Raw genomic sequence first — 72,089 nt, forward strand, 5'->3', positions numbered from 1 at the left:
GGCGCTCGCCGGAAATAGAGCCAGCGGTGGAGGGCGGTCCTGGTGCGGGCACCATGGCCGGAGGCGGGGAGGTGCTTGGGCGGCGGGAGGAGCAGCTCCGGCAGGACGAGGGACTCGGCGACGCGGACTTGGGGCGCCGGCGACGGGCGACGTCTGCGGGCGCAGAGGACGACGGCTGCAGGTGCTCGAGGAGCTCCTCTCCTCGAGCGCTCGGCGACGGGGACTCCTGAAACTGCTGCTGGTGGCGCTCGGCAGCGGCAGAATTGGAGGCGGGGCGGCGAGCGATGGAGAGTCGACGGGAGGAGGAAAAAGGGATCGGGCACGGGGCTCTCATGGCGTGTGGAGTGAGTGGCGGCGCGAGGGAAAGGAGAGAGGTGCACTGGCAAAGAAGACCGAGAGGGAGGAGGGACGCAGATCGGGAGGAGCGGGCGATGCGCTCCTCTCTGTCTCTCCTGGCGGCGTGAGGAAGGAACGAGGGGAGAGGATGAGGGGATCGGGAGATGGGGCTTAGATTAGACGGGTTAGATGGGCCTAGGGTCAGAAGGGGGGTTGGGCTTGCTGGGTCGCGGGGATGGTGCGGCTTGGAAGGGCTGAGGCCTGCACTCTCTTTCTCTTTTTAGATACCTATCCCTGTTTTAGCAAATAAACAGAGGGTTTGGAAAAAATATAGATAGGGATAGGAGAAGAATTGGAGCACGGGGCAAGTTTTCTTGGACTCGCAAAAATATACTTGGTCCGAGAAAATTAGAAATGGCCAGATCGGAATTTATGAATTCAAACTCATTTGAATTTAGTCAAATGGTTTGAACTAGGACTAGGGTTTTGAAATGCCCAGAAATGTTGAGAATTTAGGTGGAGCTCGGGGAAGTGATGAAAGAAATAACAGGAAAAGTTTGGGGGCCAACCTTGAAGTGGAAAAAAGGCATGTGATTATTGCAAGTGTGTTTATGGGTGAATCCGAAAATGGAATATTTATTATAGCTCCCTAAAATAGTAGGAGACTTTTATGTGTTATAAAGAGAATTTCACCTTGTGAACTCCCTCGATTTAAATGGACCGAACATCCATACGGTTTTATTTGGTTGAGTTTTAAAACATGTTGCAAGATGACATGATGCAATGCACATGATGCAAAAGGGAAAGCAACAAGCAAAACAAAACACATGACGAAACCCGGAATCCATGGATGGCATCTGAATCTCCGGTCTTGGGGCATTACAACACTCCACCACTACGAGAGGATCTCGTCCCGAGATCTAGAATGGCACCGGAGGGAAAAACGGAAGGAAAGGAGAAGAGGTAAAGCTAAGTTGCTTCTTTGACAAATGAGTGAAACCAAAGAACCTTGAAAAGGTTAAGCCATTTCGAGAAAAGAATACAACGGAGATGAACGAAGTTGAAAGCACTCCGTTAAGAAAGAGGAAAAGAAAGAACCAATTTTGGTAGCACTTCGGTTGAAAAAGAGAATGAAAGACTTGATAAAATGAAAGAGCTTGAGCAAAAGGACACAACACTCCGGTTAAATAAGATAAGCATGAAAAGAACATGATATTTGACGAAACGAGATGATGGGTTGAAAAGAGCAACAACACAATGCCTCTGGATGAAAGAATCAAAGGTAGATCATCGGAACAAAAGAGCGGAGAAGAAAATGACAACTTATACCACAATTTAAGTTGGAAAGCATCCTTGCAAGAAGGTTAGAGCGGAGTTGTTGGAAAACCAACAACGAAAGGATATGATCCTCGTAGGCTTATGGAGACATCTCAAAACTTGAGGTGAAATTTTGCCACTAACGAGAACAATTGCTTGCCCAAGATTAACGAAGAGATGAAAACTTCTTCCACCAAGAGGATAAAGAGCAAGCTTGGGTCATGCATAATCACCACAAATAGCAACATTCCCAATGGAAGGCTTTAGGTGAAATATAACCCCAAGATAACTCCAAAGAAGAGATTGATGGGTTGCAAAGGATCTCTTGAACGAAGAGAAAAAAGATGGGTTTAAATATCTCATTCTTAACAACTTGTGAATCATGAAACACGAAGTGAAATTGTCAAGAATGACATAAGACCAACTCAAAAGATAAGGTAGGAAGAATTGCACTTCGAAATGCAAGATGAAGAATGCTTGAACTCTTCAAAATAAGACATGTGCTGAACACCATGTTTATATTTGAGTATAAATTGGCGGATCATAACTTCAAGAGAGATCTTGAAGAACAATTGAGGAATGAGAAGAATCCTAGACGAACCACCATGTAGAGCCTCCATGGAGAACTCTGGTAATAAAAGGATGATAAAAGGAAGAGAAGTTGAAAACACAAGGTGGAGCCTTGAAATGATTTAGATGGAGCTTCGTGATGATGTAACCGAGAAAACTTGGAACTCTGGAAAAGAAAGATGAGCAATTGAAACCAAGAATTTTAATGAACCTCCGAAATAAGGAATTGAATTTACTTGATGAAACAAGAATAAGAATTACATTATGCTTATCCTTCACCAATTTAAATTGATGACAAGCAAAGGATTTGGCATACTACTTATTCTCGTAGAAAGGATTAAGACATATATTGCATAAATTTGAGAAGGTCTTCGACGAACCATCGGTAGGATGAAAGAACGAATGAATCGATACAATAACAAAGGAAGAGAAATCTTGAATGAGCCACCGGTAAGAATTGAAAATGAACGAAGAGAAGATAAAGAAACACCGGGAAGAATTATAAAATTAACAAAGATGCTTCAGAGAATTTAGATCCATGAGAATGAAGAGATTACGAGCTGATTAGAGAGTCCTTGATTTTAACACCGGTATGATTTAGAGTAAGAGAGTTGAAAGCTGAGAATGAATAATTCTGAATTGATAGACTCCGGATAATCAAACTGAGAAGACTCTTGAATTGCTCCGGATAGGTGAAAAGAATTCTGATAATCGAAAACAATAAAGAGAGGATGGCCTCAAACTAGAACCACGAATCTCTGAGAGAACGGATAAGATATGGAGGTAAGGCTCTACTTCGGTCTTCAAATGATGAGAAAGACGATGAGAAACACCACCGTGAATTGTTGAGACACTCCGGAATAAAGAAGAATAGAAGAGTTGAACCAATGATGAAAAGAATTTGGAAGATCTTGGAGAAAGACATCTGACTGATGATAAATCATTCTTACGTCAAACTTCGAAAAGAAATTTGAGGATAGCTCCGGGAAAATAAGAAGAGTCAGGTAAGATCCTGGGAAAAAAACCTGTGGGTTAGGTCCCACTCAAAAGAAAACACCGTTGAATGATTTGAAAGAGAGGTTGCACCGGTTGAATTAAATGACTTGAATGAGATAACAACCTCGAAGGATCTTGAACGAATGCAGAGTGGAAAACACGAATCTTCGAGATATCTTGAGCACTCCGGAACAAATGAATAGCGAGAAGTGAAATATTATGAGGTGCACCGGTATGAAAAAAAACATTTGAAACGAGGAAAAAGGATATGATCAACACGAAAGCTTGAGTTGAATCCACCGGAGAAGAAAATGAGTGAAGAGTGACGAACTTGAAGCTTCGTTAAAATCTTCGTGAGAACCACCAGCATAGGATAAAATAGAATGAAGACAAACAGACTGAAGAAATTGGACCGAGGAAAGTGAGAATGTCTTCAGTCAAAGTCTTCAAACAGATATGAACAAGCACACAACACAATAATGAGGAAATGAAAGGGTTGATGAAATAGAACCAGTTAGCTCGGTGAAGACAGTGATTTGGTAGACCAGTTCCAACTGTTGTGACAGTCGTACGTCTAGTTGGAGCGGCTAGGTATTCAAACCTGAGGACACACAGTCCTCACCGTATTCTCCTTGAACTAAGGTCATACAGACCTCGTCCAATCACTCGTGGTAAGTCTTCAGGTGACTTCCAAACCTTCACAGACTCGGTCACTCGGCGATCCACAATTTCCTCTTGGATGCTCTAGACAATGAAGCCTAACCGTCTGGAGGATGCACAATCCTCAAAGGTAACAAGCGTCGGTTCCCCACAGGAACAATCTCTTTAGTGATGCTCAATCACTTTGGGTTTGTAGGTGTTTGGTTTGGGGTTTGGGGTTTTTCCTCACTTGTTGATTTTCGCTCAAAGTCCTCGGAGGATGGGATGCTCTCAATGACAAGTGTCAGTTTCTCGCGGAGCAGCCAACCGACTAGTGGTTGTAGGGGGCGGCTATTTATAGCCTAGGGAGCAGCCGGACATGATAAGACATAAATGCCCTTCAATGATATGACCGTTAGGTGAGTAGATATTTTGGGACAGCTAGCGCATATCACAGCAACGGTCGGAAATTTTAGGTTCAAAATCCTCAGGGCTATCATGTTCCTCGCTCGTAGGCAATCTACACTAGTGAAGTCCTAACTCCTCAGTCAGGACAAATTCCTTAGAGACCAGAAGAACTATGTCTCTGTCTCTGAAGAAATTGACTAAAATGTATGAGATTTCTAGTGACTTCACTCGAAGGGATTGGTAGGTGTAGGATTTTGAGTTGAGCATCACCTGGAAACCTTTCCTTAGTTTTACCTCGAACCCCTTTAACAGTACGGTGTTTCCTATGACTCAAGAAAGAGAAAATGAAACTACGAAAACAAAAGTCATCACGCTTCATGTTCCTCGCATGAATATCAAGTCTTCACGGTCACACCAATCTCTTCACTTTCAAAGTCTTCAGAAATCCAAGGTCCTCAGTTGAAGACATTCATTTTTAAGGGTCGACTTTCTCTGTAAATATCAAACTCCTCATAGACTTATAGTCCTATGTACACTCACAAATGCATTATTCCCTTAACCTATAAGTCTTCAATACACCAAAATCACTAAGGGGCACTAGATGCACTTACAGTCGTCCGAAAGGGGTGTCATCATCCGGTTGAGTGAACTTGTTCCTTGGGTCCGTCATCTATAGAGTTGAAAATGGAGAAGAGTGAGAAATGAGTAGAGAAGAGTATCATGTGGCTTGTCCTGGTGGTTGCGTCCTACAGTCAACGCGTGCTCTGATACCATCTTGTAGCGACCCGACCTCAGACGGTCAAGTCGCTATGCTTAAGTGTCATCCCTGGATCGGTATTGCTGACACACACAGTACTCAAGGATTTATAACAGAGTTTAATCACACACTTATTACATCGAATGTCTCAAAAAAGAACTTATTACATTTATATGGGTGAAGGCTATCTAAATAAGATAACAGCGGAAGCTTCGAAGGTAGAAGAGTCCATCCAACTCCACGACAAAACTGAGTGCATGACAACGACCTAGCGCACCTTACTATTCGTCTGAAAATTCTGCAACATAATACATTGCAGCCTGTGTAGGTCAGCACATGGAATATGCTGGCAAGATAACACTACAAAGCAATGGGCAGAATAACAGCTATCACTACATGCATATATGGCTGGTGGAGGCTCTATGGTTATCATTTGCATAAAGCTAAATTTTTCCTACAATAAAGGAATTTTAAGACATTAAAACTGAGCACTTTTCCAGCCCTCTCAGGTCATTAGCGTTTCTAGCCGTCGGATCGTCAATTCTAAGCATTTTTGGCCGTTGGATTAGCAGTGAATTGTGTCTAAGCTCGTTTCGTTCGCTAATATCCACCGCTCACCGTGCTGGGCCGCTGCTCCATGAGCATTTTTGGACGCTCGGTGTTAAATTGGGCCCGATGGGCTGTCCCCCCACCAGATGCAGGGTTGCACGAATCCTGCCCGGCAATGCCGGCGACCACAACCTCGAGCAGACTAGTCGCCCCCCTCACGCCTCCTCACCGCCGGCCTCCGCCCCTATCCTCTCCCCCTAAGCAATCGGCCTTGTCTCCCACCCTCTCCTTCTCACGGTCTCACCTCATCAGAAGAGAAGAGAAGAGAACAGGGAGATCGACTAGGTCAGGCTTCGGCCAGATCCTCCACGGCTGCATCCACCTCGCTTGGCTTCCATGGAGGTCAGAACAACACGCCGGGACAGGACCTAACCTCGGCCACGTGAGGAGACGGCTGCCTTCTCCACGCCATCGACGCCATTGAGCTCCTCCTAGGCTAGCATCCATTCTTCTCTGATCCAGTAGGTTGCCCCTCCATCTTCAACCTCTCTTCAGATTTTTTTTCTCCCCACCACACAATCCCTTCTCTACCGGTGGTTCGTCACCTCAAGATTTACTGATGAATCCAGTCAGATTTGTTTGTTGCGTACTTAATCACCACCCTATAGATGAATTATTATTTGTTTCTGCCGCAAATGTTGTTCATGTTGTTGTCCATATATTTAGTTGGTGTCAAAGCAGTGATTTGAGCATCATGAAAATATAGGGATAAAGCTTGTTTTAGGAATGTGTTTCGTTACGACCCGAGTAGTGTGATTGCACAGGCTGCTCAATGGCTTAAAATTTGGTCTGGTATACAGAAACGAGGACATGGAGCCATTCAAGCGAGAGGAGAAAGGTGGCTTCTGTAGATTGCGGCTCAGATTTTCAACACAAGAAGAGGCTGGGCACTTGGTGCTTAGAATAGCAGGGCGAGATGGAGTTTTGTGGAGCACTAAGGTAGATACAGTTGCGGTACTGTATTTTGATTAGTATTTCTGGTTCATTAGTTTTGGTATTGGGATTGGTTGCTTTCCTGTGTTGCTATCTACCCATATTCGTGTAATAAGTAGTTAGCTGTAGAGTTCTTGTTGTCTGCTAATTTAAAATCATGGTGATCCTTGTGACCATGAAACTTGCTTTGTATTATCAATTTCATTATTGCAAATGAAATTGGGAGTGGAGAGCTCCTAAAGTTGAAAAAAATGTTGTTCATGTTGTGCTATGCTCTGCACCAATTGCTGATTTGTGTGCCAGGCCACCACCACGGTTGCACCCGTGTCTCCGCTCCATTCAATCATATCGTGCACCACCCGTGCACCCGTGCCAGGCCACAACCTGTCAAATTACTTTTACAGATTTTACAGTAAAACCTTGCTGAAAGCTTCTTGTAAATTTCTTACACTCCTCATTAAATTCGACACTATTACTTATGAAAAAGGCTAGACTAGATCCCCTATACTCGTGGGACATCAATAATGCTATAAATTTTTATCAGTCTACACACGAATCTACGACAAAAGGCATGACATATCCTCATGCAAATATGTATGTAATGGATCTATATCACACATGTAACATATCAAGGACAAACATAATATCACAAATGCATGATCCATCACATACAAAATGTACGGATCTATCACAGATAAACTACATATATGTATTACATGCAAAATATAGCAAGTATTTACCCATATAGCAAAATGAATGTCGCAGTTGAAAAATAACAAGGCCATTGTGTGTGTGGGGAGGGGGGGGGGAGGGACAACCTGCTGGTTGGGGGTCAGATAGGGTGTTAGTGTGTCGGCTTGGAGGGACACAGCTGGCGTCGGTATGGAGGTCGTGCGCCGGCTCGGCCTTGGAGAACGGAGACGACCCACTATCCGGGGAGAGGTGTTAGCCACCGATGGCGTCGTGGATGCACACCGGTAGCTAGGAAGAGGGGTTGCACGCCCTCGTCGCCCCATCGAGGATGGGCGGGCGCTGCCGTCGGTTGGAAGAAGTGGTGAAGGAGCCGTCACAGAGTGGATTAGGGTGGGAGGCGTGCACATGGAGTATACTTTCGGGAAAATTTTCCCCAAAGTTCTGGTCACGAGGGGTGATATAGAAAATGGATAAGTGACGTGGACAGAAAAAGCAACGCCACCTAAAATTATGATAGATATCAGCGGCGTTGCCCCCGAAAGGGCAAGGCACTGACACTTTTTTGTGTTAGATGTTTTGAATTAAAAACATGTCAATGAAGTCAAAAGTTCATGAAACCTTTAATGTTGCGTTGCTATATCCTTTATAGGCTTTGGTTAAAGTATGATAGTGTTATACATAGTTTATGATGCACGTTGCTTAGAAAACCGATCCATGTCCAGTTCAATTAAAGAAAATTGATACATGCAGACTCATAGTTTTTCCTTGTCGTCTTAGAGTTTCATTTTTTCTACATTGTAGATACAACATTGGAGGTTATTGATAACATTTTGGCATTGTAATTAAGGTATGGTTATGATTAATTAGGGGGTTACTAAAAAATTCGTACAAACTAACTAAGTCAAAAATTATTAACTTATCATGCTGTATTGCTATGATCTTTATAGGCTTTGGTTATATTTTGAGAGAGTTACACAGAGTTTGTGATGTACATTGTCTAGAAAATAGATGTATATTATGACCAAATAATTAATTAAAAAAATATTGATTGCAATTATTTTTTTAAAATTATTTGATTGGTATGTTGTTTATTTTTTGTAGTTTGCTGTTATTTTTTTTGCAAATTCTATATGTTATGGGTAAGCATTAAATTAATTTGTAAAATTGTATAATTTAGTGGTGTGATGTAAAATCCGGACGCCGCTATGTCGGTGCTGGAGCTGCGGAAAGACGTCACACCGCTAGTATCTATAAGGCACCATACCGCCGCACGACCCTCTCGCCTTCCACATTCTTACTGTTGCGTGGGCCTTAGAAAACCACTCCCCATGTAATCAAATAGTCTCCCTAAAAATGTAATCAAATAGACAAAACCCCATCTTTCTCCTCTATCTCTCTCACCGTCCTTAACTCTCTCTCAAGAAACCCCCAAATCCGATCGATAGATGTGGAATTCAGGTAGAGCGTCGCCAGAGAAATATACAAAACAAGGTGGGGGCAAGACTTTTCTTGTATCCCTTGCTAATTTTTTTAGGGGAATGTATCCCTTGTTAATAGTTGACAAACATACATGAACGACAAATGAATTGCAGAGAACAATGCCTAAAATTGGCCCCCATATTCCTAACTGGTTCTTCTATAAAAGCGATTTAAACATAGATGTGATGTCAGATTTTTAGGGCTGAAAATTTGACGTTCAATAGTACGTCTAATTCAGATCAAACGCATGGCAATTAATCGTTGTAGTATGCTAAGCGGTAATTTTTATTTTAGAACATGATAAATTCTTGTATATCTGTTTTCGCATGGCAAATTTGGTCGTCAAATTTGTATAGCGCTAAAAAATTCTGATGCCAGATTTTAACATTTTCGTGAGAAAAAAAGATTCCTAACGGGCCTGTCTCTGTTTTCTCGCTAACGGATCACAAACAGAAAGTCCACCCGACCCGTCGCCTTCCTTCGTCCGTCGGCCTACACCGTCTCCTCCCTTTCCCGCAGAGTCGAAACTAGGGAGAGATCGACGGAGACCGACCGCGACGAGGATCCCTTTCCGGAGGAGGGCGGGTGGGCGTGACTGCCGGTGATCGACGGCAGAGGCGATGGCATCAACGTCACGGATCTTCGAGTACTTCGTGGTATGCGGGCTGGGGCCGGAGATCCGGGCGCTTGATGGCCTCAAGGGCTTCCATGGCGCCGAAGAAATGTACATGCCTGCCTTCATCGACCAGTTCCCGCACTCGGGCCACGCGCTCTACCCTCCCCCGCCCCCGCAGCTCCCCACCGTGAGTTGCAGATCCCGCCCCTTTCCTCCAGCTGCCTCAGTTCTTCCTCTCGCGATCTGCTTCGGCCCCCATCATTCGAATTTTCGGTGAAATGGACAAATTGCTGTTGTTTAGCATTTGATTGGGCTGGCGTGTTGCTAAGTTCGAAATGGTTGATCTGTAGACGTGAATTCGTGATGCTCTAGTGCACTGAGGTTAGAATTGTACGGAGTATATGCCAGTTGCGTACTCAACCGTGCATCGGTCGAGACAGAAATTTAAGAATGGCTGGGAAAATTATTGGCCGCCACACTGCGCCGTGGATTGTTGGCCTGCGAGGTGATAACATTGTCCGCACACTTGCTGGCCTGCTGGGGATAGTTCTTTTGCACGGCCACTTGCTAGCCTGCTGCACCATGCCACTGCTTGCTCACCATACTACTGGGGTCGTGCCACCTCAAGATTATGCGGTCACCTAGTTATTCTGTCGATTAGGTTGACCCGATTCGGTTGGGTTTCAAGTTTGATTGGTTTTTATAAGGGTGAGTCTGTAGGCACTCAGGCCAATGTGCACACTAGATTACTAGAGGCTTAACCGCTCTGCCCAACAGAGTTTCTTCTTTGAACAGTTACCTTCATCTCTCCTTGTTGAAAGTTACAATCGAAAGTTCAAGATCCTGCTATCTTGGGAAAAATGCTGGCATTCTAGGACAAGTGCCCCAACTTGCTCCAGTGGCCTCTCTGCCTGCACGCAGATGATTTGATGCTATATGAACTGGTGTAAGCAGGGAATTTGGCTTCAGTACATCTGTGTGGTTGGAGATAATTGAACATGGAAGGTTACTGTTACAATGTGATCGTGTGATGTATGTAGGGGCATGCTATTTTAACATGTTCAATCACATCCCTGCCCGTGACCTTTTTGTACCAGCACATATAATTTACAACCAAAATTTGTTAGCAGTATCAAAGTCTGTAAGCCATGTATTATTGCGGAAAAACATGTTAATGACACATGGGACGGAAAGCAAGGGGTAGGGCGTGCCATGCATTTATTTTAACTATCGATTTTGTTTAGCAATGTTGGATAATTCCATGTCATTTGCCCAGGGGCTGAACCTTGAACACCAATAAAATAATGGAGATCTTTGCCAGATAACTGAAAAGAAAAGATAGTAATGTGAACAAAAGAATGTGATTGATTTCATGTTATAATAATTTTAAACCGCCGAATGACAATCATGATATCATCATGTCTATTTTATCCCTAATCTTGTTTTATTGTAATCTGAACCTTTCTATCATTGTCCGTTGATAACTGCAGTGTGTTTTGCCAGCGGGTGTAAGAATATACTCTTCTGGGTTGGACGCCAATGACGTCTCCACCTATCCAAGGAGCTATCCCATAGTTTTGACAGGTATGTCTTGTTGGTAGTTGACATTTCCCGAACTTTGTACATGTTTTTAACCCTTCGAGTTGAAATTATTATTGCTTATTATTTACATAGACACCTCTTAACATAGTCATCATTTTTTTGTAGAGGGAGATGGTTCAAAAATTTATGTCAGTTGTATTGCATTTCGGGATCCAATTTGTGAAGATATTATTGAAGCCTACCAAATTCCGGTGAATTCTTTTGCTGATAAATGCATCTGCTTTGTGTCCCATTCTCCTTGTTTCCAAGTCCTCCGTGATGCTCTAGAGGAAATATTTGTCCTTTGTTTTTCTCCTGCCGGTTGTAGGTAAACTTTCATTGTTCATGCGTGCGCTTTATAAACTATGGATTACGCCTTTTTCATGGCTTAATATTTGTCGGCCCTGATTTCAGCAAGCCTTTGTGGGATATAATATCCCATGTGGTGTCAAATGTTCCATTACCAACACCGGGAAAGGATCGTGTCTTGTTTGCCATTGATAATTGCCTTCTTTCCGCGGAAACTCCTCCAAAAGAATGGCTTCCTCACGCTGATGTATGGCTTCCTTTCCATTTTGTCTTATGTTCCTTGACCATATTTCCAGTACCATTTTAGATACTCCATTTTGTTCACATTCAACTTGTAATATCAAGCTGATTGTGGTTGCAGATATCCTTCCAGCCATTGGTGCAGTGTCTGGATGTTGATAAACTAATACAGCTCTTTACTGCCGTTCTGCTTGAAAGAAGGATATTGCTAAGATCTAACAAGTCTGTTGAGTTTCACAATGCAACTCTTGACCATGTTTTAACATTATACCATCCCAGTCTTAGCTTAGGTTTACAAGTGAATGGATTGTTAGTTTGTTACTTTGGAACAACACCTTAAGTGGAAGTGTTTGAAGTTTATCTTAAGTTTGCTGGACTTCTCTTTTGTTTTGTAATGCAGGTATACATTATTAACTCTAGTTTCAGAAGCCATATGCCATTTGATATACCCGATTAGGTGGCAGGTGGGTTTCATTCAACTGTGTTCCTTTTTATTCCCAAGTCTTTAGCAGGCTTCACAAATATGTGAAATAATTATTGCGCTTGAGGATTTCATTCATATCTGTTCCAGAAATTCTCATTATTTATGTTATGCTCATGTGGTGAATTATCCCCATTCAACGTATTTGTTGTGCTGCAGCATGTCTACATTCCAATAATATTCTCTAGTGGTGTTGACTACATTGATGCTCCGACTCCCTACATGATGGGACTTCATTCAGGTGTTGACACATCTACAGTGACAATGGATGGTGTAAGTTGCAACATTAAATGAAGTTTCCGTTGGCTGTTTTTCTGCCGTTGCCTGCCTATATTCTCTTGGTAATACGTACTAGTACTTATTTACTAGTGGAAATAGCCTTTTTAAAGGTTTGGTCCACCTGTTTTTTATTTTTGCTGGTAGGATCATTTTCCTTTCACAGCCGATGTGTGAATGCTTCTAGTTGCTTTGATTAATAAAGTCACAACAAATCTTTATATTTATAGTTTTGTAACCCTGAACTGAAGACGGATATTTGCAAGGGTTCTATGATATTTTGAGAGCGAAGAAGTTTGGTTCAACATATTTTGTTACTAGTCTGAAGCAGCACAAAGGTTGTGGAGGAGCAACTCCACCTTGCTGCTACAATGTGTACATCACAAGTGTTGAAGGAACAACTTCAACATGCTGCGCTAGATATCGCTCTAGAGACGAATGTAGGCTGATATGGCAGCAAGAGTTCAATCCAGAACTCCTAGAGCACAAGATCTACTCCAAGATCTTAGATAAGAACAACAAGTTCTATTATAGGTAGTGAGTACATGGTCTGGGTTCCAAAGTAGAGGTGAGGACCTCTATTTATAGGTCTTTGGGAAGCCTTCACATACTTCTACTTATAGCTGGAGCACTCTAGAAAACATTATTTAGGATTCACCTCTCTACTCACAGCTACTTATAACTAGAGAACTCTAGAGACAGCAGGTAGGGTGAAGAAAAGAAAAAAAAAGAAATACTGCACTAGAGTGAAAGTATCTAGAAGTAGCCAAACAGATCTGGCATCTGTTTTTCTTTCTCATCTATTGTTCCTCATCATTCTCCCCTGGTTGTTTGGAACTCGCCCTCGAGTTATCGTCATAGAGCACTTCTTCTAGATGGTAGAGAGTCAAGCCCACAACATTGTAAGTGTTGGATATGCCCATGTCGCTTGGAAGATTTATCACATAAGTACTATCATTTATCTTCCTCATGATAGAGAAGGGCTCATACCTTCGCTGCCTAAGCTTCCCCTTAACACCTAAAGGCAGCCTCTCTTTTCGGAGGTAGACCATCACCTTATCACCAACTTGGAATGATTTTGGCCTCCTTTCAAAATCAGCAAGTTGTTTATATTTCTGATTTTGTGCTTCCAGAACACCACGAATCTCGTCAAATAACTCAGTGTAACTATCAACAAGGGACAATGCTGATTTTGAGTTTCCCCTTGATGGTAGCTTCACCAGGTCCACCACGTGTGTTGGAACTTTAGTGTAGACAATGGATTCCCCTTGATGGTAGCTTCACCAGGTCCACCACGTGTGTTGGAACTTTAGTGTAGACAATGGAAAAAAGGCCCCTTCCTGTGGATCTATGCTTGGAGTTATTGTAGGAGAACTCTTTAAGAGATAGAGCCAAATCCCATTGTCCCTTTCTTTCTTCACAAATGCAACGGATCAGATTACCCAAAAACTTGTTCGCCACTTCCGTTTGTGGATGAGCAGTGCTAGAAAATTTCAATTCAGTGTTCAATTGCTTCCACAAAGTGAGCCAAAATGCAGCAAGAAACTTGCTATCACGGTCTGAGACAATGGACCTTGGAACTCCATGAAGTCTGACCACTTCTCGGAAGAATAGGTTTGCCACATGATGAGCATCCGTTGTCTTGCGGCATGGGATGAAATGAGCCATCTTAGAGAATCTATCCACGACCACAAAAACGTCATCACTCCCTCATCTTGTTCTTGGCAAACCCAAGACGAAGTCCATAGAGATGTCCTCCCATGGAGCAACAGGAACAGGCAAAGGCATGTATAACCCTGTGTTCTGGACTTGGCCTTTGCAGGTTTAACATATAGGGCATCGTTGGACAAACTTTCCAGCATCTCTCTTTAGTTGTGGCCAAAAGTAGCGAGCTTCCAGGTTAGCGATAGTCTTGTCCCGTCCAACATGGCCACTAAGATCACTTGAATGGAGTTCTCTAATTAGTTTGTCACGCAGAGAACTCCTTGGGATGCACAAACAATCATTTTTGAAGAGATAGACATCCTGCACCAAATAGTCATCACCTAATGGCTGTTCCCTGATGTGCTTTACCCAAACATGGCCAAAGTCTTCATCATTCTCATACAACTCCTTTATTTGATCCATGCCTGGAAGTTCAGCCTCAAAAGAAGTCAGGAGGCATGCAAGACGACTCAAAGCATCGACCACTCGGTTAGTTGTTCCAGATTTATGCACGATGAGATAGTTAAATCTCTCCAGATATGCTGCCCATCTTGCTAGCATGCGGTCAACATGCTTTTGATTTCTAAAATGCTTCAAGGATTGATGGTCACTATGAACAATGTACTCTTTAGGCAGCAAATAGACTTCCCAAGTTTTCAACGCTTTGAAAACGGCATACAATTCTTGCTGATAGATACTCCATTTCTGTCTAGCTTCACTTAACTTCTCACTAAAGAAAGCATTGTGCTTCCTTTCTTGAGATAGAACAACTCCAATGCCTACTCCACTTGCATCGCACTCCAACTCAAAAGTCTTGTTGAAATCAGGTAGCACCAAGACAGGAGCTTGTGATAGTTTTTGTTTAATCTCATTGAAACTAGCTTCAGCTGCTTCTGTGTTAGAGTACGTAATGGGCCTAATGGGCCTGGGCTGGCGGTATAGTCCGTTAGTCTTAGGGTTAATTAGAGATAAGGGTCGCTTGCTTGGGAGTCAAGTAAACCTCTCTATATAAGGGGAGGAGATGTATCAATCTAATCAAGCAAGAATTAAGAAGGAAATCCCTTCCCTCTTGCCCGGCCATGGGCAAAACGGCCCCGGCCGGCCCTCTCGCGCCCTCCTAGCAGCCACATAACAATTTGGTATCAGCTAGCTTCGGTTCGATCATGTCTTCACCGCCGCCCAACCTGTCTTTTCCGCTGCCGGGATCCTCCGTCGCGCCCGCCCCCGTCGTCCTCACCTCGGAGGAGGTGTCCGGGGCGCTGCGGGACCTAACCCAGGCGGTCCACGAGATCCGCATGTTCTTGGCCGTCTCCTACGAGCCGCACCCGGCTGCGCCGACCATCGCCGCCACCGCGCCGCCGTGGCAGCCGCTGCACCAGGCGGCCTCCGCCGCGCTCGCCGGGCCGCAGCCGCAGCCGCAGCAGCTGCCATCCACCGCCCCGCCCTGGTTGCAGTGGCAGCCGCCGCTCTTGGTGGCCTCCGCCGCGCCCGGCGCTCCGCCGCTGCCCCAGGGCGTCCCTGCCGCGCTCGCCGGGCCGCTGCAGCAGCCGTTGCAGCTGCCATCCACCGCCACCACCGCCCCGCCCTGGCTACAGTGGCAGCCGCCGCTCCTGGTGGCCTCTGCCGCGCCCGGCGCTCCGTTGCAGCAGCCACCACCGGTCAGCTCCGGCCCCGCATCGACCGCGTCGGCGGGAGTCCCGATCCACCAGATCAAGTTCCCGCCGTCACCATTACTGCTTCCCCAGGGCGTCCCCGTCCAGTAGATCAAGTTCCTGCCGTCGCCGTCACCGCTTCCGGCTTGGATAACTACCCGCCACGTGTCGGCGGCGGTGAGGCTATAGGCTGCTGCGCGCGGCCTCCTAGCGTGTCGGCGTGTGCGGGAGATGCGTGGTCTGTAGCTGACGCTCCTCTCAGCCGCGCTTCGCTGCGCAAAGGACCTCGATCTCGTCCGCTGCGTCGGGGATCTTGGGCATGTTGTTTCCCCCGCGGGCAGCGACCTCAAAGTCTGCGACATCGGTGGTTGGGGGGGGGGGCGCACCCCTCCTCGTCATTCTTCATCGCAAGCCCTCCACTCTTCTCTGTGCGATGCAGACCAACAGCCGTCCGACGGGGAGAAGGCAGGGTGTCACCGACAGGGGCGCACCGCGTAGCACCACTGCATTCCGCCGGCTGCCGCGAGGGCGCCTCTGCTGGTCACTCTTGCGACCACTTCCAAGTGGCCATACACATGCACTCCTTTTGTCCAGATGGTGTCCATGGGATCCAGGCGGCTGTACACGTGCATGTCCGACGTGCGGATGGTGTCCACTTTATGTTCAGGGGTCCAAAATAAAGCGTCCTAGTCCATTTCAGGTTGAGAGTAATAAAACAAGCCGAGATGTAAAAGGCTTGTTTTTAGGTGTTAGGTTTGTGTTGCGTCGAGTCATGGTTATAAGTTGGTTAGGTTGCAGCTCGAGGACAAGCTGCATGTCCAGGTGGGGTGTAGTGTTAGAGTACATAATGGGCCTAATGGGCCTGGGCTGGCGGTATAGTCCGTTAGTCTTAGGGTTAATTAGAGATAAGGGTCGCTTGCTTGGGAGTCAAGTAAACCTCTCTATATAAGGGGAGGAGATGTATCAATCTAATCAAGCAAGAATTAAGAAGGAAATCCCTTCCCTCTTGCCCGGCCATGGGCAAAAAGGCCCCCGGCCGGCCCTCTCGCGCCCTCCTTCTAGCAGCCACATAACATTCTGTCCATTGGAACTTTCCTTTCTTCAAACACTCGGTAATTGGTGCCATGACAGTGCTGAAATTCTTCACAAATCGCCTATAGAAAGTTGCAAGGCCATGAAAACTTCTTACCTCAGAAATGGTCTTCGTAGTTGGCCATTCTCGGATTGCTTCAACCTTAGAATCATCAACACGAATACCGTCACATGTTATGACGAATCCTAGGAAAAGAAGTTGTGTTTGCAGGAAAACACATTTCTTCAAGTTGACGTAGAGCTCATTTTCCCTTAGTACTTCTAGCACCTTTCGAATGTGATCAAAGTGTTCATCCTCATCCTTGCTATAGATCGAGATGTCATCGAAATAGACCACAACAAAGTGGGATAAGAAGGGTCAAAGGACTTGATTCATTAATCACATAAAGGTACTTGGTGCATTTGAGAGTCCAAATGGCATGACTAGCCATTCAAACAACCCTTCCTTTGTCTTGAAGGCGGTTTTCTATTCATCCCCGAGTCTGATACAGATTAGATGATATCCACTTCTTAAATCTAGCTTTCTGAACACTCTTGCTCCGCTAAGCTGATCCAACATATCATCCAGACGGGGAATCGGGAGTCTATACCTTACGGTGATCTTGTTAATGGCTCTACTGTCCGTACACATGCGCCAAGATATCTTTCTTTGGCGCGAGTAGGGCTGGTACAGCACATGGGCTAATACTTTCTCGAATGTGCCCCTTTTGTAGCAATTCCTCCACTTTCTCCTTCAATATATCATGCTCCTTTGGGCTCATTCGATAATGTGGAAGATTAGGAAGACTTGCTCCCGGAATTAAGTCAATTCTATGTTGAATTCCTTTCATCGGTGGCAGGCCTTGTGGCTCTCCAAGTATGTTCTGAAATTCTGCCAATAAACCACGTACCTTTGCTCGAATTTCAACAGTCAGGTGCTCTTCTCCTTTTACAACAAGTGCAGCACACAAATCTGCCTCCTTCAAGTCTTCCATAAACTCATGAGAGGAATGGGAGATAGTTAATATAGTTTTCCCCTCCTCCTTAGAGGTATTACCTTAAGTTTTGTTTGGTAAAATAATGATCTTTCTCTTGTTCCAAATAAAAGAGTAAGAATTTTCCTTGCCCTTGTGTGTAGTATCCACATCAAATTGCCAAGGTCTCCCAAGAAGAACATGGCTAGCGTCCATATCAACTACGTCACACAACACATTTGAGCGATAATGCTTGCCCAAAGAAAGTGGCAGGTTGCATTGTTTGGTGATCTTCATATTCACTCTTTCTTGATCCACCCAATAGTGTAGGGGTTTGATGATCATGAGTATCAAGCTTTAAATGGTTCACCAACTTCTGGGAGATAAGATTCTCGCAACTGCAACTATCAATCACTAATTTGCATACCTTGCCATTCACTGTACATTTGCTCTCAAATATTTTCTTTCTTTGTGTGTCGTCAGGTTGTGGTGTGGAACATAGGAGACGCTGAATCACACATACCACTTCTTCACCTTCTTCTTGACAAACCTCTTGTCCCTCTACATCTTCAGATTCGTATTCTTCCTCATTGCCTTCAGCCCTTCACCATCATGGATAGTTGTGTTAACAAATTTCCTTAGTGGGCAACCGCTGGATATGTGTCCCTCTTCACCACATTTATAGCATTTTGGGCCTTCATTGGACTTACCCTTGCCTCTAGTTTGCTTCTGGATGGGTCGTTTTGCCTTTAGTGGAGTGGTCTTTTCTTCCGCTCTATTAGGCTGACTCCTAGACGAGCCTTCGACATGAGGATATGGAGCCTTAGTTGCCTTTCTTGTCCTCATAAACCTCTCGGCTTTTAAGGCTAGAGCTTGTGCTTGATCAATGGACCAGATTTGTTGCATCATCAATCGATCTTGAATAGCATCGTTGGGACCATTGATGTACCTTGCAACTTGTTGATCTTCAGTTTCAGCAAGGTTGCACCTCACTTGTAGCCTTAGAAACTCCTCCGTGTAATCTGAAACATTCCTATTTCCTTGAGCACAATTTTGAAATTGGATAAATAGGATCTGGTCATAATCAGCGGGCAAAAATCCCCCTTTCAAGAGACTTTTCATTTGCTGCCAAGTTCTCACATGAGGTTCTCCTCTCAGCCTGCGCTCTTCTTGAACGCGATGCCACCATGCACGGGCTCCTCCTTTCAGCTTGTATGCGACCAAGGGAACTCTACGATCTTCCGGAACCTCCATGACCTCAAAGAAAGTCTCCACTTCATATAAGCAATCTAGGCACCCTTCAATATCAACATTTCCATTAAAAGTTGGGATCTCAGCTTTCACCTTGTATGTATCTCTTGCATATGTAGGCTTGGGTACTCTCCGATATGCGTAGAGATCTGGTTCTTCAAGGGCATCATCATACTCCTTACCTTCAGAAGCTTCAACATAAATTGGCCTTCTTGAAGCACGTTGAACAGCACGTTGTGGTGGTCTTGCTCCAAGATTACCTCTCCTTCTTTGATGAACATCTTCTTCTTTAGATGAATCTCCTTCATTGGTAGCAGGGGGACACCCTTTCTTATCATCTCAACCAGTTGCTCAAATCTCCGATTAAGATCTTCACGCAGCTCTTTGATTTGTTGTTCTGCAGTATCCATCCTCTTCTCCAATTGCTCCATTGCTTGCTGCAGCTTGCTCTAGAGACGAATGTAGGCCGATATGGCAGCAAGAGTTCAATCCAGAACTCTTAGAGCACAAGATCTACTCCAAGATCTTAGATAAGAACAACAAGTTCTATTATAGGTAGTGAGTACATAGTCTGGGTTCCAAAGTAGAGGTGAGGACCTCTATTTATAGGGCTTTGGGAAGCCTTCACATACTTCTACTTATAGCTGGAACACTCTAGAAAACATTATTTAGGATTCACCTCTCTACTCACAGCTACCTATAACTAGAGAACTCTAGAGACATCAGGTAGGGTAAAGAAAAGAAAAAAAAGAAATACTACACTAGAGTGGAAGTATCTAGAAGTAGTCAAACAGATCTGGCATCTGTTTTTTCCCTCATCTATTGTTCCTCATCATAGTCTGAACTCTGAGAAGTCAGGATTTCTTCTGGGCGTGTGAATAATTTCCATGAGAATAACACACTGATTTGTAAACGAACAATGTTCAAGAGTACCCGTACCTAGCCTTAACAAGAGAAGTTGAATTGCATTTATTTATTCTATACACCATGCGCTTAGATGTAGAACTTCTTATATTGCATATATTGAATGCATTTTATGAGAATGATGTCTCACTATTGCCCCAAGTTTTTGTTACTTTGGCCAACCAATGCAAACTTGCGTTTTCCTTGTTTGTTTTCTCAAACTTTACCATTATGATGCATCATGATGCTGTGATAATGGCAATGCATGCAATTGCAGGTAGTGGTGGTTGATCTCGAATACAATCGGATAACAACCACTGAAGACATTCCTCCTATACCCGAAAGCGAACATAGTTTCTTGCGTGGTGAGATATTGAAACTACTACAGCCCAATGTTGTGGCCATTGATTACATGAAAATCAATCTTGGCAGTATGGGTGACTATTCTTTAAGGACCGCGGCAAAATCATGGGGGCAAGATCATGATTTTCAGCTCAGGTAATTCTGTGCTACATGTTAATGTTTACTTTGTATCTGTGCGCAATTGCTAATTAATAGGATGTTTGTGCTAGCACTCCACTGAAAGTAGGCTTATAATGGTAGCAGCATTCCACTGAAAGTAGGCCTAGTGGCTTAGACAACAATATGAATAGATAAATTATAGTGCCTGGCTGCCTGCACAAGTATATTTACATGAGAACAGGCTCAGACTCAGTTCATGTAGACTATTCTGTATCTTACCATTCTGAGCATGGTAAATAATTGGAAACTGAGAGAAAAAGAAAATATGCTTGACACTAATCAGATAGGGAGTTTATGATTCTTTGTTGCATGGATTGATCCTGAATTAACCCCGAAGACTATTCTGGGTCTTCAGTCATGATCTATGTTTAGGATTATTTGTTCTCCAGTGGGCATCATGGGAGCTATTTTATTAGTTGATCTTTTTTTTTTGCAGGCTGATATTCTTGAGATTCTTTGCACAGATTATGAGTGGTTACCGTAACTTCATTGTAAGTCATCACTCTAGTAAGTTTTCTGACTACTATTTGTCTACTACGTTCTTTGGTGGTAACTCAAGAGGTTTGCTTGTCAGGATAATGCTTTACCAACCGGTTTCAATGCTCAAGCATTCCTTAAAAAACGGTCTCGAGCAACTAATCAGCCTGTCGAGTCCATGTCGATGGTATGCTTACAATCCATTGGCACTTTACATCTTTGTATATCATGGAACGAAAAGTTGAATCTGTTAAAGTATCTTTTGGTTCCCCAACTTAGTTTGCGTCTATTTTGAACACTAAACTTCTCAGTGGTACTATTGGTCTCTCAAGTTTGGAAGCGAGTAAAAATGTTCTCCATTCTGTTAAAAGAGTGGTATATTTATTAAGTTTCTGTTTGACCCAGCTGCCAGTGCTCAGAATATCTGACTTGGGCTTACCTCTGAAGTTTAGGGACCAAAATAATGCCCTCATAAACTTAGGTCACATAAGACCTGTCTATGAACTTGAGTCCAATGAACTATTCCAATATTTAATCTGTCATTTCAGCGAATGATTTGCCTCTGAAAGCTTTTCCATGTATAAGGGTGTTTTTAAGTATACACTATTCTTATACATTCAGGAATTGGCCTTAATATAAATGGAGCTATATGGCACATAAGCTACTTTCCATTGACGGCGTGTACTATATACAACGATCACGAGAGAACATGGAAGTCTGTTCATGCTGTATTATGGTTCATTAATTTGTAAAGTAACTAATGAATCCCCTTTTGCGAGACAGAGGAAATAGCTGCTCACAAATAACAACTGTGCACCTTATTCCATAGACGCATTTGCATACTTATATTTATACAAGAGTTATGTGCCATTCCACACAGATCAAACCTATTGCTAGATGGGCTTTGTCAACATGTATGCAAAGTTACATCTGTCACTCGAGTCCTGAAATTTGGTCCCTTGGTTCCTTTGTTGTTGATCCGTTCAACATCCGTCATTAGTCTTATCTGCATATATGGGGTTGACATATTCCAAAAATCAGAGTTTACTTAGATTTCATCTGATTAACTAGTTACCAAGGAGGTGTTTGGTTCACACAATGGTAACGGCAACAGGACTGGTATGAGGTTATAGTGGAGAAGGGGCGTAACTGATTCAGCTGCTATTTTGTTTGATTCTAATCAGTAAGGGTATCGATTGAGGTACGGCCTCGCTGACGAGACAGCTCTCCTCCCTACCCTCGCGTCGCTCCCGCGAGCGACCGAGTGGATAACCCTAGCCGCCGCGAGTGTTCCCTCTCCCTCCCCTCCCCCTCACCGCCACTTGTCCGCGCCGCCTGGTGTTGGCGGCGGCGGGGCCCTTTCTCTCGCTCGTGGGGGCTTGGCGCGGGCGGGCGCTCCCGGGTGGTGGCGCGACGCGGATTCGGTGCGTGGCGACGCACGGCTGTGCTCGGCGGCGGTGTTGCGGAGCGGCTACCCGGGCTTGGAGGGCCGGACGCACGTGGTGCAGGGCGGATGCGTGGCGGGGGGTGGCGGCGGCGGCTTCGACTGGATCTGCCCCGCGGGCGGCGCGGGCTGCGGCGGCTTTGTTCGAGGCGGGCTTGACCCTCTCTCCTCTGCTCATCGGTCGGCGGTTGTGGCGGACGGTGGCGGCCGACTAGTGGATGTTGGCCGCTCGGCGGGGGTGCCGGTGGCTGGCCGGTGGTGGTGGGGGAGAACCGGGGAGGGAGGCAGGGGGCTTCTTGGCCGTGCCGATGTCTCGGTGGTCCATGTCCCCAGCAGAGCGGTGCGGTGGCTGTGGCGAGGATGAGGCCGGCGGCTGCCGGCGACCCTTCCCTGCCTGGATCTGGCCGGCTGGGCCGCCTTCCCGCCAAAGGGTCAGTTTTGGGGTGGAAGGAGGTGCCTTCTACCTCTCATCGGTCGGTGGCGTCCATTAGCCGTCGTGGTGGTTGTGGGGGGTCTTGGATGCCGGGGCGGTGGCCTCGGTGGTGGTAGTCGTGCTGCTTGTGGGCGGGGTGCGTGACTCAGGTGTGGGCTGGTCGCTATGGCCGTTCGGGCGGCGTGGTAGCCGGTGCTTCGGCAATCGGAGGCGTTTCGAAGGTGGAGCGTGCGTGCCAGGGGAGATCCCCTACTCGGCTTCGGTTGGGCCGACGACATCGGCGTCCGTGGGCGTCGTCTCCTTCTTGAAGGCGTCGCCGTGTCTAGGTGAAAACCATGATCCTTTGGATCCGGCGGCGATGGCGCTCCGCTGTCGTTCCCCTTCTTGAAGGCGCTGTCTTGTAGGCCTACTTTCGCCGAGCTTAGCTTTGTGGCTGTTCCTTTACCTTTTGTATCCGGCCTTGGGTGTGTTGTGTGGTGTTGAGTTGTTTGCGATGATTGTAATCGGTTATGGTTGCTTTATATATAAAGCGGGGGGAAATCCTTTTTGGGTAAGGGTATCGATTTACTTCACAACGTTTGTTTATGCAATAAAACCTGAATACAACTGAAAACTGGAGGGGAGATGAAGGACAACTAGAGAGCGGAGGAAAACACGGGAGAAGAATAACATGGGGCCTGAAGAAGAAGCAGCACCGTGAGTATAGAAGGGGATCGGCAAGGGGGTCTGCGGCCCCCGCCATTGTTGCTGCTCCTCGCATGGTGGCAGCCGCCATTGTGCTGTTCCTCGCATGGTGCCGCCGAGATCGGCTTTCCATCGCCACCACCTGTGCCGTTCGATTTGACGTAGAAGAATCAGGGCGAAGGGGATCTAGGGGGGGGGGGGATCGATCCATGGAACCGTCACCGGAGGCGAAGCGGTAACGGGATCTGTTCCCGGTCTGGGATGGGCAGAAACGACCGAAACTTAAGGCGTAATCTGTTTACCCCGTATTCGTTTATGGGCCGGCCCAACCAAACGTGATTAATGGTATCAGCATGCGGTGTAATCAGATAACGATACAAATTGGTCGAACCAAACGTCTCCCAAGTGCTTTGGTGATTGATAATTGTTCTTAACCTTATTAATCCTACTGACTACTGATTTAACTCAGTATTTCTGATTTTCCACTGATGCTTCCTGACTTCTATTTGTTGCTCACAATAGCTTACCTATTTTGTAACGCGACAGCTCTTCTAATTTAAAGTTAGTATTGCTGGTTATAATATACTTCAGTGTTATATCCTTTGTAGCCAGGTAGGGCAAGCATACACACAGTTAACTAAAGTGTACCCTAACCTTAAATCATGTGTTTGCATTTTAACACCGTCGCATAGCTAGCTTGGTCATATCCTTAACAAACTATAAATTTGATGCTTGTTTGGCAGATTATGCAGTTTATAGAGACTCAGGGATTCTTGGATTATCTGGAAAGATGCAACAACGCAGAAGAATTCACCAATAACCTTCTTGATAAGCTGCAGGATGCAACTGGGAGAGGACAAAGCCCTCTGGCCATCTTTCCTTCTCATGTTGCTGATCCTGAGATCATAACAATAGCTGATTCTGAGATCGAAGGTTCAGGTACTCATCTACATTTTATTTTTTGCCTAACACTTGTTCTCTCCATCTTATTGTCACACTTAATCACTGTTTCTAACAGTTCAAACCCTATGTATGTTAGCATCAGATGACCTCAGGAACACAATTATTTAGGATTGTGTAGATGACCGTGCATTTTTTATTGGGTCTAATACACTACGGTGTAGGAATTGATTGTAAACAACTTGAGCTCTTTACCAAAACTGTTCAAACACTTTAACTGAAGGAACCATGTAACTGTTGTATTTTCTCCATGTCGAGGTTCATTTTGACTTGTAATGCCTGGGTTGTGGGGTATCTGTTTAGTGCTGCACTTCCATTATATTTGGAAAGGTAATTAGCCATAAACGCATCTGCAGAACCAGGCAATAGGCACTGTTATAAAAGCTTTCCAGCAAATGCAAGAACAGAAGAACAAGAAGAAAAGCGTAAATCAATTCTAGCATTAGTTGGTGGGGCTAGTAAGCAAGTACCAAGGTATGATGACAGGCCTGCAAGTTTTTTCACCGTTAACCTTTTCCAGTAACTATAAGTCTATAACTGCAATATCAACTGACATCTGTTTTCAGCTCTCCTGCTGTCCGAATCAGTGGGGGTCCAAAGGCAGAAAGTCTGAGTCCCAGAGAGAGGGCGGTAAGTCATGCATACTGCTATGTAAATAATCCCTACCATTGTTTCTGTACATGCATGCCACAGTAGCTTTTCTTTTCTTAAAATAATAACGATCTTCGTTTTGGTCTATACAGGCTGAGAGAGAAAGGATGGTTCTGGATATAAAAGTAAAGCTCCAGGTAATTATCTGATCATTCTCACTGCTCTCATTTATATTTTACCATGTTCTAAATTGTGATTATCATGGTTTTGTGGTATTGGAAGGGGAGCCTTGGCGCAGTGGTAAAGCTGCTGCCTTGTGACCATGAGGTCATGGGTTCAAGTCCTGGAAACAGCCTCTTACAGAAATGTAGGGAAAGGCTGCGTACTATAGACCCAAAGTGGTCGGACCCTTCCCTGGACCCTGCGCAAGCGGGAGCTACATGCACCAGGTTGCCCTTTTTTTTTATGGTTTTGTGGTATTGCTCATAAAGAATGGTACTGAGGATGATCTAAAGTATGGTGGAAGTTATTGGATGCCATGTTTTTAAACCAGTTATATACGATCCCTAAATATTGATTGCAGTGGGATCTGCCTGATCAACCTTTTGATACTAACATATATCTGCGAAAGTATATGACTGGCTATTTGAAAATAATCTGTTGGATTTATCTTGCACAATCATTTGCTGGTATATTTTATTGAAAACATAGTCAATAGCATGCATTGTAGTTTGTAAAAATCTATAACAACTTAGATTTCTGTAGAGTACTACTACTTATTACCATGTACGTATTGCTAGTTGCGATAAACTAAACTTTTCATGGTGCTGGGTGTCTCTGTGCAAAATATGTCATTTCAGGGAATCAAAAGTGTAGCAACTGTAATTTTTCACTCTATGACTCGGAAGAAGTTAAGAGGTTCTAGCATGTCATTTTATAGGGGTATGCATGGGTATTTATCATTCTTAGATTCAGTGTCTTGTTCTGTGCGCTTGGTGGGCTGTGGACAAATAGCGAAATGGAAGGAGTACCAGTCTTCAACTAAATTACTGTGAAAATTACAAGAAACAGTAAAATAAAGAGGATTGTATCCAAGTTGGAATTGCAACTTAGAACTCTTACTCGGAAGTGCGAAGTAATAATCCTGAATAGCGGTAGGGAAATTATTCAGCTGAATTTTTTTAGACCCTTAGGTTGTGAGTTGATTGTTTTGATCATCATTTTTTTGTCCTCAAATGCGCAGGAGAGGTGCGCATCATTATATTAAGAAAGAAAGGAGTCTAGTAAGACTCATACAAGCCCAATAGGAAGAGTTTAAATACAAAGGATCACTGAGAAAGAAAGCAAGAAACCTATGGCCAGAACCCCCCCCCCCCCCCCCCCCCCACACACACACACACACACACTCAAAGACACATCCATTCCTATGCTTCCAAATCCACCAAGCTACCAACACGACCAAAGAATGGAAACCCTTGCAAGGTTGTCCAACCACTTGCTGCCTTGCTTGGCGCCACCAATCAGTTGGCCCTGGAGTGTGCTGTTGTAACCCAACCAAGGATAGCGCAGAGAACCAAACTTCTCTAGAGAACACGCATGCACTGAGCAAGTGTTGTATGGTTTCCTCCTCCTGGTCACAGAGCGTGCATTTTTCCGGGTGAGACCTCGACGAGCCAATCGATCAGCAGTCAACATCGATTTAGAGAGGCCAGCCAAATGAAAAATTTGCAACGAGGTGGAGCCCAAGTTTCCAAATTTCTTCCCATGGCTCAAAACCAACAGCCCCTAAGAAGAAATGACGATAGGCTTATTTGGTCGTGAGCTCTCCCAAAAGATATGGCATCAAATCATAATTTTCCACCATCCTTCTATTTCTTGCCACTCTCCTAAGGCTAGCTAACCTTGTTGTATGAGTGACTATAAATGATGACTATATATGACATGGGAACATTATATAGCCAGCAGTTGGCTATACTATTAACCATGCTCTGAGCGGGCTCAGCCTTGCTGGGGTGGTCATGCCTGGATCTTGGTGACGTGGGGCGGGATCAACCTCACACCTCGACTTGACGGCATGGCAGGATAAGCCTCGCGGGCTGATCCCTCCTGGATCTTGGCGACATGCGCAGGGTCAGCCTCGCCAAAATATTCCTGCCTGGCTTATCGATGCGGGCCCGGTCAGCCGTGCCAGGCTATGATCCGGCCTGGGGCCCTATAACCCCTACACCATCATTTGCCCCTGCAACTCAGTTGCTAACAAAAAGTGTAATCAATTACAACAACGTCGAACCTGTTCATTTATGTCAATTCGGGATGGGGCAGCGGCCCTCTCGCACAACACTCTGATTCTATGGAGTGGGACCCCAACTTTAGAAATGGATATTGCCTAATATGTGGCTGCGAACCAAAAACATGCCTACCTCAGTCAAACTTAGCTAACATGGAGTGTGGAAAAGTGAGGCAAACCCAGTGACCAATCAAACAAGCGCTAAGAGTCTTGATGTCATTTAAATCCTTTCTGAGCCAAAAGCCTAGCCATGGCCGTGCCTGAAAGTAGCAAGTGTGCAGCCGCCTCTGTTTTGTGTGAATTTTCAGTATCTTTACCTAATATTAGAGGAAGGATTGTTTCTCCACTTTTTTTCGTCATGGGGTCCTTTTGTATTGCCCGTTAATTTTTTCGTCCGTCATCTGCACTGGATTTTTGCCAGTCGTTCGCGCGTACAGCGTACGAAATAGAAAAAAAGGAAAAGCGGCCGGGTGGGAGTCGTACAGCGTGCGAAATAGAAAAAAAGGAAAAGGAGCCGGGTGGGAGTCGAACCCCAGAGCTCCGGCCTTGCAACAAGGCCCAAGGCCAATTGAGCTAGCTCTCAATTGTGATGGAAAATAGAGTTAGCCACTACTTAATATCAACAAACTTATGGACCCTCTGTCCTGCACATGGACCGATATTGGGCCTGGTCTGAAGCAAAAAATAGTTATTTCTGCGGGAAGGACAAAGCCAACTGAACTGGCTTACAATTGTGTTAGGAAAACAGCGGCCTTTCTAAATTAGTTAGTCTCGCATCGTTTTTTTTACATCAAATAAACAATACTATGACAGCGAGGTTAATTGAAAAAGTACACCGGTGTGGGCTTTGGTACTACACATGGGATATTTTATCCCACAACTTATAAAATGAACAAGCATGGAATTATAGGCACACAAGTTTGCTGCTGAATATGATTTTCAATTATTAAAAATCTGTACAACATCAGAACACTTCTTACTTACAGATTTGGCTAATTATTGTGATTTTATATTATCCTATGAAATGTTATTTTATCTGATGAATAGTAATATTATTCCATGCCTAAAATCATAGTTTGGAAATCTATCTTTTTGCTATCTCATTTTCCCTTAGTTGAAAAGACAATCGATCACCCCTGCTCTATTGTATATATTTTTTCGTGCGTGTCATTACGTGAATGTATATATTTGATAATTTATGTAGAAACCTATGTTTTAATGTATGAACTTTGTATACTCTACACCAGGTATGAGGTAATATCTACATTTCTAAAGGGCCAGTGCATTGTTGTAAAGTTTTCCATTAAAGTGATTGTCAAATTTTATTTTGTATTCAATATTTGCTTAAGCTATCTCATAAAGCTATTGTAGATGTGCCTTGGTACTCTGCCTTGGTACTACTACAATACACAGACGGTTTTTCGAGATTGTTACCCGGTAGACACATTTACCAACCACCCTCGGACAAAAACAAAACTGAAATAATGTAAATTTAAACATTTCTTACAACATGAGGTAACCTCCATCGTTCAATATCCAATCAAGACGAGCAACCCCAGCTAACATAAACTTTTTTAGAGAGTCATCGAAAGATCGCGCGGTAGAGAAAGAGAGTCGTTCTAAGATGATGCAGAACACAGAGACATATATGTAGGGTGGAGGAAGGAGTAATTCAACAGTAAAAAAGGCCGGCATTGTCACCTGATGTATGTGATAGTCAAAAATATATGTGATACACACAATTGATATCGAATCATAAAATATGTATCCTAAAGATATGTCACACAAAATTGATATTGTGCAATAGAATATGTATGCCCCGTTGCAACGCACGGGCATTTGTGCTAGTTACCACTAAAGCTGGAATGCCATAAATATAACATTTTGAGGCCCAAAATCGCGATAGAACCATTAGTCTGCAATTTAAAGCAGTGTTGTTCAGGTTGTTTCATTTTGAACTCTGCGCTGCAAACTTTGTTTCTCACACATGCCTGGGAGTGTCATTTTTTTCTGAGAGAAAGGAAGTGCATCACTTTTTTTGAGAGAAAGGAGGCGTGCCATTTTCATTAAGAAGAAAACACTAAGATAGCATGAACAACTAAAATACAAGTATATACAGTATGAGCACTGCATCCGTCAACTGCGAGATCAAGAGTCATCCTCACCAATTGACCTATGACCACAATGACAGGAAACTCGCCTTGCCCAGCCTCTAGCAAACTCCTCTCCTAATAGAGAATTTTAGCCTAAAAATTCCCTACTAAGCATCTTATGCTAAAGTTATTTGCATGTTTTATCTTCAGGGACTATGGCTTCGTCTTCTGAGACTTGGGGCAACTGAGGATCCCCTTTCATCATTCGAATATGGAACCATTCTTGGTATCTTGAAGTTTCAGTTTATACTATATTCTGTCATTGTGTAACACATTTATCTATATATGTCTTACTTGCCCAACATGATTTCTGTTGCCTTTTTGCAGCCTTGATTGAGTCTGATGCAGAAGGCATCGGAGGGAGTGGCTTTGTTGAATGCATCAGAGAGCACATTCATTCTGTAATCTGAATCTTATAACTACATAGTGCATACCTTGCTACTTTCTGATCCACTTCATAAGTAACTTTTCTACCTTATAGGGTTGGCAATGCCGCTTGACTGATGAGCAGTTTATTGCTGTAAAAGAACTGGTGAGTCTTATTTCTTATTCCATAGCCCCACTTTCTGCATGGTATAAGTACTGGTTCTTGCAAACAGTTTTTCATGTTCAAGGCGGTGATTGCCATGATATTTAGCTGGTCACTAAGATGTAGGTATGTGGGCAAACTAGTTGTGCTAACTCATCACTTATAATTTAATTGCTATGAAAATTTGACTTCTGTATCAGGTGGTGGTGGGTACTGCCTTTATAAGCTTATAAAATTATAATGCTATATTTGTGCCGATGTTTTCAGTAGAAATCGTACCCAATTAATTATCACTTCACTACTATGGAAGTTACGCCTAGCTTCTTTCTTTACAAGTTTATGAAGCTTGCATTTTGTGTGTGTACATGCAGATCTATCAATATGCTTATCTTCTTTTCTCTGTCGTGTCGATTCTTGCAAAGAATCTCATCATTCTCTCTTCATGCAGCTTAAAACGGCTATAACTCTTGCTAGCTCTCGCGATGATGTGTCAACCATTAGAGATGCTCTTGAAGTTTCTGCTGAAATGTACAGGAAGGACCCAAACAATGTTCAAGACTATGTCCAGCGTCATCTGTTATCCCTATCAGTCTGGGAGGAGCTTCAGTATGTCGTTACTAGCATGAGATAATTCGTTCTTAAGTTAAGATTAGTTTCCAAAGGTGCAATCCATATGCCATGTCATTGTCTAATCTAAAAGTGTTGCTACGTCGACCGTGAACAGCACATTAGCTTGTCATGCCATGCAGCTTTGTTTTGAAATAAGCTAAGCGTGTGTGTGTGCCTGTCATGTCATTGCAGCTTTGTTTTGAAATAAGCTGAGGGTGTGTGTGTGTGGACTAAAATATAACTTTGGGGCTTCAATTGACAAATAGCGTGTAGGTTCTCATAAGTAAAAAAAATAAGGCAATCCTGAAAAGTGAGGAGAATCAAAATAAGTTACATGAAATTCAAACAAACATTGTCTATCGCCAGCAGCATGATTACTCATCGGCCTGTGTGGATCACAGTCTCCAGAGTAAGTTCTAAGTTTATCAGGTGGATCACACCCTTCTTAATAGATGGGAGATCCATTCTCCTTTCTTCTGTTTGTTTAGGTTTATTGCCATGTGTTCATTTGTGTTTCTAATAGGTTCATTACCATGTGTAATTTTAGTCATTCAGTGTCCATCTAGGGTTAGAGTTGTTGTAGCGTCCATCTATGGTATGAATAGTATACATGATTGTTTTTCTTTGGCAGCTTCTGGGATGGCTACTTTGAATATTTGATGGAAAACTGTTCGAACAAGTAAGTTTCTGAATTAGTTATGTATATGCCTTTACATCATGTATTAGTTTGCAACATATGATTAGACAGAAATTCTTGATGCAGGTTTAAAATATGAACAGTAAGGAATATCTTACATTTACATGGTTGTGCAGTATGTGCAATATAACTGTAATTTTTCCTTTTTATGCCTCCGCGTATCTTCTAGACTAGAAAAACCATGTAACTGATATAGCAGATTTATAAAATCGCATTAAGTTGATTGAAATAAAATGTGGAAAATATTACGTGTCGATGTCAACGTTCATCTGTTCTTTACTAGACAAATTCCAGTATTTACAAAAAAATGGGACAAACAAAGTACCAATGCATCTACTGTGGGGAGAAACTCCTTTTACTTGTATGGGTGGGTGCTCCCACTATCTCAACCAGTGAGTGCTTGAGGTTTCTGCACATTCTCTCAACCTATTGCAATCAATGTACACTGAGATAATGTGCACATGGCTCAAGGCGCATTCCATGGATGTGATAATGGTAGCACCGATCAATACAATAAGAAAATTCCAATATTTATACTTGTTATCTAATGATCTTATCTCTTGTTTATTTTTCTGTTTCCGCAGGTCAACAAATTATGTAACATTAGTTACTGCACAGCTCATTGTCATGGCAACTCACATGGTACTTAGCAGGTTACGTCTTGTATTCACTGTCAAGCAATCAAATTTTACTATCCTGACTTTCTATTTTGCCTATAATGTAGGCTGGATTGGGACTACCTGATATCGATTCTTGGAATATGATCGAGAAAATAGCAGAGAGAAACAACTTAGGTTATAAGCAGCTTGTAAGTCAAACTAGAACATGACAGTGTCTTGATAAATGCCCGCTGTGAAATGTATTTTCTTAATAATTATTTTGAACTTCCCTCAGATCAAACTTAGAGCATTGCTCACACATCTGCAACAACTTCGTGTTGGCTATTGGGGGGTCCCTATAGGAAAAGGCCAACCACCGCCATCATATAGCATGGCTTCCCCTCGTGCGCTTGATATATCTGATGAAAGCGAACAACCTGCTGAGGCATCCGTGTTAGGCCGAAGTTGGGTGCACAGTATGTTCAGTAGGGACAGAAGCTTAAGAGCTAGCTCCTTCAATCGAGCCAGTAAGTTTAAGCTAGGCCCACCTTTCCTCCTTTGAGGACCTAAATGGAGAATATATTATCTTGACATCTCCATATGTCCCTAATATGACTTGGATAATCTCAGGTGATACAAAGGCTGGTGCTACTGCGGGCAAAACAGACCTAGCTGCTGCGCAGAAGAAAACTCAAACAAATATGAGGATCCTTAGAGGACACACAGCTGCCATTACTGCGCTTCATTGTGTCACAAGAAAAGAGGTGTGGGACCTTGTTGGTGATCGTGAAGATGCTGGATTTTTCATCAGTGGAAGCACGGATTGCACGGTTAGCTTTATGCTGTTATAATTATTTTATTTGCAATCGTTGCTTTAGCGTAATTGTTAAATTCTGGTACTAACCACACCAGTAGCGAATCATGGGCCAGAGTACATGGTTTTAGTATGATGACCTCTCCAATTTTTACCAATCTAAAGTGGAGAAACTTTTTCAAGGAAAAAGCAAGTGCATTATGACATTATCATGAAAATTAGAACCTACCAGGCAAGTTAGGAACACAAACGTTAATCAGGATGCTTTCGAAATACCAGATATGGTTTTAGTCATGTTTTTTGTTGAGAAAAACTGATATTCTCAATACTTGTCTTTGTAGAGATGCATACCACGTTTCTGCACCCGAGCTCATATGATCTCACATGAACAGTAAACTCAAAACAAATAGTAAAAATATCATTAAATCTGAAAGTTTTAGGAATCGAACATGATAATGTCTTATAACTGCATGCAAATTTTTGTGTCGAAGGACATCTGTGGTGCCCTGTGCAGGAAAAAACATGGGTGCTCCAAAAAGACTTTGCTAGGGTACCTATTTTTGTTTTGTTTGTGCAGGGAACTGCAGATGTCCTTTCATCGTGAAATTTTGCATGCAGTTAGAAGACATGAGCAGGTTGATGCCTAAGGGAATTTCTAGTCGAACCCCTAAAATTTAGCCTCCAAAGGCCCCCTCAAACCTTAACTCCTCAATTTTGAGGAGTTAAATGAAAACGGTTCCTGATACTTCATTTGGATGATGGTTGATGCAATGAAATAAGTTGCATGAAATTCATGTATTCTTTTGGAGGAGTATCCAAATTTAGAGTCCTCTGATGCAGCTGTCTCAAGAATGATGGTTGGATCTTTGGAATGCCCTTTGTAGTTACCTTTCCACCCTGTAGGACAATTCTTCCATGTCTAGTGCATGAAATCAATTGATCAAAGCATCCCTGGCCCAAGGTTTTTGAGTCGATGAGTCGACGAGTCGCTCAGGGGCGGCGACTCTAGACTAGTCGTGACTAGTCTAGACTCATGGTCGACGAGTCGACATGTGACGAGTCGACGTGAGTTATGCAGTAGGCAGTAGGTACAATAAAATTACCATACAGAAGCACTATCCTGTATCATCTCTTTTCCTTTTGCTCTGATCTGCTCTAGACCTCTAGTGCTTCTGCTTGGTAGCTCAGGGGAGGAGCAGACCAGCAGCTGCAACAACCATGGAAGGAGGGGAGGAGCAGACCACCAGCAGCAGCAACCAGAGGAGGGACGGAGCAGATATGCAGCAGCAACCAGGGGAGGAGGGGAGGAGCAGCAAGCCAGCAACCATGGGCGGCGGCGGTTGCCAAGGAAAGGGTTGGGTCAGGGGGGAGGGGGAACTGCTTCGATCTAGGTTTCCAGCAAGCAAGATTAGAGAAAAAAAATTGAGTCGTTCGACCCAGAAAACACGACGAGTCGTGACTAGTCGTGACTAGTCGCTTGAGTCGCTCGACTCATACCATGAGTCGAGTCGCTAGGCTGAGTCGCCCCTGCTAGTGTAACTCATCGACTAGTCGACGACTAGTCGCGACTAGTCGAGCGACTCGAAAACAGAGCCCTGGCCATCCTCATTCTTCACTCAAACCCAAGAGTTTCTCGGTGTCTTCATCATTGGGTGCCCTCAAGTACACCGGTCCATAAATCTCAATGACAGCTTGTGTGTATCTTCGAACGGCTTCTAGGATTGTATCTTTCCCAATGCGGACATAGTCATCAATGGTGTCAGCTGAATACCCATAGGCAAGCACTCGAACAGCCACGACATACTTCATCAATGGGCTTGCACAGTTGCACTTATCTCTCCCAATGCACTTCTCCTAAGTGTAAACCATGGATCATGCTCCTCAACAACTTTTGCAATGGTGAGGAAGAGACTTCGGTGCATCCGAAATCGCCAGCGAAAATATTTCTCTCGATAGGTTGAATTGGGTGCAAAGTAATCCTTCATAAGCTTGGCATGGCCTTCTGATCTATCGCGATTGATGTACAAGCGGCAGAACTGTGATCCTAGTCTTGGTCGCTGAAAGTATCACAAACGATCACGACAATGGCCATTTCAAAATCATCGTCTTTTTCCTCCTCCGACGAAGAGTCGTCGAAGAATATCTCCCTTAACCTCTTCATCTACACTTTGGAATATTCGATGTTGATTTTGATTGCAAAAACAATAAAACACAATCAAAAAGCCAAAAAAACGCACCTAGGCAATTTGTCGAACACTTTGCGGGTGGACAGTGGGGGCTGGGTGATGGTCTGCAGGCTCCGAGGAACAAGACTCTCCTCCAAGCCGTGCTTGCCCGTCGCCGGCCAAGCTCGCTGCGGCCATACTCTGGTTGGCGTGGCCGCGAATCCGGCGCTACCTAGCTCATCCGCGGGTGCTCAGCGGCATCTCGGTCATCCACCGGTTCCGATTTGGACGAACCCAAGCTCGGCGGTGGCCTTCTTCGTTCACTAGAGTGCGGTGGTGACGGTGAAGATATGTGGCGATTCCGGTTGTGGCGCCGCCGGCGAGCTAATCAAACATGGCCCGAGAGGTCGGTGGGGGTGTCGGCGAGCGTGCGTGCTGGCCAGCGGAGGAAAGGAAATTGGCGGAGACGGCGCCCGGGTGTAGGTAGTCGAGTGATGTGGATGCATATGAGAGGGTTTTCTGCTGAGAAGTTGCTTCGGCTGTTCGAATCTTAGGCGCCGACCTCAGCCTAATTTTTTTGAGTTAAACCGACCGAGGGTTCGGCTAGGTGTGGCTCAACTCCTAAAAAGGGTATATTTTGAGGAGTTAGCACTTTTGAGGGTTTGGCTGGATGCTCTAAAATTTAGTTTTTTTTTACTATTTTTATGATTTTCCTGTTCACGCGGGATCATATGAGCTTGGGTGCATATTTTTTTTCCTTACATAGTAAGGCTTCTGTGCGATCTACTTTTTTTGGTGTCCAGAGGATCACGCTACAAAGGATCAATATCGAAATGTATAACGCCTGCTAGTGGCTTGTAATTGTGTTCGAAAATGTGAACTGGCTGGTTATGGCCCACTGCTCACTCAGTTCACATCCAGTTTCCAGAAAAGAAACGAAAGCCAGATTAAAATTGGATTATTCCTTATCTTGTAGCCATACTTGAACAATCAACATTGTGCAGGATTGCTTGTAATCGGTTGGTATTACGTGTACTATGTTGGGTAACATCATTTGTGCTTCTGCAAACTCTTGCAAAAATACGTACATCTATCTTTGTAGCCCATGATTTTGTAAGTTTTGCAATACAGTGGTTGTTCTACTCTAAATTACTTTGTTGGGGATTGCTAAGTGCTTCTTACTAGTTGAGGGTTTCAGTAACATCTGCGCAGTGCTTGTTCATTATCTTCACCTTATTGGTCAGTGCTTATAGCTATGCTGCATTACAATGAAATCTCTTCATGAACAATTGTGCGTATGTGTGTCCTTAGTGTGGATAGTGATTGATACAGTGATTTTGCATGCAGGTAAAAGTTTGGGATCCAAGTTTGCGTGGTTCCGAACTTCGAGCAACACTTAGAGGGCATACCAGGTAGAAAATGTCATCCACATTACTCAATGGAACTGTCAGCTGTGTGAACACTGCATTTAAACTTAATTTTATATCCTACTCCCTCCGCCCCAAAATAAGTGTCGCTGATTTAGTACAACTTTGTACTAAAGTTGTACCAAGTCAGCGGAACTTATTTTGGGATGGAGGGAGTATCATAGTTGGGTGTATAGTAATCTGACTAACTAATTACAATTGCTCATCCGAGACACTGTATAATGCAAGCATACAGTTGACTTTTCTCAGTATACATGTTCAAGCATGTATCATTGTTACTGTTATTTGGAGAGTCTTTTGCATAACGCAACTTGAACCATCTTGCAAATGCATGGGCATGGGGTTGCATGTAATAGTTGCATACCCTATATCTGCCCTTTCAAGCATGGTTCCTTTATGTCTAAAGTTCAACCAAGGAATGTGATAGCCTTTTTTTCCTTTTCCTTTTGGCCGAGCATTGGATCAGTTCTACACTTGTTTTCGTACGACGAAAAAAGAATATTCATGCATTGGTTCTGGGAGGAGTGTTGTTCGTGCTCTCATCCATAAAGTTGTTGAGAATCATAGGACAACAGTAACATTAATTGTAAAGTGTTGTAAGGTCTTTTGTGGTCTATGGCTGATGCGTTCGCAGTAGTGGTTATCAACAGACTAGTCATAGACCTTCAAGTACTTTTGATTGGTTTTTTGTCTTTCTAGCAGCATTGTAAAGTATTCAGGGTCTTTAACTTGCCATGCTGATTTGGCTACTCAAATTCAGTCTAGATTAACTGCTGTCCACTTAAATTCTTGCAGGACAGTTCGGGCTATTAGTTCAGATCGTGGCAAAATAGTTTCTGGAGGTGATGATCAATCTGTCATAGTCTGGGATAAGCAAGCTTTTAAGCTTCTGGAAGAACTGAAGGGCCATGATGCACCGGTTAGCTTCTTCATCAATAGTAGTAACTTACATATCATTGTCTCCATATCTAACCCTTACTAAGCATGTTCATGCACAATTGACATTGATATAGGTCACTTCTGTGCGGATGCTCTCAGGAGAACGTGTTCTTACTGCATCTCATGATGGCACGGTGAAGATGTGGGATGTCCGGACTGATACTTGTGTTGCTACTGTGGGTCGTTGTCAAAGTGCAGTTCTCTGTATGGAATACGATGACTCGACTGGAATTCTGGCAGCTGCTGGGAGAGATGTGTATGTACTTTTTTTAACTTGGAAATGTTTTTAGTGCTTTAAACTAATATTTACTTGAACAACTTTTGTTCCATTCTAATCTGAAAGGTCATTTCATCAGGGTGGCGCATGTCTGGGATATTCGTTCAAGTAAGCAGATGTTCAAGCTTCAAGGGCATACAAAGTGGGTAAGGTAATGCCTCTGTTGGACTGTTGAGCATTCACATTCTCCTGCGCTGGCGATTTCGACCAGTAATTTACAGATGCTGACACAAATTTTGGTTAATTATAGATCAATGAGGATGACTGGGGAAACGATAATAACTGGGAGTGATGATTGGACAGCTAGGGTGTGGTCTCTTACACGGGGAACATGTGATGCTGTATTAGCATGCCATGCTGGTCCCATACTTTGTGTTGAATACTCACCTTCGGATAAAGGAATTATCACTGGTATGTGACCCATTGCTTGTTTTTAAAGTTAGGTGGGAGGTCTGCCAAATCATATCGAGTGTCTATTCACGATTAAAGAATTCTCTCCATGTCACATGTATCTGATCCTTAATTAATATGCCAGGTTCCTCTGACGGGCTTATACGTTTTTGGGAAAACGAAGGTGATGCATTATGGATTGTGAAAATTGCTTCATCTGTTTTTCTGTATTTACTCTTTTGTACCTTATTTAGGAAAGTTAATGTGTTTGCATTATTTGTACAAAAAGGACACATAGCATTTATCACTAGAGGATACTGAGCTGTGTTACAGCACGAGTTTGCTTAATGACTGATCCACATTGTTCCAGTAATTACCCATGTGATGGTGGATGCAAAGTTACATAAAATTGGAAATAGTTCCGTGTTATTAGCGGCGGCAGTCCTATGCACTGTATGATTGACTGAACAAGTTATTCAGCATGTCTAGTTTGCAGTTTAGCATCAATGCAATGTGTCATTGACTTCGATGACATGTTAGTAGTTTTCGTAATGAGCACTTAGCACCAATCAGTGTATTGTGGACCTTTTAGTACCTGTGGCTGCATATCTACTGGAACCCGCATACTTATTGGATATGTGGAACCCTTTTGGCTTGGACACCATAACAACATGAAAATTTACCAAAAAAGGAAGAAAAGAAAGATAGACTACTGTGTCAAGTTATATGTTCAATCTTTATAATTTACGAGCCGCTCCTCTTACCTTTAACTGATCTGTTGATGGTAGCCTCATTTCATCATTTTATGGTTTCAAATTTATATTATTATTTTATGAACAAACACTTGTATAGGGAAAAATAAATATAATGTTAATGTGGCAGAAACTGGTGAATGGAACTCAGGACATTTCATTTTTATTGTAGGAGGCATAAAATGTGTTAAGAATCTGACGCTTCACTCGGCATCGGTTCTGTCCATTAGTGCTGGTGATCACTGGCTTGGAATTGGTGCTGCTGATAATTCTATGTCTCTTTTCCATCGACCACAAGAACGATTCGGAAGTTTCTCAAATACAGGATCAAAAGTTGCAGGATGGCAGCTTTATAGAACTCCCCAGAAAACGTCTGCAGTGGTAATACATCTCATTGCTTTGTTTAATTCATTCCTTCCTAGCATGTTTGCAATATTGATCAATGAGAGGCCTGTATTGATTTCTATTGTGGTCATAGCATGATAGCAAGTAGGGCAATGGGGTAGGCACGTAACAATCACACACTAGAAATTCAGCACATAGATGATAGATACCTTCCCCCACTTTTGTTAACTTCTTTGTACGTAACAAGCAAAGCTGCCTGCTTTTAGCAAGGATGCTTTGTACCACATCTGTATTTTGTTCATACTTATCTTTTGATAAACAATTACTATTCATACTTGACGTCTGCTCCGTGATGTTCCTGGCACAACTATGTGTTTGATTAATGTACGACTGGACCAATTGTTCCCAAGCATGACTGTAGATAGTCATACTATATGCATATGATGTTCCAAGGCACGTCATAAAATCACCTTTTTTGTAAGCATCATTATAAGTTTGTAGTATGTCCAAGATGCCATGTTAACATTCATGGTTGAACAAATGGTCGTCCATTCTAAATCCTCAATTTTCCTTGTGACAGGTGAGATGTATAGCATCGGACCTGGATAGGAAAAGAATATGCAGTGGTGGCCGGAATGGACTTCTTAGGCTGTGGGATGCTACCACAAGTATCTAAGACATTACTAGGATATATATGTTCATGTAAAGAAATGTCAATTGCCCTGTGATGTTGTATGTCATTTTCTGTTTTTGGTCGTCTTGTAGAAATAAGAGAGAAACTCTATTTGTTCCATCCATTATGTAATCTCAAAAGCTGTTTTGATGTCTCGTGTGAAATTTTGTCTATAATTTTAAGGTCTAGGTGACCCCTAGCCTGCCAGGTAATCCCTCCGTTCACAAATATAAGATGTTTTGCATATTTTAATACGGACAACATTCAGACTGATATGAGTGAAAAAACACACTATCTTTTTTGACCATGAAAACTGCAGGGCTCACCTCACATCATATTTTCTTTATTAATAAAAGAAAGGCAGTAGCATATTCACAGGAAAGAACAGTTCCACCAGCAGTGAAAAAAAGGAAAGTAAACATTAATTATACATATACTAAACCTGGCCAGGTTTAGTTTACCAGGTTTTTTTTTTTGACTTTTTCCTATCAGTAAAATTCGGGCCAATAGGGTAGTGACGCGTTAATTTGTGGGGGAGCTGGCGGGGTGCGCTTCTGGGTGCGTTTGGTTTGTTACGTCCGTATAGTCGGTGGCCGCTGAAATTGCTAGCCCTACTCGCTTCGAGAGAGACCTCGTTGATGTCAAGGCCACCACGGCACCCCCGAACAAGACTATAAATACTCTCCTTCGCTCTGCCTCACGTTCCTCCCCGCTCCACAGCCGAGCTCCCGTTCCCTTCTCCGTCTCCTCTTTGCCCGCGTCCCGCTCGAAACCCACACGCACTCATCTTCCACATCCGTGTGCTCCGCTGTGATGTTGCCGACGGTAGTTTGCACCGTGGCTATGCTCCCCAGGCGTCGCCTGCCCCGACGGCCCGAGGGTCCTTACGCGTCAGGCCGCCTTGGCTGGAGGTGAGGAGCTGCCATGACCGTGGATCCCCCTACCTCCTCTGCTCCTTCTAACCTCTTCTACCACTCCACTGATGTGCTCCATGCTGCTCTCGCGACAGAGATGACGGTCAACCCTTGGTTGCACGGCGCGGTGGCCAGCCATGGGACTGGACGGTACTGTCGCCGGCGCTCTGCACCTTCCGCTGGTATCTCCTGTATGTGCCTACATCACTCCATGTCCCATGTCCCTGCTACAGCCGGTGGACCTCCACATGTTGGACGAGAACAAGGGCACTGAAGACCATGGCCAGTCCCGTGAGGCCGTGACACCATGCCTCTCCCACCTCTTTCGGTGGCTTTCTACTGCCCCTGCGCTGGGAGCTCAACATGGAGGGACTCGCCATGGATCGAGCATCGTCTGGAGTCTGGACGCAACTGCCCACTGCCCTGCAAGTTGACTGTTCCAACGCCCACCAAGTGTTTGATGTAATGTTTGGACGGCTGTAGGTAAAAGAAAATCAGTTTTATCCAGAAACTATGTTGCTATACTCCTAATTTTGTGTTCTTCCAAGAGATTTGACTTCACCATTAATTGAGGGAAAGGACTTTCCTCAACCATGCACCATATATTGTTTCCGCATTCATTTTTCTCTTTATTAACCTAGTTATTCTCTTATTACCATGTTTATGGTTTCCGCTGCAAAGTTTGATGACATGTTTCCTGTTATAGTGTTGATGATAAGTCATCGAAGGTTATACGTGTGTTCCATCCCAAGCACAATTCTTTTTCTTGACATGTTCCTTTTGTGATATGTCTACTTATGCAATGAGGCTTAGCTTGCTACTGGTGGATTGCAGCTTGGAAATATGTTGAAAGAGAGCTTTACTATCAGGAGGCCCTCCATAGGAAATAGGATGCAGTGTAAAATGGACTGTGCCTTAACCCTTGTTTGGCATGAACTTCATGGATGAGGCAATTGAGCTCTACACAACAAGCATATTTAATACATCAAGGTTGTTAGGCACAATTGTTCATGTAGAACCATCTGTTAAACTTACTATGACTTCCTTGTGCTCCATGGAATCTTCCTTGTGCTCTGTGAGGCCTGGCGCTTCCGGTCGCCCCCCCCCCCCCCCCCCCCCCCCCCCAAGAGTGTCGGGAGAAGCGGCTGCTACAGAACACATCACACGCTATATGCTCATGGGTCTTCAGGTCAGCTCCCTCTCGAGTCATGCGTCCATCTTCTTCTAAGGCAGATTTAGCATGCATTTCAGTTAATTGTTCCATTAATGTGTTTGTAGGACAGGGATGGGAGGCTCTTCTACAAGCTCATGATCGACATCGAGGAGCTGCATATCCTTATTTATAGAGATAATTAGAAGTTTGCGAGAAATTTAGTGTGCTCTACATCTAATTTCAGAGGAAGTACATGCACTGTAGCAGCATGCAAGTGGGTTCATGCCATTGTACATAGCAGGTTCTAGCTGCTGTATTTCCTTACTTTCAGAGACAATTATTAGTTTCTGAGAAATATATATTTCATAGCATGAGCACGTGACTATGAGAGATTATTAGAACAGTAGTTCTACCTACTATCACATGTATTTTTCCGTTGATTGTACAAGTTTACATGTACATCTATGAATAAAGAAGAACCTTATTACTGAAGTAATAGAAACTGAGGTGGTGTTGCTCTATATATACAGGCTATTATTTGCATGCTTTTCTGAATAAGTGCACTTTAAAATGTGTTGAAATCTAAGAGCAGACAGTTGCATGTTCGACTTCTGTTGTGCAGTACCATTTCTTGCAAAATACTTTCAGTTAGAATAGTTGTCGTGCAATATTTGCCTAGCTCTAATACCAACCATTTCTCGCAAAATACATACACCTTTTTTAGTGTCAGAATTTTATTATCTGTTGGCGGTCAGTTTTTCCTACTGCAGTTCTTGGATGTGCTATCCTCCCTTCTCACTCTCAGGTTGTAGCAGTAAATGGATGGCAAGCATCACGAAGCAGCTCAGCTCCATCGCCTCCAGTCGCAGCAAGGTCTGTATGCTCAGCCCAACCCTGATGCTCTCTTTGCATTTTATTTATACACCAAAATATACTGAATGGAGGACAAGTTCTACTTTTTGTTAATGGAGCTAGCTTGATTCATTTTTTTCCAGCATTAGCTTGATTGATTTAATCCCCGTGGATGTGCTACTTTTTGTTCATGCCAACGTGTATTTGTGTTAATGTCTACAAGGGAGCAAGTGTACTAGAAGGATGGTTGGACGGAGAGTAATCTTCTACAATATTTTACATCTTTTATGGTTATTTCTTGAATCTGTGATATAATATATAATGCATTCTGTAGAAACCAAAATGATGTTCATTGCAGCTTCTCTCTTGCTGTGTTTCTTCCATTCATTTATGCTTTGAGAAAACTCCATACTTGAAAAATGTCTCTTCATAACTTCTTCGAAGTTCTTTCTGTAGTTCTCAGTCTTGGGTGCATGCAGTTTCGTCATGTCACATCTGAAATTTGGGTCCATGTATGTACATTCTAATTAGTAGAGCCTTCCCAGTTTATGATACTCCCTCCATTCCAAAATATAGTGCGCCCGCGCTTTCCGAGGTCCGACTTTGACCATAAATTTAACCAACGAGACCAACTGCGGCGGGAGAAAAAAAATATATAATTGAAAACTTCTTTCGAATACGAATTTACTAATATAATTTTTGCTCCCGCTGCAATCGGTCTTGGTAGTTAAATTTACGGTCAAAGTTGAAGCACGGGGATAGAGGAAGCACTACATTATGGAATGGAGGGAGTACTAAATGAGGTACTTCTATATATAGGTTTGCAGCATGACATTTTTTCCTGTGATTAATTGATCTTCATACCAAGAAAATCATGTTCAAGGGATATCGTGCACTCTGATTTTCAGTGCTTTTTATGAGAATAGGGTTGTCAAGTAATTAATTTTATCATTGATCTGAACAACAATAATACTTTAGGGTTGATCAATGATCAACACCTGTGTAATATGTAGCATAAGTTATGGCTCATGGTAGTACACCAGTATCTCAAATGGAAAGCCAATCATTAAGATTTTTTTCCGAAGACAATCACTAAGTATTTTGAACATATTTTTCCTGCTTTTTGAAATTGGTTGCTTGATTAGAAATACACACTGTTATTATATACTAGGATATAGTGTTGAGGCGTTGCCTATGAAGATCATATATCACGACGGCGCGGTGTCCCGGGATGGCTTCACCATTCAATAGAACTTTTTTGTGAAAATTCAACAAAGTTATCAAATAAAAGAGGAGAAAAGAAAACCCTTGCGGAAAGGTTGATGAGAAGATTTACCAACAGGAAATATCTTCCAGCCAAACAGAAAAATATGACAGAGACGTGATGATTCTTTTCATTCAATAAAGATTTTCTTTATGAAAGATTTACCAATATGATTTTTGTATATACATCATAACATAAAAAGTAAAGTGAACAAGCAAAAACATAACAGTTAATAGGATAATTTCTTTATGAAAGTTTAATAGCACCATATACAAAATTTCTCACATAATGTATCAATAGGCGCGGCGTGCCGCCGCGCGGGCATAGCTAGTCCAATCTAAAGAACTACTCCCTCCGTTCGGAATTACTTGTCTCGAAAATGAATGTATCTAGAACTAAAATACGTTTAGATACATCCATTTTTGTGACAAGTAATTCCGAACGGAGGGAGTAGCTAAATTAGCAAGGGGTAAAAAGGGACTCAAGGAGGAAGGAAAGCTATCCAGTGTAACAATTCCTCCTTGTGCCCGGTCTTGATCCTGTGAGCTATCAAAGAAATATCATGAATAAAACCGGCCTTCCATTTCCCAAACGTTTGGTCTCACCTTTCTAAAGACCTTATCATTTCTCACTGTCCATATATTCCACCAAGTGAGAAAGATCACCTCAGCGAAGAAAGGCTTCACAAACTCCCTTCTGGCTTGAACAACAATATCCACCATGTTTTGACTAGGAGGCCAAAGGATCTGAAGATAATTCCAAACCCTAGCATTGAAATTACATTCAAATAATAAGTGATTCCTGTCTTCCAGGATTCCAGAGTATACCTGGGCCGGGCCTAAAAAAGGGGCCGGGCCGGGCTTGGGCCGGGCCTAAAAAAGCCCATGGCAGAAAACTGGGGCCCATGCCCTACCATTGGGTCTACTTTTCAAGCCCAAGCCTGGATCATCTGGTAAAAAGCCCTGAAAAGCCCTTAGGGCTTAGGGCCGTGGGCCGGGCCTCTTCCTTAAAATGCCAATATGCCAAGCCCAAGCCCGTCCAGACCTTGTTGGTGGGCCCAAAACTCAGGCCCAAGCCGGCCCATGGGCAAGCCCATCGGGCCTAGGCCCTGGATTTTAGGGCCGGGCCTGGGTGGGCTGACAGGGCCGGGCCGGAGATGGCCAGGACTACTCCAGAGTGACAGAGCACACAAGCAGGGCCATCCTCAATTCTCCTATGTCTTCTCTGAATCATATCATTTGTGTTCACTTTGTCCATCAATAACTAGCCATGCAAACATCTTAATTGACATGGTTCAACATCTTTTCCAAATCCAGTTCAGGATTGGGTTAGCCACATAGGTCTATGGATGCTCATAGTATTTCTTTGCAGTATATTGAGCTCCCTTGCCAGCATTCCAGGACCGTTATCAGGTCTGGGGTGCAAAAAATACCCTATTTACACAAGTTATCAGTGGTATGTTATAATATTTTCCCCCTATCTCGAAGTTACCATAGTGTTGATACAAATTACTCCCAAGTTTATGCGTGACTCACCAGGCCGACGTTAATGCCATCCCCGTGAGACGCATTTTCCATAGTCTGATTTCTCCCTGAGCAATCCGTGCCGTCTGTTTGCACTGGTTGGAATAATTTTACTTATTGTTGACTGCTTTCCTTCTTTGACTGATCTTGGGACCCACAGGGTGTTGGGCCGCTGTTTTTCGATAAAGGGTGAATTTTATTATCTCAAGATAAAGTATCAAGAGGATACAAATTCAATGAGCACACAGCTGGCCTCTGCATAATTAGGATGCACACAGCCAACACTAACATACGTACACAAAAAACACGCTCACAAATAGCAAAGTCATGCAAGACCAAAGCTATATGTAGACGAGGAAAAAAAACCTAGCTCGGATCCGCGATCCGCAAACTAAAACAATGAGCATATCCACACCAACCATCTTATGACATCACACAAACGCCGAGGTTCTTCAACATCAACGCCTTTAGGAAGGGGAGCGGCGCTCAATGGCCGCCGTCACCGGATACAACCAGCAAGGTCAGAATATAAGTTTTCACCCTGAAGAATCAGTCTGAAGATATCCGAGCAATGCCCTCAACAAGGTAACGATGGAAAAACATCGCCATTGCCAGGTATAACCAACACATGTCGGACCTAGGCTTTTACCCCGGAGCTCAAGACCAGATACTTGAGTAGCACCATCATCGACGTAACTTATGTGTTGTCGCCGCCACTTTCCCGCGATCGCAGCAGCTACATGCGATGCGCGACCACTGCCGCTGCACAACCATCCCTCTGCGTCAAATCGTCGTTCATAGTTTGCATCTTTCTGAACACAACCACCGAATCTGGAGAGAGCAACACTCGTAAAGACCTTTCGGTGGTCACCGCAATTTGCGGCGAGTCCGCCGCCGCTGGCAGGAGTGGCGTAGATGATGAAGCCGCTAGATCTGCCATTAATCCCCACACCACGACCACCACCGGATCAGCCGGACAGTTCAGCACACCATGAGAGTCGTACTTTCAGGGAACAGGAAGCCAATAGGCCAAATCACGTATCCCAATGACAACATCACACGCAGGCCATCACAGAAATCATCTTGCACCACTTGGAGATGGTGAACGCCCGATGGCTGGCTTCATTGTGAGACAACGGGGAGAGGACACAATTGTGCGTGCTTGCGGCCGTTGAAGGTCACCATATGGTGATCTGACTAGCCCCTTGGACACAGATGCCATCGCCAGGGAGAGTTAAAGAAAAAGAAGAAGAAGAAGAAGAAGAAAGGGGCAGGCCCTGCCGCCACTGCCACGGCCGCCAGCGGCGACGGGGCAGGGAGGAGTACTGGAGGAGGCGGCGCTGGAGATGGGATGGGAAGCCGCCCTTGTCGGGGGCGATCCGTTGTTGGGCCGCTGTTATGCGACACAGTTTGTTTTTGACGTGTGTGACATAAAAATTTAACCTTCATGCAGAAGTTGAACTGCGTAATCCGTAGTCCCCAGACCAGACTCAGCCTCGCACCTTTTCCAGGTCTCACCCGTGCTCATCTATCTCATGTTGGCCCTTCAAAAAAATGCTGAGTATTTTCTGACAAAGACGAGGAGCAAAGCTGGTTTGATTTTTCGAACACACATACAAAGCTATCCTCCCAATGCCTAATTCAACATGCCAATCGATTCTACTAGACGTGGATGTGTACTAGTAGATTGTGGTTTAGAAATGTATCACAGGATGTGCTAATCTAGTTGGCTAGCGGTGCAAATAATAGTCTCAGCGTTAGTCTTGAGTTCACCTTATTTTAACATATTTTTTTGGCTAAAAAGACTGTACGACGCATCATGGGCACACCGGATCATCTACCCCCCCCCCCCCCCCCCCCCCTAAATATCTTTCCTTTAACTTATGTTCACCAAAATTGAGATACCTATTAAGCATGTATACTGTTTCCAAAAACTTGTATAGATCACACCAGTTGTTTTGCAATCTGTCTCGCCAAAATTTGTGCTTTGCTTGCATACACAAGACTAGTATCCTTGAAAGGAAATCAACACAACCACTCTACCTATGGAAATATTTACTTTTAACTATTTTTTGAAAATAAACCTTATTCTTTATTCATTAGAGATAACCAATACATCTTTTATGATGACCGTTACAATATGATTTAAGGGTCCTCAAACCAATCGGAAGTTATAGAAAATCTAACTAATCTAGCGAGCTCATGAGCAACTTTATTTGCTTATTTGTTACATTGTTTGAACCGAGTAATAATAAAATCACAAGCATAATGAAAACAATCATAAAAAATAACCACCGTTGCACCTGCCAGCCGTCCATCCTTCATTATATCAACCACGTCCAGATTGTCCGATTTGATAATAAGGCGATTGCATCCCGATCTTTGCGCCAATGATAGGCCGAATTTGAGGGCCAAGACTTCAACCGTCAAGACATCCACGCAGTAGTCTACCTTCCCATTCCCCCAAGGATAAAACTTACTTTGTCATCTCTAAGCACCGCCCACATCGTACCCCTAAGCAGGTCATGGTCAAAAGAAGCATCGGCATTAAGTTTCATAAAATCCACTAGAGGATAAGACCAACCTCCCTTTCATAGATGCCTTTGGACATGAGGCAGAAACAAAGTTTATCGTAAGAGCTAGTATCCTCATAGAAATCTGATACGCATTTTGAGTTGTCTCCTTCTACACTAATTTTCCTCTTTTACACCATATAACAAGCTGATTTCATGCACATTCTGATGACCCATAATCCGCAATTCTTGCCCTGATAGAAGAAGTAAGTATTCCAACACTGCCTCTCTAGCACGATCAACCTCACAGGCTTTATCAGTAATATCATTGCTACTCCCATAGGAGTTGTTGGATTTCCCCGAATAGGAAAGGTGATGTAGCATAACAGTAGGAAGTATTTCTCTCAGTTAAGAATCAAGGTTTAATCGAACCAGTAGGAGTCAACAAGCTAACAAGATAAGCAACATTTGCACACAAACAAAATAAAAGCTTACTCCCAACATGGCAAGGGGGTTGTCAATCCCCTTGTCTCGCTAATTGCAAGATTGAAAACAAATAAATAGATAGTGGTATGACAAAACGACAATAATAGTAAAAGGAAATAAAAGAGATATTGTGTAAACGCAAGTATTAATAGAGAATGGACCCAGGGGCCATAGTTCCACTACTGGCATCTCTCTCGAAGAAGGTAGTGGTATGGTAGACAAATTACTGTTGGTTAATTGATAGAAAAGCAATAATCTATAACTATGATCATTCATGGAATAATACTGTATATGCATCACGTTCATGATAAGTAGACCGTTACCCAACTGCATCTACTACTATTTTTCCACTCCAAAACTGCTATCCAACATGCATCTTAAGGTATTAAGTTTAATGGAAAACAAAGCAATGCAATACGCAAGATGACATAATGTAGACAGAAAGAAATCTAGCACTAAGATAAATCCCCGTCCTTTTATCCTTAGTGGCAACAATACTTTACGTGCCTTATCACTTTCTGTCACCAGGATATAGAAATCACCGCAGGATTGAATCCACTACTATGCACAAGTCCCTCTGAAGAATTAACCATCTATCAAGCCGACTGTTGGGGAACGCATTATTTCAAAAGAATTCCTACGATCACGCAAGATCTATCTAGGAGATGCATAGCAATGAGAGGGGAGAGTGTGTCCACGTACCTTCGTAGACCGAAAGCAGAAGCGTTTAGTAACACGGTTGATGTAGTCGAACGTATTCACGATCCAACCGATCTAAGTACCGAACGTACGGCACCTCTGTGTTCAGCACACGTTCAGCACGATGACGTCCCTCGGGATCTTGATCCAGTTGAGGACGAGGGAGAGTTTCGTCAGCATGACAGCGTGGCGACGGTGATGATGAAGTTATCGGCGCAGGGCTTCACCTAAACACTACAACGATATGACCGAGGTGTTGAACTGTGAAGGGAGGCACCACACACGACTAAGAGATTGTTTGTTGTGATTTGGGATGCCCCTGCTCACGTATAAAGGAGGGGGGAGGAGGAGGCCGGCCTAGGAGGGGCGCGCGCCATAGGGGAGTCCAACTAGGATTCCCAATCCTACTTGGAGTCCCCTTCCTTTTCCAGGAGGAAGAGAGATGGAAGGAGGAAGAGAGGGAGAAGGAAAGAGGGGGGCGCCGCCCCCTCCTAGTCCAATTCGGACCAGCCATGGGGCGTGGGCGGCCACCCCTTGCGGCCCTTCTCTCCTTTCCACTAAATCCCATTAAGGCCCACTACTTCCCTGGGGGGTTCCGGTAACCTCCCGGTACTCCGAAAAATGCCCGAAACACTTTAGAACAATTCCGGTGTCTGAATATAACCTTCCTATATATCAGTCTTTACCTCTCAACCATTTCGAGACTCCTCGTCATGTCCGTGATCTCATCCGGGACTCCGAACAAGCTTCAGTCATCAAATCACATAACTCATAATACAAATCGTCATCGAACGTTAAGCGTGCGGACCCTATGAGTTTGAGAACTATGTAGACATGACCGAGACACATCTCCGGTCAATAACCAATAGCGGAACCTGGATGCTCATATTGGTTCCTACATACTCTACAAAGATCTTTATCGGTCAAACCGCATAACAACATACGTTGTTCCCTTTGTCATCGGCATGTTACTTTCTAGAGATTCGATCATCGGTATCTTCATAGCTAGTTCAATCTCGTTACCGGTAAGTCTCTTTACTCGTTCCGTAATGCATTATCTCGTAACTAACTCATTAGTCACATTGCTTGCAAGGCTCATAGTGATGTGCATTACCGAGAGGGCCCAGAGATACCTCTCTGATACACGAAGTGACAAATCCTAATCTCGATTTATGCCAACTCAACAAACACCATCGGAGACACCTGTAGAGCATCTTTATAATCACCCAGTTACATTGTGATGTTTGATAGTACACAAGGTGTTCCTCCGGTATTAGTCAACGGGTCTGCCACATTCAGATCCATATGTATCTTGCACATCTCTATCTCTCCCTCCTTGACTTGATCGCGGATGGAATTGAAGCGTCTCTTGATGTGTTTGGTTCTATTGTGAAATCTGGATTCCTTCGCCAAGGCAATTTCTCTAGTATTGCCACAAAAGATTTTCATTGGACCCGATGCACTAGGTATTACACCTAGATCGGATATGAACTCCTTCATTTGCTGCTTCCGAAGCAACTATGTACTCTGCTTCACACGTAGATCCCGCCACGATGCTTTGCTTGGAACTGCACCAACTGACAGCTCCACCAGTCAATATAAATACGTATCTGGTTTGTGACTTAGAGTCATACGGATCAGTGTCAAAGCTGCATCAAACATAGCCATTTACGACGAGTTCTTTGTCACCTCCATAAACGAGAAACATATCCTTAGTCCTCTTCAGGTATTTCAGGATGTTCTTGACCGCTGTCCAGTGATCCACTCGTGGATTACTTTGGTACCTCCCTGCTAAACTTATAGCAAGACACACATCAGGTCTGGTACACAACATTGCATACATGATGGAACCTATGGCTGAGGCATAGGGAATGACTTTCATTTTCTCTCTATCTTCTGCAGTGGTCGGGCATTGAGTCTGACTCAACTTCACACCTTGTAACACAGGCAAGAACCCTTTCTTTGACTGATCCATTTTGAACTTCTTCAAAACTTTATCAAGGTATGTGCTTTGTAAAAGTCCAATTAAGCGTCTTGATATATCTCTATAGATCTTGATGCCCAATATATAAGCAGCTTCACCGAGGTCTTTCATTGAAAAATTCTTATTCAAGTATCCTTTTATGCTATCCAGAAATTCTATATTATTTCCAACCAACAATATGTCATCCACATATAATATTAGAAATGCTACAGAGCTCCCACTGACTTTCTTGTAAATACACACTTCTCCAAAAGTCTGTATAAAACCATATGCTTTGATCACACTATCAAAGCGTATATTCCAACTCCGAGAGGCTTGCACCAGTCCATAAATGGATTGTTGGAGCTTGCACACTTTGTTAGCACCTTTTGGATCAATAAAACCTTCTAGTTGCATCATATACAACTCTTCTGTAAGATATCCATTAAGGAATGCAGTTTTGACATCCATTTGCCAAATTTCATAATCATAAAATGCAGCAATTGCTAACATGATTCGAACAGACTTAAGCATCACTACAGGTGAGAAGGTCCCATCGTAGTCAACTCCTTGAACTTGTCGAAAACCTTTCGCAACAAGTCGAGCTTTGTAGACAATAACATTACCGTCAGCGTCAGTCTTCTTATTAAAGATCCATTTATTCTCTATTGCTTGCCGATCATTGGGCAAGTCAACCAAAGTTCACACTTTGTTCTCATACATGGATCCCATCTCAGATTTCATGGTCTCAAGCCATTTCATAGAATCTGGGCTCATCATCGCTTCCTCATAGTTTGTAGGTTCGTCATGGTCAAGTAACATGACCTCCAGAACAGGATTACTGTACCACTCTAGTGTGGATCGTACTCTGGTTGACCTACGAGGTTCGGTAGTAACTTGATCAGAAGTTTCATGATCATCATCATTAACTTCATCACTGATTGGTGTAGGAATCACTGGAATTGACTTCTGTGATGAACTACTTTCCAATAAGGGAGAAGGTACAATTACCTCATCAAGTTCTACTTTCCTCCCACTCACTTTTTTCGAGAGAAACTCCTTCTCTAGAAAGGATCCATTCTTAGCAATGAATATTTTGCCTTCGGATATATGATAGAAGGTGTATCCAACAGTCTCCTTTGGGTATCCTATGAAGGCATTTTTTTCTGATTTGGGTTCGAGCTTATCAGGTTGAAGCTTTTTCACATAAGCACCGCAGCCCCAAACTTTAAGAAACGACAACTTAGGTTTCTCGCCAAACCATAGTTCATATGGTGTGGTCTCAACGGATTTAGATGGTGCCCTATTTAACGTGAATGCAGCCGTCTCTAAAGCATAACCCCAAAACGATAGCGGTAAATCAGTAAGAGACATCATAGATCACACCATATCTAATAAAGTACGGATACGACGTTCGGACACACCATTATGCTGTGGTGTTCCAGGTGGCCTGAGTTGCGAAACTATTCCACATTGTTTCAAATGAAGACCAAACTCATAACTCAAATATTCACCTCCACGTTCAGATCGTAGAAACTTTATTTTCTTGTTACGTTGATTTTTCACTTCACTCTGAAATTCTTTGAACTTTTCAAATGTTTCAGACTTATTTTGCATTAAGTAGATATACCTATATCTGCTCAAATCATCTGTGAAGGTCAGAAAATAATGATACCTGCCGTGAGCCTGAACACTCATTGGATCACATACATTAGTATGTATTATTTCCAATAAGTCAGTTGCTCGCTCCATTGTTCCAGGGAACGGAGTCTTAGTCATCTTGCCCATGAGGCATGGTTCGCAAGCATCAAGTGATTCCAAAAGCCCATCAGCATGGAGTTTCTTCATGCGCTTTACTGTTGGGGAACGTAGTAATTTCAAAAAAAATTCCTACGCACATGCAAGATCATGGTGATGCATAGCAACGAGAGGGGAGAGTGTTGTCCATGTACCCTCGTAGACCGAAAGCGGAAGCGTTAGCACAACGCGGTTGATGTAGTCGTACGTCTTCACAGCCTGACCGATCAAGCACCGAAACTACGGCACCTCCGAGTTCTAGCACACATTCTCCTCGGACTCCGATCCAGCAGAATGTCGGGGAAGAGTTCCGTCAGCACGATGGCGTGGTGACGATTTTGATGTTCTACTGTCGCAGGGCTTCGCCTAAGCACCGTTACAATATTATCGAGGATTATGGTGGAGGGGGGCACCACACACGGCTAAGAGATCAATGATCAATTGTTGTGTCTATGGGGTGCCCCTGCCCCCGTATATAAAGGAGCAAGGGGGAGGAGGTGCGGCCAGGCAAGGGGCGCGCCAGGAGGAGTCCTACTCCCACCGGGAGTAGGACTCCCCCCTTTCCATGTTGTACTAGGACTTGGGGGAGGAAGGAGAGAGAGAGGGGAAAGGAAAGGGGGGGGGCGCCCCCTCCTTGTCCAATTCGGACTTGGGGGGGGGGGGGCTGCCCCTTGGCCTCCTCTCTACTTCCTCCACTAGGCCCATTAAGGCCCATTAGGTTACCGGGGGGTTCCGGTAACCTCCCGGTACTTCGGTAAAATGCCGATTTCACCCGGAACACTTCCGATGTCCAAACATAGGCTTCCAATATATCAATCTTCATGTCTCGACCATTTCGAGACTCCTCGTCATGTCCGTGATCACATTCGGGACTCCAAACAACCTTCGGTACATCAAAACATATAAACTCATAATGAAACTGTCATCGTAACGTTAAGCGTGTGGACCCTACGGGTTCGAGAACAATGTAGACATGACCGAGACACGTCTCCGGTCAATAACCAACAGCGGAACCTAGATGCTCATATTGGCTCCTACATATTCTACGAAGATCTTTATCGGTCAGACCGCATAACAACATACGTTGTTCCCTTTGTCATCGGTATGTTACTTGCCCGAGATTCGATCGTCGGTATCTTAATACCTAGTTCAATCTCGTTACCGGCAAGTCTCTTTATTCATTCTGTAATACATCATCCCGCAACTAACTCATTAGCTGCAATGCTTGCAAGGCTTAAGTGATGTGCATTACCGAGAGGGCCCAGAGATACCTCTCCGACAATCGGAGTGACAAATCCTAATCTCGAAATACGCCAACCCAACATGTACCTTTGGAGACACCTGTAGAGCACCTTTATAATCACCCAGTTACGTTGTGACGTTTGGTAGCACACAAAGTGTTCCTCCGGTAAACGGGAGTTGCATAATCTCATAGTCATAGGAACATCTATAAGTCATGAAGAAAGCAATAGCAACATACTAAACGATCAAGTGCTAAGCTAACGGAATGGGTCAAGTCAATCACATCATTCTCCTAATGATGTGATCCCGTTAATCAAATGACAACTCATGTCTATGGCTAGGAAACATAACCATCTTTGATCAACGAGCTAGTCAAGTAGAGGCATACTAGTGACACTCTGTTTGTCTATGTATTCACACAAGTATTATGTTTCCGGTTAATACAATTCTAGCATGAATAATAAACATTTATCATGATATAAGGAAATAAATAATAACTTTATTATTGCCTCTAGGGCATATTTCCTTCAGTCTCCCACTTGCACTAGAGTCAATAATCTAGATTACACAGTAATGATTCTAACACCCATGGAGCCTTGGTGCTGATCATGTTTTGCTCGTGGAAGAGGCTTAGTCAGCGGGTCTGCAACATTCAGATCCTTCTGTATCTTGCAAATTTCTATGTCTCCCACTTGGACTAAATCCCGAATGGAATTGAAGCGTCTCTTGATGTGCTTGGTTCTCTTGTGAAATCTGGATTCCTTTGCCAAGGCGATTGCACCAGTATTGTCACAAAAGATTTTCATTGGACCCGATGCACTAGGTATGACACCTAGATCGGATATGAACTCCTTCATCCAGACTCCTTCATTTGCTGCTTCTGAAGCAGCTATGTACTCCGCTTCACATGTAGATCCCGCCACGACGCTTTGTTTAGAACTGCACCAACCGACATCTCCACCGTTTAATGTAAACACGTATCTAGTTTGTGATTTAGAATCATCCGGATCAGTGTCAAAGTTTGCATCAACGTAACCATTTACGATGAGCTCTTTGTCACCTCCATATACGAGAAACATATCCTTAGTCCTTTTCAGGTACTTTAGGATGTTCTTGACCGCTGTCCAGTGATCCACTCCTGGATTACTTTGGTACCTCCCTGCTAGACTTATAACAAGGCACACATCAGGTCTGGTACACAGCATTGCATACATGATAGAGCCTATGGCTGAAGCATAGGGAACATCTTTCATTTTCTCTCTATCTTCTGCGGTGGTCGGACATTGAGTCTTACTCAACTTCACACCTTGTAACACAGGCAAGAACCCTTTCTTTGCTTGATCCATTTTGAACTTCTTCAAAACTTTGTCAAGGTATGTGCTTTGTGAAAGTCCTATTAAGCGTCTTGATCTATCTCTATAGATCTTAATGCCCAATATGTAAGCAGCTTCACCGAGGTCTTTCATTGAAGAACTCTTATTCAAGTATCCCTTTATGCTATCCAGAAATTCTATATCATTTCCAATCAGTAATATGTCATCCACATATAATATCAGAAATGCTACAGAGCTCCCACTCACTTTCTTGTAAATACAGGCTTCTCCAAAAGTCTGTATAAAACCAAATGCTTTGATCACACTATTAAAGCATTTATTCCAACTCCGAGAGGCTTGCACCAGTCCATAAATGGATCGCTGGAGCTTGCACACTTTGTTAGCTCCCTTTGGATCGACAAAACCTTCCGGTTGTATCATATACAACTCTTCTTCCAGAAATCCATTCAGGAATGCAGTTTTGACATCCATATGCCAAATTTCATAATCATAAAATGCGGCAATTGCTAACATGATTCAGACAGACTTAAGCATCGCTACGGGTGAGAAGGTCTCATCGTAGTCAATCCCTTGAACTTGTCGAAAACCTTTCACAACAAGTCGAGCTTTGTAGACAGTAACATTACCGTCAGCGTCAGTCTTCTTCTTGAAGATCCATTTATTCTCAATTGCTTGCCGATCAACAGGCAAGTCAACCAAAGTCCACACTTTGTTCTCATACATGGATCCCATCTCAGATTTCATGGCTTCTAGCCATTTTGCGGAATCTGGGCTCACCATCGCTTCTTTATAGTTCGTAGGTTCATCATGATCTAGTAGCATGACTTCCAGAACAGGATTACCGTACCACTTTGGTGCGGATCTTACTCTGGTTGATCTACGAGGTTCGGTAGTAACTTGATCTGAAGTTTCATGATCATTATCATTAGCTTCCTCACTAATTGGTGTAGGTGTCACAGAATCCGGTTTCTGTGATGTACTACTTTCCAATAAGGGAGCAGGTACATTTACCTCATCAAGTTCTACTTTCCTCCCACTCACTTCTTTCGAGAGAAACTCCTTCTCTAGAAAGGATCCATTCTTAGCAACGAATGTCTTGCCTTCGGATCTGTGATAGAAGGTGTACCCAACAGTCTCCTTTGGGTATCCTATGAAGACACATTTCTCCGATTTGGGTTCGAGCTTATCAGGTTGAAGCTTTTTCACATAAGCATCGCAGCCCCAAACTTTCAGAAACGACAACTTTGGTTTCTTGCCAAACCACAGTTCATAAGGCGCCGTCTCAATGGATTTTGATGGTGCCCTATTTAATGTGAATGTGGTCGTCTCTAAAGCATAACCCCAAAACAATAGCGGTAAATCTGTAAGAGACATCATAGATCGCACCATATCTAGTAAAGTACGATTACGACGTTCGGACACACCATTACGCTGTGGTGTTCCGGGTGGCGTGAGTTGCGAAACTATTCCGCATTGTTTCAAATGTAGACCAAACTCGTAACTCAAATATTCTCCTCCACGATCAGATCGTAGAAACTTTATTTTCTTGTTACGATGATTTTCAACTTCACTCTGAAATTCTTTGAACTTTTCAAATGTTTCAGACTTATGCTTCATTAAGTAGATATACCCATATCTGCTTAAATCATCTATGAAGGTGAGAAAATAACGATATCCGCCACGAGCCTTAACATTCATCGGACCACATACATCTGTATGTATGATTTCCAACAAATCTGTTGCTCTCTCCATAGTACCGGAGAACGGTGTTTTAGTCATCTTGCCCATGAGGCACGGTTCGCAAGTACCAAGTGATTCATAATCAAGTGGTTCCAAAAGTCCATCAGTATGGAGTTTCTTCATGCGCTTTGCACCGATATGACCTAAACGGCAGTGCCACAAATAAGTTGCACTATCATTATCAACTCTGCATCTTTTGGTTTCAACATTATGAATATGTGTATCACTACTATCGAGATTCATCAAAAATAGACCACTCTTCAAGGGTGCATGACCATAAAAGATATTACTCATATAAATAGAACAACCATTATTCTCTGATTTAAATGAATAACCGTCTCGCATCAAACAAGATCCAGATGTAATGTTCATGCTTAACGCTGGCACCAAATAACAATTATTTAGGTCTAATACTAATCCCGAAGGTAGATGTAGAGGTAGCGTGCCGACCGCGATCACATCGACTTTGGAACCATTTCCCACGCGCATCATCACCTCGTCCTTCGTCAGTGTTCGCTTAATCCGTAGTCCCTGTTCCGAGTTCCAAATGTTAGCAATGGAACCAATATCAAATACCCAGGTGCTACTGCGAGATCTAGTAAGGTACACATCAATAACATGTATATCACATATACCTTTGTTCACCTTGCCATCCTTCTTATCCGCCAAATACTTGGGGCACTTCCGCTTCCAGTGACCAGTCTGCTTGCAGTAGAAGCACTCAGTTTCAGGCTTAGGTCCAGATTTGGGTTTCTTCTCCTGAGCAGCAACTTGCTTGTTGTTCTTCTTGAAGTTCCCCTTCTTCTTCCCTTTGCCCTCTTTCTTGAAACTAGTGGTCTTGTTGACCATCAACACTTGATGCTCCTTCTTGATTTCTACCTCCGCAGCCTTTAGCATTGCGAAGAGCTCAGGAATTGTCTTGTTCATCCCTTGCATATTATAGTTCATCACGAAGCTCTTGTAGCTTGGTGGTAGTGATTGGAGAAATCTGTCAATGACGCTATCATCTGGAAGATTAACTCCCATTTGAATCAAGTGATTATGATACCCAGACATTTTGAGTATATGCTCACTAACAGAACTGTTCTCCTCCATCTTGCAGCTATAGAACTTATTGGAGACTTCATATCTCTCAATCCGGGCATTTGCTTGAAATATTAACTTCAACTCCTGGAACATCTCATATGCTCCATGACATTCAAAACGTCGTTGAAGACCCGATTCTAAGCCGTAAAGCATGGCACACTAAACTATCGAGTAGTCATCAGCTTTGCTCTGCCAGACGTTCATAACATCTGGTGTTGCTCCAGCAGCAGGCCTTGCACCCAGCGGTGCTTCCAGGACGTAATTCTTCTGTGCAGCAATGAGGATAATCCTCAAGTTACGGACCCAGTCCGTGTAATTGCTACCATCATCTTTCAACTTTGCTTTCTCAAGGAACGCATTAAAATTCAACGGAACAACAGCACGGGCCATCTATCTACAATCAAACATAAACAAGCAAGATACTATCAGGTACTAAGTTCATGATAAATTTAAGTTCAATTAATCATATTACTTAAGAACTCCCACTTAGTAAGGCATCCATCTAATCCTCTAAGTGATCACGTGATCCAAATCAACTAGACCACAACCGATCATCACGTGAAATGGAGTAGTTTTCAATGGTGAACATCACTATGTTGATCATATCTACTATATGATTCACACTCAACCTTTCGGTCTCAGTGTTCTGAGGCCATATTTGCATATGCTAGGCTCGTCAAGTTTAACCTGAGTATTTTGCATGTGCAAAACTGGCTTGCACCCATTGTAGATGGACGTAGAGCTTATCACACCCGATCATCACGTGGTGTCTGGGCACGACGAACTTTGGCAACGGTGCATACTCAGGGAGAACACTTTTTATCTTGAAATTTAGTGAGAGATCATCTTATAATGCTACCGTCAATCAAATCAAGATAAGATGCATAAAAGATAAACATCACATGCAATCAATATAAGTGATATGATATGGCCATCATCATCTTGTGCTTGTGATCTCCATCTCCGAAGCACCGTTATGATCACCATCGTCACCGGCATGACACCTTGATCTCCATCGTAGCATCGTTGTCGTCTCGCCAATCTTATGCTTCTACGACTATCTACCACTTAGTGATAAAGTAAAGCATTACAGGGCGATTGCATTGCATACAATAAAGTGACAACCATATGGCTCCTGCCAGTTGTCGATAACTCGGTTACAAAACATGATCATCTCATACAATAAAATTTAGCATCATGTCTTGACGATATCACATCACAACATGCCCTGCAAAAACAAGTTAGACGTCCTCTACTTTGTTGTTGCAAGTTTTACGTGGCTGCTACGGGCTTAGCAAGAACCGTTCTTACCTACGCATCAAAACCACAACGATAGTTTGTCAAGTTGGTGCTGTTTTAACCTTCGCAAGGACCGGGCGTAGCCACACTCGGTTCAACTAAAGTTGGAGAAACTGACACCCGCCAGCCACTCGTGTGCAAAGCACGTCGGTAGAACCAGTCTCGCGTAAGCGTACGCGTAATGTCGGTCCGGGCCACTTCATCCAACAATACCGCTGAACCAAAGTATGACATGCTGGTAAGCAGTATGACTTATATCGCCCACAACTCACTTGTGTTCTACTCGTGCATATAACATCAATGCATAAAACCTGACTCGGATGCCACTATTCGGGAACGTAGTAATTTCAAAAAAAAAATCCTATGCACACGCAAGATCATGGTGATGCATAGCAACGAGAGGGGAGAGTGTTGTCCATGTACCCTCGTAGACCGAAAGCGGAAGCGTTAGCAGAACGCGGTTGATGTAGTCGTACGTCTTCACAGCCCGACCGATCAAGCACCGAAACTACGGCACCTCCGAGTTCTAGCACACGTTCAGCTCGATGACGATCCCCAGACTCCGATCCAGCAGAATGTCGGGGAAGAGTTCCGTCAGCACAACGGTGTGGTGACGATTTTGATGTTCTACCGTCGCAGGGCTTCGCCTAAGCACCGCTACAATATTATCGAGGATTATGGTGGAGGGGGGGCACCGCACACGGCTAAGAGATCAATGATCAATTGTTGTGTCTATGGGGTACCCCCTTCCCCCGTATATAAAGGAGAAAGGGGGAGGAGGTGCGGCCAGGCAAGGGGCGCGCCAGGAGGAGTCCTACTCCCGCGGCTGCCCCTTGGCCTCCTCTCTACTTCCTCCACTAGGCCCATTAAGGCCCATTAGGTTACCGGGGGGTTCCGGTAACCTCCCGGTACTCCGGTAAAATGCCGATTTCACCCGGAACACTTCCGATGTCCAAACATAGGCTTCCAATATATCAATCTTCATGTCTCGACCATTTCGAGACTCCTCGTCATGTCCGTGATCACATCCGGGACTCTGAACAACCTTCGGTACATCAAAACATATAAACTCATAATGAAACTATCATCGTAACATTAAGCGTGCGGACCCTACGGGTTCGAGAACAATGTAGACATGACCGAGACACGTCTCCGGTCAATAACTAATAGCGGAACCTGGATGCTCATATTGGCTCCTACATATTCTATGAAGATCTTTATCGGCCAGCCCGCATAACAACATACGTTGTTCCCTTTGTCATCGGTATGTTACTTGCCCGAGATTCGATTCGTCGGTATCTTAATACCTAGTTCAATCTCGTTACCGGCAAGTCTCTTTACTCATTCTGTAATACATCATCCCGCAACTAACTCATTAGTTGCAATGCTTGCAAGGCTTAAGTGATGTGCATTACCGAGAGGGCCCAGAGATACCTCTCCGACAATCGGAGTGACAAATCCTAATCTTGAAATACGCCAACCCAACATGTACCTTTGGAGAGACCTGTAGAGCACCTTTATAATCACCCAGTTATGTTGTGACGTTTGGTAGCACACAAAGTGTTCCTCTGGTAAACGGGAGTTGCATAATCTCATAGTCATAGGAACATGTATAAGTCATGAAGAAAGCAATAGCAACATACTGAACGATCAAGTGCTAAGCTAACGGAATGGATCAAGTCAATCACATCATTCTCCTAATGATGTGATCCCATTAATCAAATGACAACTCATGTCTATGGCTAGGAAACATAACCATCTTTGATCAACGAGCTAGTTAAGTAAAGGCATACTAGTGACACTCTGTTTGTCTATGTATTCACACAAGTATTATGTTTCCGGTTAATACAATTGTAGCATGAATAATAAACATTTATCATGATATAAGGAAATAAATAATAACTTTATTATTGCCTCTAGGGCATATTTCCTTCATTTACACCAATATGACCTAAACGGCAGTGCCACAAATAAGTTGCACTATCATTATTAACCTTGCATCTTTTGGCTTCAATATTATGAATATGTGTATCACTACAATCGAGATTTAACAAAAATAGACCACTCATCAAGGGTGCATGACCATAAAAGATATTACCCATATAAGTAGAACAACCATTATTCTCAGATTTAAATGAATAACCGTCTCGCATCAAACAAGATCCAGACATAATGTTCATGCTCAACGCTGGCACCAAATAATAATTATTTAGGCCTAAAACTAATCCTGATGGTAGATGTAGAGGTAGCGTGCCAACGGCGATCACATCGACTTTGGAACCATTTCCCACACACATTGTCACCTCGTCCTTAGCCAATCTTTGTTTAATTTGTAACCCCTGTTTCGAGTTGCAAATATGAGCAACATAACCAGTATCAAATACCCAGGCACTACTATGAGCATTAGTAAGCTACACATCAATAACATGTATATCAAATATACCTTTCACTTTGCCATCCTTCTTATCCACCAAATACTTGGGGCAGTTTCGCTTCCAGTGACCAGTCCCTTTGCAGTAGAAGCACTCAGTTTCAAGCTTAGGTCCAGACTTGGGCTTCTTCACTTGAGCAACATCTTTCTTGCCGTTCTTCTTGAAGTTCCCCTCCTTCCCTTTGCCTTTTTTCTTGAAACTAGTGGTCTTGTTAACCATCAACACTTGATGCCCCTTCTTGATTTTTTCCTCCGCAGCCTTTAGCATTGCAAAGAGCTCGGGAATTGTCTTATCCATCCCTTGCACATTATAGTTCATCACAAAGCTTTTGTAGCTTGGTGGCAGTGATTGAAGAACTCTATCAGTGACACTATGATCAGGAAGATTAACTCCCAGCCGAGTCAAGTGGTTGTGGTAATCAGACATTCTGAGTATATGTTCACTGACAGAACTATTCTCCTCCATCTTGCAGCTATAGAACTTACTGGAGACTTCATATCTCTCAATTTGGGCATTTGCTTGAAATATTAACTTCAACTCTTGGAACATCTCATATGCTCCATGACGTTCAAAACGTCTTTGAAGTCCTGATTCTAAGCCATAAAGCATGGCTCACTGAACTATCGAGTAGTCATCAGCTTTGCTCTGCCAGACGTTCATTACGTCCGGAGTTTCTCCTGTAGCGGGTCTTGCACCTAGCGGTGCTTCCAGGACGTAATTCTTCTGTGCAGCAATGAGGATAATCCTCAAGTTACGGACCCAGTCCGTGTAGTTGCTACCATCATCTTTCAACTTAGCTTTCTCTAGGAAGGCATTAAAAATCAAGGGAACAGTAGCACGGGCCATTGATCTGCAACAACATAGACATGCAAATACTATCAGGTACTAAGTTCATGATAAGTTAAAGTTCAATTAATCATATTACTTAAGAACTCCCACTTAGATAGACATCCCTCTAGCCATCTAAATGATCACGTGATCCATATCAACTAAACCATGTCCGATCATCACGTGAGATGGAGTAGTTTTCAATGGTGAACATCACTATGTTGATCATATCTACTATATGATTCACGTTCGACCTTTCGGTCTCAGTGTTTCGAGGCCATATCTGCGTATGCTAGGCTCGTCAAGTTTAACCAGAGTATTCTGCACGTGCAAATCTGGCTTGCACCCATTGTATGTGAACGTAGAGCTTATCACACCCGATCATCACGTGGTGTCTCAGCACGACGAATTGTAGCAACGGTGCATACTCAGGGAAAACACTTGTACCTTGAAATTTAGTGAGGGATCATCTTATAATGCTACCGCTGTACTAAGCAAAATAAGATGCATAAAGGATAAACATCACATGCAATCAAAATATGTGACATGATATGGCCATCATCATCTTGTGCCTTTGATCTCCATCTCCAAATCACCGTCATGATCTCCATCGTCACCGGCTTGACACCTTGATCTCCATCGTAGCATCGTTGTCATCTCGCCAACTATTGCTTCTACGACTATCGCTACCACTTAGTGATAAAGTAAAGCAATTACATGGCGATTGCATTTCATACAATAAAGCGACAACCATAAGGCTCCTGCCAGTTGTCGATAACTTTTACAAAACATGATCATCTCATACAACAATTTATATATCATCATGTCTTGACCATATCACATCACAACATGCCCTGCAAAAACAAGTTAGACATCCTCTACTTTGTTGTTGCAAGTTTTACGTGGCTGCTATGGGCTTCTAGCAAGAACCGTTGTTACCTACGCATCAAAACCACAACGATTTTTTGTCAAGTGTGATGTTTTAACCTTCAACAAGGACTGGCCATATTCAAACTCGATTCAACTAAAGTTGGAGAAACAGCCACCCGCCTGCCACATGTGTGCGAAGCACGTCGGTAGAACCAGACTCGTGAACGCGGTCATGTAATGTCGGTCCGGGCCGTTCATCCAACAATGCCACCGAATCAAAGTAAGACGTTGGTGGTAAGCAGTATGACTATTATAGCCCACAACTCTTTGTGTTCTACTCATGCATTTAACATCTACACATAGACCTGGCTCGGATGCCACTGTTGGGGAACACAATATTTCAAAAAAATTCCTACGACCACGCAAGATCTATCTAGGAGATGCATAGAAACGAGAGGGGAGAGTGTGTCCATGTACCCTCATAGACCGAAAGCGGAAGCATTTAGTAACACGGTTGATGTAGTCGAACGTCTTCACAATCCAACCGATCCAAGTACCGAATATACGGCACCTCCGTGTTCAGCACACGTTCAACACGATGACGTCCCTCAAGCTCTTGATCCAGTTGCGGACGAGGAAGAGTTCCGTCAGCACGGTGGCGTGGCAACGGTGATGATGAAGTTACCGGCGCAGGGCTTCACCTAAGCACTATGCCGATATGTCTGAGGTGTTGAATTGTGGAGGGGGGCACCGCACACGGCTAAGAGATTGTTTGTTGTGCTTTGGGGTGCCCCCTGCCCACGTATATAAAGGAGGGAGGAGGAGGAGGTCGGCCTAGGAGGGGCGCGCGTCATAGGGGAGTCCAACTAGGATTCCCCAATCCTAGTTGGAGTCCCCTTCCTTTTCAAGAGGGAGAGAGAGGGAAGGAGGAAGAGAGGGAGAAGGAAAGAGGGGGGCACCGCCCCCTCCTAGTCCAATTTAGACCAGCCATTGGGGGGGGGGCACCCCTTGCGGCCCTTCTCTCCTTTCCACTAAAGCCCATTAAGGCCCACTACTTCCCCGGGGGGTTTCGGTAACCTCACGGTACTCCGAAAAATACCCGAAACACTTCAGAACCATTCCGGTGTTCGAATATAACCTTCCAATATATCGATCTTTACCTATTGACCATTTCAAGACGCCTCATCATGTCTGTGATCTCATCCGGGACTCCGAACAACATTCGGTCATCAAATCACATAACTCATAATACAAATCGTCATCGAACGTTGAGCGTGCGGACCCTACGGGTTTGAGAACTATGTAGAGATGACCGAGACACATCACTGGTCAATAACCAATAGTGGAACCTGGATGCTCATATTGGTTCCTACATATTCTATGAAGATCTTTATCAGTCAAACCGCATAACAACATACGTTGTTCCCTTTGTCATCGGTATGTTACTTGCCCGAGATTCGATCGTCGGTATCTTCATACCTAGTTCAATCTCGTTACCGGCGAGTCTCTTTACTCGTCCCGTAATGCATTATCCCGTAACTAACTCATTAGTCACATTGCTTGCAAGGCTCATAGTGATGTGCATTACCAAGAGGGCCTAGAGATACCTCTTTGATACACGGAGTGACAAATCCTAATCTCGATTTATGCCAACTCAACAAACACCATCGGAGACACCTGTAGAATATCTTTATAATCACCCAGTTACGTTGTGACGTTTGATAGCACACAAGGTGTTCCTCCGGTATTCGGGAGTTGCATAATCTCATAGTCAGAGGAACATGTATAAGTCATGAAGAAAGCAATAGCAATAAAACTAAATGATCATTATGCTAAGCTAACGGATGTGTCTTGTCCATCACATCATTCTCTAATGATGTGATCTCGTTCATCAAATGACAACACATGTCTATGGTCAGGAAACTTAACCATCTTTGATTAATGAGCTAGTCAAGTAGAGGCATACTAGGGACACTCTGTTTGTCTATGTATTCACACATGTACTAAGTTTTCGGTTAATATTATTCTAGCATGAATAATAATCATTTATCATGATATAAGTAAATATAAATAATAACTTTATTATTGCCTCTAGGGCATATTTCCTTCACCGGCTTCAAGTAGGACGTAGGCTTTTACCTCCACCGCGAGGGGCCGAACCTAGGTAAAACTTGCATCTCTCTATTCCGACCAACCCCGTTCAAGCTATCACCTAGTTGCGATGGCCTCACAACTTAGCCCTTTCACGAGGACATCTACCGTGACGAAACCACGACACTGAGTGAGGCAAGTACTTCGTGGGCGATGGCCATGGTGGGATAGACAAGGTTGCTTCTTCATGGACCCTTCGTGGGTGGAGCCCTCCATGGACTCGTGCAGCCGTTACTCTTTGTGGGTTCAAGTCTCCATGAACGTGGACATACTATAGCACCACCTATCGAAACCACGCCAAAAGTCTTCGTGTTTCCATTATGTCTACCTTCTCCAAACCCTTCCTTTTGCCTTCATATGCAATGTTTTAAATTCCGCTGCTATACTCTCAGAATTGCATGTGTAGGTTGATTGCTTGACTTGTCATAATTGCTAAAATCTGCCCACAACTAAAATTGGGAAAAGAATAGATTTTTATTTGGTTAAGTAGTCTAATCACCACCTCTAGACATACTTTCGATCCTACAGCAACCTTGTTTATTCCATCATGGCCAACGCCCATGAAGGACTTGCCTCACTTGGGGTAGATCTTCATGAAGTAGGCGATCTCCTTGCCCTTACAAACTCCTTGGTTCAACTCCACAATCTTGGAGGCTCCCAAGTGACACCTAACCAATCTAGGAAACACCACTCTCCATAAGGTAATAGACGGTGTTGTTGATGATGAACTCCTTGCTCTTGTGCTTCAAATGATAGTCTCCCCAATACTCAAACACTCTCTCAAATAATTGGCTTCGGTGGATGAGAGGAATGAATGGAAAGCAACTTGGGGAAGGCTAGAAATCAAGGTTCAAATGGTTGGATTGGAATCTCTTGATCTAAACACATGAGTAGGCGGTTCTCTTCTCGGAAAATGAGTAGTGGAAGTTGTGGTTCAGTCTGATGGCTCTCTTAGAGAGTAGGTGGTGGTGGAGGGGTATAAATAGGCAGCACCAAAAATCCAACTGTTACAGTCTTTGACCCAACTCGATGACACCGACATGAAAATCTCGATGAGACCGACTAGTAGAAAAGACTTGACCGTTAGGGTTTTCGGTGAGACCGATCATACTAACTTGGTGGGACCGAAGTGCAATGGCTAGGGAAAGACCTCATTTAAAAAATTCCAATCAGTTCATCTCGGTGATTCCAAAATTAAGCAACTTCATTACAGAAACTTGGTCAGGCCATCTTCGTGGGACCGAGTTCCATTTTGGCTGTACCAAAGTGCTAGGGTTTGGCATATGGCAGTGTATAGGGATCATCTCAGTGGGTCCGGATAGGAATGTTTCGGTAGGACCGAGATCAATGATAACACACAAGTGTAGGGGATCGCAACAATTTTCGAGGGTAGAGTATTCAACCCAAATTTATCAATTTGACACAAGGGGAGCTAAAGAATATTCACAAGTATTAGCAGTTGAGTTGTCAATTCAACCACACCCGAAAGACTTAATATCTGCAACAAGGTAATCAATAGCAAAGTAATATGGTAGTAACGGTAATAGTAGCAATAGGAACAGTAAAAATTTTTGTAGTGATCGTAACAACAACAACGACAAAAGTAACTTAGCAAAGATCAATAGATGAAAAGCTCACAGGCATCAGATCAGTGATGGATAATTGTGTTGGATGGCACTCATCATGTAACAGTTATAACCTAGAGTGACACGGAACTAGCTCCAATTCATCAATATAATGTGGGCAGGTATTCCGTATATAGTCATACATGCTTATGGAAAAGAACTTACATGAAATCCTTTGTCCTACCCTCTCGTGGCAGCGGGGTCCATAAGAAAACTAAGGGATATTAAGGCCTCCTTTTAATAGAGAACCGGAACAAAGCATTTGCACTTAGTGAATACATGAACTCCACAAACTACGGTAATCACCGAAAAGAATCCCAATTATTCTCACCTTGGGGTATGCGGATCATAACTCATAATAGGTGCATATAACTTGCAAGATAGGATCAAGAACACACATATATTCATGAAAACATAATAGGTTCAGATCTGAAATCATGGCACTCGGGCCCTAGTGACAAGCATTAAGCATAGCAAAGTCATAGCAACATCAATCTCAGAACATAGTGGATACTAGGCAGCAAGCCCTAACAAAACTAACTCGATTACATGATAGATCTCATCCAATCCATCACCGTCCAGCAAACCTACGAAGTAATTTCTCACTCTCGGCAGTGAGCATCATGAAATTGGTGATGAAGGAAGGTTGATGATGACGACGGCGTCGAATTCCCCTCCCCGGAGCCTCGAACGGACTCCAGATCAGCCCTCCCGATGAAGAACATGAGGTGGCGGCAACTCCATATCGTAAAACGCAATGAGTCCTTCTCTCTGATTTTTTTCTTGGCGAATAGGTATGTATGGAGTTGGAGTCAGGGTTGCCGGAGGTCCAGGGGGCCCAGAAGCCTGCAGGGCGTGCCTTGGGGGGGGGGGGTAGGCGTGCATCCTGAGCTTGTGGCTCCTGGGTGGCCCCCCTCTGGTATCTTTTTCCACTAGTATTTTTTATATATTCCACAAAAATTCTTCATAAATTTTCAGGTCAATCCGAGAACTTTGATTTCTGCACAAAAACAACACCATATTCTGCTGAAAACAACGTCATTCCGGGTTAGTTTCATTCAAATCATGCAAACTAGAGTCTAAAACAAGAGCAAAAGTGTTTGGAAAAGTAGATACAATAGAGACGTACCAACTCCCCCTAGCTAAACTCATTGTGTGTCCTCAAGCAATTCAGTTGACAAATTGAAAGTGACAAAGATAAACTTTTACAAACTCTGTTTGGTCTTCTTGTTCTAAATATGCCTAACCATGTTCAAGTTTTTAGCAAAGATTACGAACTAACCATATTCACGATAACATTTAGGTATCACATTTACTCATATCAATGACACAACCAACTAGCAAGCAATAATAAGATATCTCGGATGATAACACTTTTTTCAAAACAATCATGATATAATATGACATAATGGTATCTCGCTAGCTTTTCTGAGACCACAAAACATAAATGCAGAGCACCTCTAAAGTTCAAGCACTGACTAGACATTGTAATTCATGGTAAAAGAGATCTAGTCACACTCATACTCAACATAAACTAAACACAAATCATGAAAATGACAATAGTGTTCTCCAGATGGTGCTTTAATAAGAAGATGATGACTGAACAATAAAGGTAAATAGATAGGCCCTTCGCAGAGGGAAGAATGGATTTGCAGAGGTGCCAGAGCTCGAAGTTTTTAAAACAGAGATGAATATAATTTTGGGAGGTATGTTTTCATTGTCAACATAGCGACCGAGAGTTTTCACCATCTTCCATGCTAGATACATTATAGGCGGTTCCCAAAAAGGAAGGTAAATTTTACTCCCCCTCCACTGACAAACACAAGCCATGGCTAGTCGAATCCTCGGGTGCCCTCCATACCAACAACAATCCAGGGGAGTTTTGTTTCATTATTATATTTTGATTTTGATTTTGATCATAGGACTGGGCATCCCAATTACCAGCCACTTTGTCATGAATGACAAGCGAACAAACACTCATCGTGAGAATAACCCACCTAGCATGGAAGATATTGACCGCCCTCTATCATTTCATGAGCGATTTGGGCATACAAAACCAATTATTATTTAAAGATTTAGAGTTTGGCACATGCAAATTTACTTGGAACGGTAGGTAATTACCACATATAGGTAGGTATAGTGGACTCATATGGAATAAGAGCATCTCCAGTCGTTGGCCCCCCAGGAGGCGCTAAAAATCGCCCCCTGGGGACCCACCGGCGCAAACCGCGGTGCAAATTCAACCAAACTTCGGTGAGTTCATACATATTTAAAATATTTTACAAAAGAAGAAAAAAGCACTACTAGGCCGCCATCGCCCTCGCCATTCCTCGCCGCCCGCCGCCCTTGAAGCTCTACATGCCGAGGAGCCTATAGAACTGCGTGTAGTTGCTGCCGCCGCCACCGCCATTGTTGTCGTCTCCTCCTCCGCGGCCGTCGTCCCTGCTGCACCCTCCCCTAGTTGGCGCGGCGGGTTGGATGGTCCGGGGGCGTCCTCATCGTCGTCGCTGTCCAGGACCACACGCCGTTCTCGTTCTCGCGCCCACGTTTGCGGGTGGCTATCTCCTCCAGGGCTCGGTGTTGCTGGACCATCTCGTCGTGGAGGTAGTCGTCCCGCGCCCACTTTCAGGCGGCCTCGTCGGAGAAGCCGTGCTGGACAATGGCCTCATACTCCGCGGGGAGGGCGGGCTCCACCTTCGGCCTGATGAGGACGAGGCGGCCAGAGGTGGGGGAGGAGTCGGCGATGCGGACGCCGGAGCTGCGGGTGCGCTGGCTGACCGGCGTGTCCCGGGGCTCCGGCTTGACGGGGCGGAGGCAGGGAAAGCCGGACGTGGATGAGCGGCCGGACGAGGAGGAGGATGCCCCCGGATCCATGCGCCTCGGTGTCCACGAGCTCCCACGCCGGCAGGAGAAGGAGGGGGGAGCAGGGTACTCCAGCCTGGGCATGTTGCCGCCCTCGATGTACTCGAGGACGGCCTCCAGCGTGCGGCCGGGAATGCCCCACCATCGGCGGCAGCCTTCAGAGTTGAGCCTTTTGGAGGGCACCAGGCCGTTGGTGGCCTCGAGCTGCTCGGCGTGGCGGCGACGGAAGTAGGGTTCCCATAGCGGGCTGTCGGGGACGTACCGTGGACCTTCCCTCACCGCATGCGGCAGATTGGCATGGATACACGTGATCTCCAGACGCCACACCACCCCGGTGGGCGGCGGTGGCACCGAGACCCCGCCGACGCTGATCCTCCACGCCCCGGGCACCCGCATGTCCGACGAGACCGGGTACTCGGCCTCATAGAGGAGCCGAGCTTCGTCCTCCTGAAGGTGGCGGCGGCCGAAGCCGTTCGCCGCCGCGCCATCACCGGGAAAGCGCTCGACCATGGTTGAACTGGAAATGGTGAGAAGAGAGGGAGGAACGGGGGGTGTCGAGGAACGAGGGCGTCAGCGGTGGAGAGCCTGTGCGTCACTGGCGCGTTGGGGGCGGCTTATATAGGCGGAGGCGCCCCGCGTACACGTGGCCGCCGTGTGTACGCATGGCGGGCGAGGAACGCGTGTCATCCCATCTTCATCGCGCCGCCCGTGAGGCATCAATGGAGGAGGCTGACCGGCGCGGCAGCGCGCGGTAGCTTTGGTATTGATTCCGCCACGAGAACCGAGGCAATGAGGATGACGAAGCGGCGAGAAGAGCTGAGTTGCTGCCAAGGACGACCCGCCAATTTTCGCGCGAAAAATGATTCAGCCGGCGCCCCAAGCGCCCCCAGTGCGCCGGGTTCGGCCTGGGTCCACCAACATCAATTTCGGCCCGAGCCGGCGAAAAAGGGTCTTTGGAGGCTCGACTGGGCCGATTTTTCGGCGCCGGCGGCCGAAAAATCGCCTGGGGGCCCTTTGTTGGGGGCGCGGCTAGAGATGCTCTAACTTTGGGTTTTAAGGAAGTGGATGCACAAGCAGTATTCCCGCTTAGTACAAGTGAAGGCTAGCAAATAGATTGAGGAGCGACCAACTAGAGAGCGACAACGGTCATAAACATGCATTGAGGTTAATCAACATTGAATACGAGCATGAGTAGGATATAAATCACCATGAACATAAATATCATGGAGGCTTTGTTGGTTTTGATTCAACTACATGTGTGAACATGTGTCAAGTCAAGCCACTTGAATCATTCATAGGAGGATACCATCCTATCATACTACATCATAACCATTTTAAATGCATGTTGACACACATGATAAACCATTATCAACTCCTAGCTAATTAAGCATGGCATGAGTAACTATGATCTCTAATTGTCATTACAAACATGTTTCATTCATAATAGGATGAATCAAGAACAATGATCTAATCATATTTACAAAAACAAAATAGGTTGAGTTCATACCAGCTTTTCTTCACCTCAATCAATTCATCAAAAAATGTCATTATTGCCCTTCACTTGCATGACCGAACGATGTGAATAATAATAAGAGTGCACATGCCGTGGACTAAGCTGGAATCTGCAAACATTTGTTCAAAGGAGAAGACAAGGTAATATGGGCTCTTTGTTAGATCAACAATAATGCATATGAGAGCCACTCAACATTTTCATCACGGTCTTCTCCTTACAACCCAAAGAAAAAAATTCAAAGGAACACACTGAAATATTTTTGGAGTTTTTATTTTTTCTGAAGAAAGCACAACGAAAGAAAAAATGAAAACGAGAATGAAAACTATGTACACGGGAAATCTCCCAAGAAGCAAAAGAAGAACGAGAAATCTTTTCGGGTTT

General features: G+C 43.9%; 2 protein-coding genes across 2 annotated transcripts; both read left to right on the forward strand.

Moving 5' to 3' along the window:
- The first annotated feature begins 9,202 nt into the window (after positions 1-9,202).
- On the forward strand, positions 9,203-39,712 carry LOC123061316 (DENN domain and WD repeat-containing protein SCD1). The gene is made up of 31 exons (XM_044484374.1): positions 9,203-9,540; positions 10,844-10,937; positions 11,061-11,262; positions 11,349-11,490; positions 11,605-11,705; positions 11,884-11,947; positions 12,124-12,237; positions 20,073-20,293; positions 20,754-20,808; positions 20,892-20,981; positions 24,099-24,294; positions 24,672-24,789; positions 24,882-24,945; positions 25,059-25,103; positions 29,497-29,572; positions 29,674-29,747; positions 29,828-29,878; positions 30,324-30,481; positions 31,116-31,163; positions 31,766-31,823; positions 31,906-31,989; positions 32,076-32,307; positions 32,411-32,610; positions 36,107-36,171; positions 36,982-37,105; positions 37,200-37,381; positions 37,482-37,553; positions 37,653-37,813; positions 37,938-37,976; positions 38,717-38,925; positions 39,470-39,712. Exons 1-31 carry the CDS (start codon positions 9,358-9,360, stop codon positions 39,563-39,565), a joined length of 3,618 nt encoding a protein of 1,205 aa, XP_044340309.1. The 5' UTR covers positions 9,203-9,357; the 3' UTR covers positions 39,566-39,712.
- Positions 39,713-40,001: 289 nt separating this feature from the next.
- On the forward strand, positions 40,002-41,134 carry LOC123061317 (uncharacterized). The gene is made up of 3 exons (XM_044484375.1): positions 40,002-40,473; positions 40,572-40,626; positions 40,710-41,134. Exons 1-3 carry the CDS (start codon positions 40,376-40,378, stop codon positions 40,908-40,910), a joined length of 354 nt encoding a protein of 117 aa, XP_044340310.1. The 5' UTR covers positions 40,002-40,375; the 3' UTR covers positions 40,911-41,134.
- The last annotated feature ends 30,955 nt before the right edge of the window (positions 41,135-72,089 follow it).

The sequence above is a fragment of the Triticum aestivum genome, chromosome 3A, assembly GCF_018294505.1.
Source record: "Triticum aestivum cultivar Chinese Spring chromosome 3A, IWGSC CS RefSeq v2.1, whole genome shotgun sequence".
Lineage (NCBI taxonomy): Eukaryota > Viridiplantae > Streptophyta > Magnoliopsida > Poales > Poaceae > Triticum > Triticum aestivum.

Coding starts and splice junctions, on each gene's coding strand:
- LOC123061316 (XM_044484374.1), top strand. CDS start 9,358: ATGGCATCAACGTCACGGATCTTCGAGTACTTCGTGGTATGCGGGCTG. Junction 31,990..32,075: donor ACTTAGGTTATAAGCAGCTT/GTAAGTCAAACT, acceptor AACTTCCCTCAG/ATCAAACTTAGAGCATTGCT. Junction 32,611..36,106: donor GTGGAAGCACGGATTGCACG/GTTAGCTTTATG, acceptor TTTTGCATGCAG/GTAAAAGTTTGGGATCCAAG.
- LOC123061317 (XM_044484375.1), top strand. CDS start 40,376: ATGTTGCCGACGGTAGTTTGCACCGTGGCTATGCTCCCCAGGCGTCGC. Junction 40,474..40,571: donor TCAGGCCGCCTTGGCTGGAG/GTGAGGAGCTGC, acceptor CTCTCGCGACAG/AGATGACGGTCAACCCTTGG. Junction 40,627..40,709: donor GCCAGCCATGGGACTGGACG/GTACTGTCGCCG, acceptor TCCCTGCTACAG/CCGGTGGACCTCCACATGTT.